Here is a 65955-nt window from a genome sequence, read left to right as displayed (position 1 = left end):
CTGTGGGCGGAACGCGAGGTACATGGTGCTCTTCTCACTGCGCCACCAGACAAACCGACACAGAATCAAAGGCTACGAATGCGCCTTATATCCTTGACTCATTCAAACTACGTCAAGAAGCTGCTGATACAACGCATTCACTACCTGTGGGCGGAACGCGAGGTACATGGTGCTCTTCCCACTGCGCCACAAAACCGACACAGAATCAAAGGCTACGAATGCGCCTTATATCCTTGACTCATTCAAACTACGTCAAGAAGCTGCTGATACAACGCATTCACTACCTGTGGGCGGAACGCGAGGTACATGGTGCTCTTCCCACTGCGCCACAAAACCGACACAGAATCAAAGGCTACGAATGCGCCTTATATCCTTGACTCATTCAAACTACGTCAAGAAGCTGCTGATACAACGCATTCACTACCTGTGGGCGGAACGCGAGGTACATGGTGCTCTTCCACTGCGCCACAAAACCGACACAGAATCAAAGGCTACGAATGCGCCTTATATCCTTGACTCATTCAAACTACGTCAAGAAGCTGCTGATACAACGCATTCACTACCTGTGGGCGGAACGCGAGGTACATGGTGCTCTTCCCACTGCGCCACAAAACCGACACAGAATCAAAGGCTACGAATGCGCCTTATATCCTTGACTCATTCAAACTACGTCAAGAAGCTGCTGATACAACGCATTCACTACCTGTGGGCGGAACGCGAGGTACATGGTGCTCTTCCCACTGCGCCACAAAACCGACACAGAATCAAAGGCTACGAATGCGCCTTATATCCTTGACTCATTCAAACTACGTCAAGAAGCTGCTGATACAACGCATTCACTACCTGTGGGCGGAACGCGAGGTACATGGTGCTCTTCCCACTGCGCCACAAAACCGACACAGAATCAAAGGCTACGAATGCGCCTTATATCCTTGACTCATTCAAACTACGTCAAGAAGCTGCTGATACAACGCATTCACTACCTGTGGGCGGAACGCGAGGTACATGGTGCTCTTCCCACTGCGCCACAAAACCGACACAGAATCAAAGGCTACGAATGCGCCTTATATCCTTGACTCATTCAAACTACGTCAAGAAGCTGCTGATACAACGCATTCACTACCTGTGGGCGGAACGCGAGGTACATGGTGCTCTTCCCACTGCGCCACAAAACCGACACAGAATCAAAGGCTACGAATGCGCCTTATATCCTTGACTCATTCAAACTACGTCAAGAAGCTGCTGATACAACGCATTCACTACCTGTGGGCGGAACGCGAGGTACATGGTGCTCTTCCCACTGCGCCACAAAACCGACACAGAATCAAAGGCTACGAATGCGCCTTATATCCTTGACTCATTCAAACTACGTCAAGAAGCTGCTGATACAACGCATTCACTACCTGTGGGCGGAACGCGAGGTACATGGTGCTCTTCCCACTGCGCCACAAAACCGACACAGAATCAAAGGCTACGAATGCGCCTTATATCCTTGACTCATTCAAACTACGTCAAGAAGCTGCTGATACAACGCATTCACTACCTGTGGGCGGAACGCGAGGTACATGGTGCTCTTCCCACTGCGCCACAAAACCGACACAGAATCAAAGGCTACGAATGCGCCTTATATCCTTGACTCATTCAAACTACGTCAAGAAGCTGCTGATACAACGCATTCACTACCTGTGGGCGGAACGCGAGGTACATGGTGCTCTTCCCACTGCGCCACAAAACCGACACAGAATCAAAGGCTACGAATGCGCCTTATATCCTTGACTCATTCAAACTACGTCAAGAAGCTGCTGATACAACGCATTCACTACCTGTGGGCGGAACGCGAGGTACATGGTGCTCTTCCCACTGCGCCACAAAACCGACACAGAATCAAAGGCTACGAATGCGCCTTATATCCTTGACTCATTCAAACTACGTCAAGAAGCTGCTGATACAACGCATTCACTACCTGTGGGCGGAACGCGAGGTACATGGTGCTCTTCCCACTGCGCCACAAAACCGACACAGAATCAAAGGCTACGAATGCGCCTTATATCCTTGACTCATTCAAACTACGTCAAGAAGCTGCTGATACAACGCATTCACTACCTGTGGGCGGAACGCGAGGTACATGGTGCTCTTCCCACTGCGCCACAAAACCGACACAGAATCAAAGGCTACGAATGCGCCTTATATCCTTGACTCATTCAAACTACGTCAAGAAGCTGCTGATACAACGCATTCACTACCTGTGGGCGGAACGCGAGGTACATGGTGCTCTTCCCACTGCGCCACAAAACCGACACAGAATCAAAGGCTACGAATGCGCCTTATATCCTTGACTCATTCAAACTACGTCAAGAAGCTGCTGATACAACGCATTCACTACCTGTGGGCGGAACGCGAGGTACATGGTGCTCTTCCCACTGCGCCACAAAACCGACACAGAATCAAAGGCTACGAATGCGCCTTATATCCTTGACTCATTCAAACTACGTCAAGAAGCTGCTGATACAACGCATTCACTACCTGTGGGCGGAACGCGAGGTACATGGTGCTCTTCCCACTGCGCCACAAAACCGACACAGAATCAAAGGCTACGAATGCGCCTTATATCCTTGACTCATTCAAACTACGTCAAGAAGCTGCTGATACAACGCATTCACTACCTGTGGGCGGAACGCGAGGTACATGGTGCTCTTCCCACTGCGCCACAAAACCGACACAGAATCAAAGGCTACGAATGCGCCTTATATCCTTGACTCATTCAAACTACGTCAAGAAGCTGCTGATACAACGCATTCACTACCTGTGGGCGGAACGCGAGGTACATGGTGCTCTTCCCACTGCGCCACAAAACCGACACAGAATCAAAGGCTACGAATGCGCCTTATATCCTTGACTCATTCAAACTACGTCAAGAAGCTGCTGATACAACGCATTCACTACCTGTGGGCGGAACGCGAGGTACATGGTGCTCTTCCCACTGCGCCACAAAACCGACACAGAATCAAAGGCTACGAATGCGCCTTATATCCTTGACTCATTCAAACTACGTCAAGAAGCTGCTGATACAACGCATTCACTACCTGTGGGCGGAACGCGAGGTACATGGTGCTCTTCCCACTGCGCCACAAAACCGACACAGAATCAAAGGCTACGAATGCGCCTTATATCCTTGACTCATTCAAACTACGTCAAGAAGCTGCTGATACAACGCATTCACTACCTGTGGGCGGAACGCGAGGTACATGGTGCTCTTCCCACTGCGCCACAAAACCGACACAGAATCAAAGGCTACGAATGCGCCTTATATCCTTGACTCATTCAAACTACGTCAAGAAGCTGCTGATACAACGCATTCACTACCTGTGGGCGGAACGCGAGGTACATGGTGCTCTTCCCACTGCGCCACAAAACCGACACAGAATCAAAGGCTACGAATGCGCCTTATATCCTTGACTCATTCAAACTACGTCAAGAAGCTGCTGATACAACGCATTCACTACCTGTGGGCGGAACGCGAGGTACATGGTGCTCTTCCCACTGCGCCACAAAACCGACACAGAATCAAAGGCTACGAATGCGCCTTATATCCTTGACTCATTCAAACTACGTCAAGAAGCTGCTGATACAACGCATTCACTACCTGTGGGCGGAACGCGAGGTACATGGTGCTCTTCCCACTGCGCCACAAAACCGACACAGAATCAAAGGCTACGAATGCGCCTTATATCCTTGACTCATTCAAACTACGTCAAGAAGCTGCTGATACAACGCATTCACTACCTGTGGGCGGAACGCGAGGTACATGGTGCTCTTCTCACTGCGCCACAAAACCGACACAGAATCAAAGGCTACGAATGCGCCTTATATCCTTGACTCATTCAAACTACGTCAAGAAGCTGCTGATACAACGCATTCACTACCTGTGGGCGGAACGCGAGGTACATGGTGCTCTTCCCACTGCGCCACAAAACCGACACAGAATCAAAGGCTACGAATGCGCCTTATATCCTTGACTCATTCAAACTACGTCAAGAAGCTGCTGATACAACGCATTCACTACCTGTGGGCGCAACGCGAGGTACATGGTGCTCTTCCCACTGCGCCACAAAACCGACACAGAATCAAAGGCTACGAATGCGCCTTATATCCTTGACTCATTCAAACTACGTCAAGAAGCTGCTGATACAACGCATTCACTACCTGTGGGCGGAACGCGAGGTACATGGTGCTCTTCCCACTGCGCCACAAAACCGACACAGAATCAAAGGCTACGAATGCGCCTTATATCCTTGACTCATTCAAACTACGTCAAGAAGCTGCTGATACAACGCATTCACTACCTGTGGGCGGAACGCGAGGTACATGGTGCTCTTCCCACTGCGCCACAAAACCGACACAGAATCAAAGGCTACGAATGCGCCTTATATCCTTGACTCATTCAAACTACGTCAAGAAGCTGCTGATACAACGCATTCACTACCTGTGGGCGGAACGCGAGGTACATGGTGCTCTTCCCACTGCGCCACAAAACCGACACAGAATCAAAGGCTACGAATGCGCCTTATATCCTTGACTCATTCAAACTACGTCAAGAAGCTGCTGATACAACGCATTCACTACCTGTGGGCGGAACGCGAGGTACATGGTGCTCTTCCCACTGCGCCACAAAACCGACACAGAATCAAAGGCTACGAATGCGCCTTATATCCTTGACTCATTCAAACTACGTCAAGAAGCTGCTGATACAACGCATTCACTACCTGTGGGCGGAACGCGAGGTACATGGTGCTCTTCCCACTGCGCCACAAAACCGACACAGAATCAAAGGCTACGAATGCGCCTTATATCCTTGACTCATTCAAACTACGTCAAGAAGCTGCTGATACAACGCATTCACTACCTGTGGGCGGAACGCGAGGTACATGGTGCTCTTCCCACTGCGCCACAAAACCGACACAGAATCAAAGGCTACGAATGCGCCTTATATCCTTGACTCATTCAAACTACGTCAAGAAGCTGCTGATACAACGCATTCACTACCTGTGGGCGGAACGCGAGGTACATGGTGCTCTTCCCACTGCGCCACAAAACCGACACAGAATCAAAGGCTACGAATGCGCCTTATATCCTTGACTCATTCAAACTACGTCAAGAAGCTGCTGATACAACGCATTCACTACCTGTGGGCGGAACGCGAGGTACATGGTGCTCTTCCCACTGCGCCACAAAACCGACACAGAATCAAAGGCTACGAATGCGCCTTATATCCTTGACTCATTCAAACTACGTCAAGAAGCTGCTGATACAACGCATTCACTACCTGTGGGCGGAACGCGAGGTACATGGTGCTCTTCCCACTGCGCCACAAAACCGACACAGAATCAAAGGCTACGAACGCGCCTTATATCCTTGACTCATTCAAACTACGTCGTCAGCGGCGTGGGTTGGCGACTCAGCGGCGTGCTAGCGGCGTGATAGCTGCGTGGTGTACACGTGATACCACCAACCCCCCAAACACAAACGTTAACGCAATACACCCACCCCCTATGCGACGCATTTACTCGAGTCCCCTTCGCGGGGAGATGGGCCCATTTTTTTGTTTGTTTTTTTTACATTTCTAAGATTTGTTTTGGGGACTTGCTTAAATAGTGAATTGCGTGCATGTTTCCTTCAAGCCACTCAGAATAGTTCGTTGACAAAGGCGTAGCTCAGAGACAAAGGCGTGCTGCTGCTTTGCACAAGGTCACAGGTTTGATATTTGGCTGTAACACGTGTTTCTGATGGTGAAGTAATAAAAGGATTGTGTACATGCTATGTGCATGTTAAAAAAACTCCAGGTGGGCCAATCGAAGGCCAACTGTATTCAAATTTCGCATCGGCAAAATTTATTTTGGACGTACGGTGCGTATCACCAAACCAATTGCGACATTACTCGTAGCCCTGTGAAATTCCTTGATAATCAGTTGGAAATGTTTAAAAAATAGAAAATAAACTTCATCGCAGACAACATGAGCCCTGCCAGCGGATCGTGCAAACAGCGATGAAGCGGAAGTGACATTGCAGCCAACCAGGCGATTGGTCCTCCAGCCAGCCAGGGGAACCAGTCAAGCTCTGCTGGGTGGGCTTTTCCTGGACCTGCTGCAGACGTGAAGCTGTTGTGCGCATGTTTGCTCTGGCTTGCTGTCTGCGACGTCACTTCAGCCTGGTTGTAATGTCTGCACGCTTCTCAATTTCGGTTTCAGAGTCGCTGATGTTTGATGGTCATTTGTGCCATGCATACGCGTATGTCAGCTGTCATATTTTGTATCTTGCTGTCTTTTTAGGCAGACTAAAAAGAAATTAGGTTTTCAAGAGGTCACATTTTTGAGTGCAGTTGGCTTTTAATCTGGAGTGTTGCCCACCTTGTAGCAAGTTGTCGAGTGTTGAGCCCGGGATTTATTTTTAAATCTACAGAAACACTGGAAGGCAAGGTTTATCACAAGTGTTTTCAATTGCTTGCAGGCAGCATCTAATAGTGGCGCCGCTGTTTTTTGCTAGCAAGAGGCACCATACACGGGGCTGACAATCCTTAGGGAGGGAACTTGCCTGCTGCTACTCGTGTGCTGTGGACTCGACCTGGAGTAGGCTGAGCCAGCAGCTACCACAGTTGAATTTCTCCAGAGGTTAGTTACTTTTTCAGCAGGCCCAGCATTGTTTTCTTGTTTGCCGTATACTTAGGTGCTGAGTTCATTTGTTATCATGCCCGGAATTTTCTTGGTAAAGCTTGGACATGTAGGGCAGACACGATTTCTTAAATTTTTAACAAATTTTTTTTCTTAGGTATTGTGTCTGCCACGATATTCAATCAGCAGTAGAGTGCAGGAATTTCAGTAGTTCCGATAGGTTTTGTATGAAAACTATGAACCAGATAAACAAAGAACATAGAATAACCTGGGTTGTTTAATAAGAAACCTGTTGTCCTCCTGAGCAAAATAATATGGGGTTCTCGAGTGCCGTGGGTATATTTAAATAAGTTATTCAGATTTATCATCATCATCAGCCTATGTACGCCCTCTGCAGGGCAAAGGCCTCCCCCATAGATCTCCAAAAACCCAGTCCTGTGCTAACTGCGACCAATTTATCCCCGCATACTTCTTCATCTCATCTGCCCATCTAATTTTCTGCTGCCCCTGCAACGCTTCCCTGCTCTAGGGATCCCACTCTGTTACATTTAATGACCAACGGTTATCTCGCCTTCGGACGTGCAGTGTTCATATTATCCCATTTAAAATGGGACCTAAAATGCGACCTGTGTGGCACATATCACAGGCTTGGCTCAAGGCATAAGAACTCAGATTTAAAAAAAAAAAAAAGAAGAGGATCCAGTAGCGTATAGGGTGTATGCACTGGCCCCTAAAACGCACGGCAGGGCTAGACTAGCAAGGAGGCTGACTTTATTTTTACAGTGAAAAGCTGCCACACAGACAGCGCATTCTCCGACGCAAAACATGGTATAAGGCTTGGTGTTCGCAAAAACCACTGTGGGTGTGGCACTTTTTTTTTCTGGTTCATTCGTCGGTTTACAAATGCCTTGTCGTAACGAGTAGCTGGCTTTTTCTTTTGCTTCGGGATGCCAGACTGCATGTTCATGCTTCTAGAACCGCGGGCCTGAAACAGGCCGCATGGTGAAAACAAACGCCAGGTTTTCGGCTGTTTCAAGGCAAAGGTACCGTTCGAAGACGGTATGGCCGCATGCAACGAATTCACAAAGAAGGCATTGATGATGGGGTGAATCAATACCAAGTCTTCTGTGCACATTTAATTGCAGGTGAGGACGATGCAACGTTGACACTGTTATCTCGCGCCGCGCCACATGCTTGAAACCTTAATTAGTACGTGAAACTTTCACTATTTAGTTCATGCAGTGTACTTTATGGATTATGCGCACTCATTCGGGCATTCAGCATCACCCTGGGCTATTTGAGTGTTTTGAAGTGAATGTGCTATACAAGGCCACTGGTAAATGTGGGCTTCCAACCATTTCCTTTCGACTGTTTCCTAATGACCAAGCCTGTTCCGGGAGCTTGTTCTGTTTCTAATTTCCGCTTCATGTGCATCGGAAAAAAAACACTTGGAAACAATCGGCATAATCTTCGTCACCTCAAGTCAGTGAATTGTCCCTGCCGCACTTTATAATGCATACACACCTCACAAGCACTTCAACCCAGACCGTTTGCATAATCGCTTAACGTCATTGGAAACCCAGTTTGAGGTGGTCGCGCGTTCAATGCATCAGAATACTGTCGCTAGAGCTCCTTAACGTCTCACACTCCATAAGAAGCACGCTACAGGCCTTGGGGAAATGGTAATGTGAATGGCTCATTGCACATGCCCCTACCACATACAATATTGTCACAAGCTGTGGTAGAAAAATTTTTGTAACTTCAGCCATGGTCTTTTGGAGCAAGGCAAGAAATAAGGAAATGGACGTTCGGGGATGATACTGAGCTAGCGCAAAACGACTGCACTGCTCGCGCAGCTCTCAAGCCACAGAAATAATATTGGCTCCACTTTGTGGCTGAGTGGCCAGTGCATACACCGTATAGAATACAGTACAGCATGAATGTAAGCAGCATGAAGAAAATCAATCGTGCCTGCCGTCTTTTCCAGGCAGCTGTTCAAGGTCAACCCGCCACGGGCAGCAAGTAAACAGGCAGCGAAAGGATGCGCACTAGCGTGCACTCGGAGTTGGTGCAAAGGCTGCGGACCAGTGAATCAAGCTGACGGCAGGTATTTTAATTCTTTTATATGATACTTCTTTTGGCAGCCATTCCTAAATTCGCACTTTTTCAAAGCTTATAAGCTATTTGTCAGGCTAAATATTGCAATTTAAATGAATTTTCAGTGTATAACACTTGAAGGTTTGAACAAGCGCTTACAGAAGACAAGCCTTCTGGGTCTTTTTTTTTTGTTGTTGTCCCTTGACATACGTCAGTTTCTGATATTAAGCCATATTCTTTTATGGCACTATAAGACAATTTTAGGAGGACAGGATAAGCGTGTGTATCTGTTAGACGTGTATAAAGACGTGATGCCATCAGCACTTTCAGACTTTGAAAAGGCACTGTCTGCACTGTTGTTCACAAAGCTCAGCATTTCAGAAGCTGCAGACATAAAAAAAAGCAATTCAATGTTGGAGAAATAGTGAGTTGCGCCTCTATTTTGGTAAGCATCTGGCCAAACCATTTATACCCAAGATATATCAACTTCGAATAACCATAAACAAAATTTTTCATCGGGAAATAGGGCTTGACATAGTGGTTACAAAAGGCAAATCACCCCTCTTTTTTAGCTAGCCAGTCATCTTGTTTATTTTTTGTGTTCGGTGTTATAGCATTCTGCAGCAATGAACCAACAGGCTCAAGCAGTGAATTTATCAAAACTGGGAAGCATATTACCTAAACATATGATCTTGCCAGTATGACTAAAATTTTAGCAGTTCTCAATAATGCGTCAAACTACATTTCGCATCCTAGTTATGCCCGTGATGCTTAAAGGTTATACCACGCAAGAAATGCTGCGTTGGGTGCTAACTCTGACTGTGCAGAGTCCGCTTTACGCACATTGGGAACATTCAACCACCTCAGGAGCTGTACACCAGGGCCGGCTGCCTTACCTGCTTATTTCAATGCTTTTTATTCTCTTCGCATTGAGCTGTCTAGCCTCATTAATGTAGCCTTACTAAGATTACAAGCTTTCTTGTGCACATGGTGGGCATAAAAAACGAGTGTAACACAATTTTGTGACCCTTGTTGACATTGCAAGTTAAGGGGCCTTTGATTTTACAACCAAATACAGGTAACACAAAATTTACAGAGCATGAAGGTAAAGCACCGCTGAAGAGGACGTCGGGCCAAATTGAATCGTAGAACCTCACTTTCAGCACCGGCACACCATGACCATGGGGGCTGTATTTAACGTGTCTTCTAGCTAGACCGAATACCGGTATTTGTTTAACAGACCTTAAGACGCACCAACAACCTTTTCATTCTGGCTCTGCTGCCAGGCAGGCTGCCAGCAACTGGTTACAGCAAGTCCAAAAATCAAATAGAATAAGTTTAAAAAAAAAAAACAAGCTCATAGTGTAAGTATTGGGTATGATGATATATCATCATTTGCTCTTGTTGGGATGTTTGATGTGGGTTCATACGTGCGCACAAAAAGTCTTTTGAAGGAAAGGGGCAAAAATGTTTCAGGCTGGCCACGCTGCGAGTACTTGGCTACCAGTGAGGGAGCAACAAAAATGAAAACAGAAGTGAAGAAAAGGGGGTGCTTCGGCCACTGCAGATTAGTCACGCGAGCGTGCGCCTGTTACCGTGACATCAGTGTGAAAGGCGCGGGTGACGGGTGGGTGCGGGAGGCACTGCAGGGCCACGATATTTTGTGCTCAGGTTCCTTGAAAGCCAAGCATTTTTGGGGCATGCCTTACTGCCAGTTCAGGTTCACCGTGGTGGCCGCTGGGGCACCGGTACTAGAAAAAGGTCCATTAGGTTACGGCGCACACTGCACCCCTGCGAGGTGTGCTGGGTAATTTTTACATGATTCTTGGACTAGTTGCACGAGTCTTGTACATGAAGTGAAATGGAATGCCAAAAGCGAGGTGGCTAAAGATAGCAACGTTATTTAAATTATGATCGGGGTGAGCATGTGCTTTGGAGTGTGAAATGGTGAAACGACTGCCACATCGCTTTGTACAACATTAGCTGTGGCTCGATCGCGTATTGCACAAATAATAATTGCAGCATTCAAATAATCGATTGTAATGTTTTTAAGTTTAAAACCTTTGTACTACATTTTACGCTGTCTATGCATACAGACTCAATAGAATCTAAGAAGTTTGCAAGAACGGAGTGCAGTTCGTAGGTTGCGGTACTCTGTTAAAAATCCTTTCTGTAATGCAGTGGTTCTCAAATAGGGGTCCTCGGACCCCCTGGGGTCCGCGAGGGAATTTTGGGGGTCTGCAAAGCTCTCCCTGATGCTCTCCAAGAACCTTCCCACCCCATTCACTCTTTCTGCTAAACCTTGCTGGAAGTGTGAAAAGGTGGCTTTGCTGCATGACCTGTACGTTAAATTTCTTCGTGAAACCCGTTTTAATGTTGGGTGGGTTCAGATAAGGACAGCCCAAGTGGTGCCATGTCCATTTTTTCTTTGAAATGAAACTTTAATATTGTGTAGAACATTGTATTTTCACCATGGAACTGGCATTAGTTTAGTGAGAAGCACCATCGTTGATTTAATAAAAAAATATTTAGAACGCAATCGGCCGGGCTAGTTTCCACATTGCTTGGTGTGCCAACTTTGGGGACCCCTAACACGAAGCGAAATTTTTTCCAAATTTTTCTAATTCAACAAATATTTGCAAACTTCTTCTGGATTCGCGAAAATTGAATTTGCAATATTTATATTTTTTGAGAAAATATTTCTCAAACTTAGTAGCGAGAGCAATGTCATTCAAAAGTGACACTTCTAAAAAAACATTTTTTTACCCATCGCCCTAAAGGATAAGCAGTCTAGTTTTTTAGACGTGTTTATGAGGGGCTGCTGAACACCTCATACCCTTCTCAATGCTCTACAAAGAACATTTATCAAAATACCGCTTCGTGAAATGCGACCAAAAATGAAAATTTGGAAAAAAGGTCCACCTTTTGAAAACGTCATTTAAAAAAATCATGTTTCTCAATTTTCGCGATACTTACACAAAATGGCACTCAATTCCTGAGTATTTGGAAAGCTAAACATTTGTTGCATTATTTTTGTTCTAACTCAGAAAAATGAGGTCACATTCAACACATTTTATTAATGTCCGATCAACGGTTGGGTAGCAGTTCGCAGTGAAAAAAGACAAATAATTATGGCTGTTTTTTGCTGTTTAGAAAAATAAAGCGACTGATATAAAGAAAACTGATGATCATAGTATTCATATTTACCCATTCTTCAACTTGTTAGTTGCGGTAGGCATTAAAATAATTGTGAGGTTTCTGAGCTTGTTTCTTCCATCAGAGTAAGGCTACCATTTTATTTCATTATCGCATTGCCCTAGCTGTGTCATAAACCCATATGTTTCATTTCTGACGCTGCTTAATCGCACATTATTGGTAATTTACCCCATTTATAAGCAAGTAACCTCACTGCAGTCACTGAGAATATTTGACATGCGATCGTCATAGTCAAATGTGTATTTCCGTTCTACCTGGTACATGCGAAGCGCTAACTGCAAAACAACTTCGTCTTCCTAACTGTCCGTCTTTTAGCCTCCCGGGGATAATAAATAGATGTGCTTCTTGAACATTTTGTTTTTAGCTGTTGGAAAGATAAACTTTTATCCCTCTACAAAATCTGCCATTCTTTACTGTGAACACTTCAATGTTAAGGGGAAGGTGCAGCGTTCTAGTTCGAAGGCCCTTCAAAGTGTCGACAAGCCGAGGTGAAAACCGTCGCTGCCTCTCCGAGTCCGAGTTCGATGTTGGGTACCTTCATTTTATTTCGTTTGAGTTCGCTATTTCCCCCCGCCGCGGTGGCTCAGTGGCTAAGGCGTTGCGCTGCTGAGCACAAGGTCGCGGGTTCGATTCCCGGCCGCGGCGGCCGCTTTTCTGATGGAGGCGAAAAGCAAAAACGCCCGTGTGTACGAGATTTCGGCGCACGATAAAGATCCCCAGGTGGTCAAAATTAATCCGGAGCCCTCCACTACGGCGCGCCTCATCGCCTGCGTTGCATCGGCGCGTTAAACCCCACAATCAAATCAAAAGTTCGCTATTTCCGGGAGGATCGGGATGCCGAGTACCGGCGGAACATTTTTGCTTTTCTCTTCTTTGTTCTCAAATGTGGCAATATCGGCATCGTCAAGATATATCACGACGAAATTCACTTTTTCGGGATGCTGTCCACGAACTGTTTCGTACTTTGTGCGGCTTCGGTTGAAGGTAAACGCAATATATGCACAGCAGCTTGATGCTTCACAAGGCTCTCCACGCCGTTGTACGCACTTTTGTCATGTCCGGTTCCAGAGAAAAGCCACTTTGTCACACTAGTGACCCTACATTCACTTCTGTGCACCTCGAGGAACTGATGCCTAAATAGGGTGGCACCACCGTTGTTTATACACATTATTAAAGCGCATATTGATGCATGCTCTTCAAGAAGTCGCTTGATTTCGACCAACCCCAAGCATGCATGAGCCGAATCAAGGCTGTGCTTCCTCAAAGAGTTGTAGTCTTTCTCGACATCGCAACGCATGTGAACACACTTTTTTGCCTCTGGTCAATGGTATCTATCTTTGTCGGGAAGTAATTCCTACAGCACAAGCAAAGCTTCTGACCACTGTTTGTTGGATCTTTGAAGATCTCTGGAACTAGAAAGCTGCACCTTCCCCTTAACCTTGAAGTGTTCAAAGTAAAGGTTGGCAGATTTTGTAGTGGGATAAAAGTTTATCTTTCCAACAGCTAAAAACAAAATGTTCAAGAAGCACATCTATTTATTATCCCCGGTAGGCTGAAAGACTGACAGTTGGGAAGACGAAGTTGTTTTGCAGTTAGTGCTTCGCATGTACCAGGTAGAACGGAAATACACATTTGACTATGACGGTCGCATGTCAAATATTCTCAGTGACAGCAGTGAGGTTACTTGCTTATAAATGTGGTAACTTACCAATAATGTGCGATTAAGCAGCGTCAGAAATATGAAGCATATGGGTTTATGACACAGCTAGGGCAATGCGATAACGAAATAAAATGGTAGCCTTACTCTGATGAAAGAAAGAAGTTGAAGAATGGGTAAATATGAATACTATGATCATCAGTTTTCTTTATATCAGTCGCTTTATTTTTCTAAACTGCAAAAAACAGCCATAATTATTTGTCTTTTTTCAATGCGAACTGCTACCCAACCGTTGATTGGACATTAATAAAATGTGTTGAATGTGACCTCATTTTTCCGAATTAGAACAAAAATAATGCAACAAATGTTTAGCTTTCTAGAATACTCATTAATTGAGTGCCATTTTGTGTAAATATAGCGAAAATTGAGAAACGTTTTTTTTAATGACGTCGATAGGTGTGGATCTTTTTTCCAAATTTTAATATTTGGTCGCATTTCATGGAGCGGTATTTTGATAAATTTTCTTTGTTAAGCATTGAGAAGGGTATGAGGTGTTCAGCAACCCCTCGTAAACACGTCTAAAAAACTAGACTTTATGGCGATGCGTAAAAAAAAATTTTTAGAAGTGCCACTTTTGAACGACATTGCTCTCGCTACTAAGTTTTCTCCAAAAAATATAAATATCGAAAATTCAATTTTCCCGAATCCAGCAGAAACGTTTGCAAATATTTGTTTAAAAAATTAGAAAAATTTGGAAAAAATTTCGATTCGTGTTAGGGGTCCCCAAAGTTGGCACACCAAGCAATGTGGAAAGTAGCTCGGCCCGATCGCGCTCTAAATATTTTTTTAATAAATCAAAAATGGTGTTTCTCACTAAACTAATGCCAGTTCCATGGTGAAAATACAATGTTCTACACAGTATTAAAGTTTCATCTCAAACAAAAAATGGACATGGCAACACTTTGGCTGTCCTTATCTGAACACGGCTTTCTGCGCGATACAAGCTATGCGAAAAAGCCAGACTCTCAAAACACCTGGCAAAACGATTCGCTGGCAACCCATTCGGTTTCGTTCGCATGGTTTGCGAGCACGTGTGGTTTCATTTGGGTGCAATCCAGTGTCCAATCCTGTGTGCAATCCAGGTTGATAAGGCTGACGGTGCCATACCGAAGAAATATAAATAACGATGTGCAAGTTCATATCGATGCAGACTTTCAAATGATTGTGTCGATCACTTTTGTGTTTTACTGATTACCGATTTACCGATTCCTATGAGGAGTTTACCGACCCCTATGAGAGGGATCAACCACATTTTTTTTTTCAGCTGACAGGGCCCACATTTCAAAGGTGTTCTAAGAAATAGGCTTTTGTAATAGGGCTGTTTATTAGACAAAGGTTCAAATGAATCTAGCTCTTAGTTTTTGTTAAGTGGCTAATTGCTCTTGCGGTTTTTTGTTTCCTTTTCTCTTCTTTAGGTGATGCCAGGGAACACGGCAGAGGGTGAACATGGCAGTTTGTGTGAAAATGAATTGCGACGCGTTGTAAAAGACATCAAGCGCCCGCGTGTACTCACTGAGGGAGAGGGTGAAGTGGGGCCGGTCGGGATGAGAAGAAGGTGGTCGTACCTTACACCCATCGCGTGGCTCACCGATTAAAGAAGGTCGCGGGGAGGTTTGATGTCAAGGTAGTGTTCTCGGCACCAAACAAATTGTCCTCTTTGTGTGGGGCTATTGCAAGAAAAGTCAACCAAACGAAAGAAACTCGGGCAGACAGGTGCGGGGTCAGGTATGAAAAACAATTCGTAAAATGCGCGAAAGGCGTTGGTTATCGAATCCCGTTTGATTGCGGTGGATCCTACGTAGTCCAGACGGGCAGGTGCCTGAACATCCGTCTCCGAGAACACTCGTCTTCCTTGAAGAGGACCCCATGTTCCCATCCATCTGACCATTGCAGGAAGCATGGGTGTGTGCCTCTGCTGGAAAAAAACAGAAGTCCTGTTTGGGCACCCTCAGCAACGTACACCCGAGGTAGCAGAGGCTTACTTTATCTTTTTGTGCTATAAGAATGTAACTTGTGTAAGCGCCCCATCCGTCGCCCTTCTTAATGAGGAATTCGCCTATCTTGAAGACAGCGTCCAGTGAAAAGGCAATAAATTTCTTGGATTTGCAATGTTCGGTGCTGATGTTATCGATCTGTTAACATTCGCGCGGATCATCGGGCAATTTGTTGCGGCGCATGTGATTGCTGATTTCTTCCCGATTGCTATTGAATTACGTCAGTTTTGTGTGTATGATGCGGCACAAGGGTGCGCTGTGTCGGGATTTGTCGTTTTTGGTTTCATTATACTCAGTTGTTAGTAAGCGCTCGTCCTGTGTGGTTCTTCTCTTTGTCCCGCGTTTTTCTGTGCTTTTATTTAGCAAATAAATACATTGTCCAGTGCCAGCAAATCAAGTGGTGAGCGTTGCAACATATAGCCTCTGAGTAAATTTCTGTTTTCTAATTTGAACAAAATATTCTGAGGAAAATTATAACAATCATCAATTAGGAATTTCTTAACACCGTTTTTTTTAATGTTCATTTGCATTGGGTATGAGTGGTCAAAGTGGCCGTTTCATTAAGCCGAACCAAGCTGTAAGCATTAAATATGAATGTGTTCAAGATTACTATTTTATTAAGTAATAACACTCCCGAACTCTGTTTTGTGTATTTTATTGCCGTGTTTTCGACTTGTGAGTTGTATTGTTCTACAATTTTTTTCACTTCAGTTGTCTAAAGTGACATTTTCGAATATTTGTTCTAATGGGGTTTTAAGAAAATTTGTGTTTTCATATTCACTTATCACTTTGTTAATTTGTTGAGCCAGCAGCTGATGGCTGATCACTGTTGTATGGTTGTGTTTTGTATATGTGAGCTCAAGTGTTGCCTGTCCTGTTGATTGTTACAAGTTTTTGTTATTTGAGACAAATGTTGTCTAAGGTGATAATTTTGAATGTTGTATTTCTCAGTTGCTTCTAGTCGTGTATATGTAGTCTAAGACAAAAACCCGTGATTTTTATTTCTTGTAACATTTTTTCTAGTCATTGAGCCAATGCATTATTTAAAAGGTTGTAGGCTTTATGTCAATAAAATAGTTCTTTTGGTACTTTGCATTGATGTTACTTGCATGTATGCATACCCTTTCGACTTTCAAGGGATCCTGTTTGGTCGATTCGCAAAATAGTCGACTGGACTTTTTCTTTGCAGATTTTGAGTCTCGGTGACTGTGCTGCAGAGTCCTGCATGCTGTATCTCAGGGGTCACGGGACTCCCTTTCAGCAGGTTAGGGCAACTTGGCTGGGGTCATGTAGTAGCCAAAGTAGCCAAGTGGGCTCTTTCTAGCCAAACGGAGAGTCTGTGTGACTACTTTTACTGGTCGCAAAGTAGTCATGACGACTCTCTTCGTTTGAAAATTAGGAGTCGAGGTGACTTCTTTTCCAGAGTCCTGCATACCCTTTTCTGACTCGGTCTAACAGAGTCACAAGACTCTTTTCCAAACAGAGTCAGGACGACTCTTATTACTGGGTCATAACGTAGTCAAGCGGACTCTTTTTGTTTGCTATATTGGAGTCACCGGGACTAATCTTCAGGAGTCCTGCAGACTCACTCTTGACTCTTCGTCACGACTCCCTCCCTAAGAGTCCCAGGACTCTGTTTGAAAGAGAGTCTGGTGACCCTCCCCATAAGAGTCCAAAGGTAGTCAATTCTGTAGCAAGCCAATGACTCTGTAAAATGAGTCACTACTGACTACCATTTTTCTTAGAGTGTTATTGTGTCTTGGAACTAAAACGAATTTTTCGAAAATCGAAGAAACGGAGGAGTCTTTAGGCGTGCTCGCGAAATAAGTATATATTGATGGGAACTTTCAAGTTCTCTTTGCAATCCGAGGCGTGCGCGAGAAATTATGTGTAATGACTACAACTTTTGGGGGCCTTTTTTGCTGAATCAATTGTTGCGTACCTAAATATATATGTAGCACCTTTTTCCCTATTGCGCAATACGTAGCCCTACAGGCTATGATTCCACGTGCCTTATCAACAAGTTCTTGTGATGTTTTTTGATGAAATAAACTACTTTGTCCTAGCTGTTGTTCTGGATTAATGCAACGTTTTTCAGACGCCACGTGCCACCAAGGGAGGATTTGCCGCTGTTGGTGCAAATTGCGCGGGACCACGGTGGATGCTACAGAGGCTACCCGGTGGCATAACACCTACCGAATCACAGGGATTGGCAGCGACAACGACAGCAGCCGTTCGGAAGTCACAGATATTTTATAAACCACATCTTCCAGCTATAACAAAACCTCTACCCTCAATTTGCGCAAACCTGCTCAACGGCCTGGCCAATGACCATGGAAGCATTCGCAAGAAGTTCATGGCCGATTTAGTAATTCCTGTTCGCCTGAATCATCAGCATAAGCACCCGAAATTCCATCCTACCAACTCTGTGGGATTGCCCATTGGCGGTGACAGGTTCCGGGAGAGGCTAACGTCTGATTTATTCATCGCAATTGGCGGCCTCGTGAAAGGGTAGTCCGGGTCGGCGTAAAATAAAACTATAATGTTTTCCTCCGCAACTAATAGAAGGTGTTTACTTTTGGTCAGTTTTCACGTCCATCGCCCGTCGGTAATTATAGGACTACAGGTTTTCTGTTCAAAGGGCGACATAACGCTTTCGCATTAAAACGAATGGTCTGCAACTTTATGAAAACCCATGCTCAAAATTCCTAAACCGAAACACCAAAAATCTTGCGCAGAAAGGTCCCTATACCGAGTATCGTGAACTGTGTATTTTTTTCTTGTAATTAGTGATTTGTTGATACTCTAAGGGGATGTATTGCTCAACGCAAGGTAGCTGACGAAAGGCCTTTAATGACTGTTATCCAAGATGGAGCGGGTTCACCGACGCGCGCCTGTCGTCTTCGTCGTGGGTGGTTTTCGTTTTGTTGTCACTGTCGATGCTGCTTTCGCGGCTGCGGAGTCTGGCGCACTATCGCGTTTCGTTCACTAGCGCCTGTACCATTCATCTCCTTTACAATTTCCCCGGGACGAATAGGAGCCATCCTGGCGACTTAGAGGCACAAGACCATGGCGGGTGCGAAGTATCGCTTCACGCGTGCTACGTGAACGGTCTCTCGGCCATGGCAGCGATTGTCAGAGGAAGGATTCAGAGGCTCGACCACATAATTGACAGGCGACGTGCGTTCGAGTACACGATACGGTCCGTGATACTTTGAAATGAGCTTGCTCGACAGCCCAGGAGTCGTGGCCGGAATCCAGAGCCAAACGAGATCATCCGGAGAAAATTCTGGGGTAGGCGTCGACGCATCATGGCGGAACTTTTGGCGTCCTTGCTCGTCTGACGTGAACGAGCGAGCCAGTTGGCGACACTCCACCGCACGTCGGGTGACGTCAGAGATTGACAAGGCTTCAGACACGTCGGGACTGTAGGGGAGGATCGTGTCAAGCAGGCACGACGGCTCGCGTCCATACACAAGGAAGAAGGGAGAGAAACCCGTGGTGGCTTGCTTGGCAGTGTTGTAGGCGTAGGTTACGAATGGAAGAATCATATCCCAGTTGGAATGGTCGGATGACACATACATTGCCAGCATGTCCCCCAGGGTGCGGTTAAAACGTTCGGTTAAGCCGTTCGTCTGCGGGTGATATGCAGTAGTCGTGCGGTGGACGATGCGGCAGGCCTTTAGGAGCGCTTCAATGACGTCAGAAAGAAAGACACGCCCCCTGTCACTGAGAAGTTCCCGAGGAGCGCCGTGACGAAGGATGATGCGGTTGAGCAGAAATGTTCCAACGGCGTCGGCAGTACCGGCACGCAGCGCAGCGGTTTCGACGTACCGTGTCAGGTGGTCGACGGCTACGATGACCCACCTATTGCCAGCCGCAGTACAGGGGAGGGGTCCGTAGAGATCGATTCCTACCCGGTCAAAAGGTCGAATCGGGCACGCCAAAGGCTGCATCGGGCCAGACGCACGAGGGGGTGGTGGCTTGCGCCGTTGACAGTCCGTGCAAGAGCGAACATAACGACGAACGAAGCCATACATACCACGCCAGTAATATCGCAGTCTAAGGCGTTCGTAGGTCTTTAGCACGCCGGCGTGAGCACACTGAGGCTCACTGTGAAACTGGTCGCACACTTCAGAGCGCAGATGGCGGGGAATGACGAGCAGCCATTTGCGCCCATTAGGGTGGTAGTTCCGCCTGTAGAGCAAGCCATCACGAATAGCGAAGTGGGACGCTTGGCGTCGAATTGCTCGAGGTACCGACGAGTTCGACGGGTTCGAAAGGTAGTTGCAAAGCGACATGACCCAAGGATCTTTTCGCTGTTCAGATGGCATGGAACTCACGTCAACGAGCGATACAAAGCACTCAGAGGGGGAATTAGTCGTCTCGTCAGGCAACATCGGACACCGGGAGAGGGCGTCAGCGTCATGGTGCTTGCGGCCAGACCGATACACCACGCGGATGTCAAAGTCCTGAAGGCGGAGTGCCCAACGTGCCAGTCGGCCAGAAGGGTCTCTCAGGGACGACAACCAACAAAGCGCATGATGGTCGGTGACCACGTCGAAAGGTCGGCCATACAGATAAGGACGAAACTTCGAGAGGGCCCACACAATTGCCAAGCATTCCCGCTCAGTGACAGAGTAATTCGTCTCCGCAGGCGTGAGTGTGCGGCTCGCGTAAGCGACCACGTATTCGTGGAACCCGGCCTTCCTTTGAGCCAGAACAGCACCCAGACCAACTCCACTCGCATCGGTGTGGATTTCAGTTGGGGCCGACGGGTCAAAATGGCGAAGAATTGGCGGGGACGTGAGGAGGCGACGTAGGGTTGTAAAGGCCTTGTCGCAAGCCGATGACCATGCCAAAAGACCCGTCTTGTTGCCAAGAAGTTGTGTCAATGGCGCGATGATGGAGGCGAAGTTACGCACAAAGCGGCGGAAATACGAGCATAGCCCGATGAAGCTACGAAGCTCTTTGATCGTGGTCGGCTTCGGGAATTCAGCTACGGCACGAAGCTTGTCCGGATCAGGAAGAACGCCATCTCTGGAAACGACGTGGCCAAGGATCGTCAGCTGGCGAGCAGCAAATCGGCACTTCTTTAGGTTTAGTTGAAGGCCTGCGTCCTTCATACAAGCTAAAACTTGCTCGAGCCGCCGTAGATGCGTGGAAAAGTCGGGATAGAACACTACGACGTCATCCAGGTAACACAGGCATATTTTCCATTTGAGGCCGCGAAGAATATTGTCCATCATCCGTTCGAATGTGGCTGGCGCGTTGCACAGGCCGAACGGCATGACGTTAAATTCATATAAACCATCTGGAGTAACAAAGGCTGTTTTCGGACGATCCGCATCTGCCATCGGGACTTGCCAGTATCCGGAGCGCGTAGGTCAAGGGACGAGAAATATTCTGCTCCTTGAAGGCAATCTAGGGCGTCGTCGATGCGTGGTAGCGGATAAACATCCTTGCGAGTTTTGTTTAGGCGACGGTAGTCGACACAAAAACGGATGGAGCCGTCCTTTTTCCGTACGAGTACTACCGGCGACGCCCAGGGGCTGTTCGATTGTCGAATGATACCGCGCTGGAGCATGTCACCCACTTGTTCGTCAATTATGCTCCTTTCGGAAGGGGAAACGCGGTAAGGTCGCTGGCGTAAAGGCGCATGGGAGCCGGTGTCGATAGGGTGGCTGACCGTCGTGGTGCGACCAAGCGACGTCTGCGCACAGTCAAAGGACGAATGAAATTGACACAGTAGTTTCATCAGTTGGTCTCGTTGGGGTGGCGTAAGGTCGGCGTTGATGGCACGATCAAAAACTTCCGGGGATACCCGAGATGCAGTGGCAGTAGGTGGACAGAGTCCTGTCACCTCAACGTGCGGCAGGTCGTCTAAAGCGGCGATGAAAACGGCGGACTCCACTGACTCGGCGCGTCCAAGGCACTCGTCGCGGAGCAAAGAGCGAGGACTAGCTCCAGGATTAGAAACGAATAGGGCGGTTTGGCCATCGCGGATACTCAGCAAGGCGAAAGGAAGCAACAGACATCGGCGTTGGCAGAACAATTGCGACGGCGTGAAAATTGCATTGACGTCGGAAGGAAGATGGCAGATCAAGGGCACAGGGACGATGGAGCATGAAGGGATAGTAGTGTCGTCGGCGACAGAAACTTCCACGGAAAGTGGTGTTGGAGAAATTTCTGATGGTATATCAAGGGGCGAAAACAACTCAACTTCGGCTCGGGCGCAGTCAATGATAGCGTTGTGCCGGGAGAGGAAATCCCATCCCAGGATGACGTCATGTGAGCATGAAGAGAGGGCAATGAACTGAACAATGTACAGAACGTCCTGGATGAACACCCGGGCAGTACACGTACCGACTGGTTCGATCGAACGTGCTGAAGCAGTACGTAAGGGTGGTCCAAAATGCGGCGTCATAACCTTTTTCAGGCGGCGGCAAAGCTCTAGGCGGATAACTGAAACGGCGGCTCCAGTGTCGACAAGCGCATGAGTGGCGACTCCGTCTATTATAATGTCGACGACGTTATTGGGTAAGAAGGTAGGTCTTGAACAGTTCGACGATGACGCAGCTCTTGCTTCCGGATCTGCGGCGCCTAGTTTTCCGCTTCAGGAGGCAAGGGGCGCCGACGCATCGGCGAAAGTGAACGGCGTCGCGGGGATGGGTGACGGTTGGTGGTGTCACGCGAGTTGGCGGGCGGAGACGTCTCGGCAAAAGTGGTCGGAGCACGAGGCATCGACTGCGGCGAGACATACGGCACGTTCCAAGAAGGCTGCCGTGCAGGCATCCCCCCGCGGCGGCAGTAACGCGCCACGTGTCCGGGAGTTAAGCAAACAAAGCAGATTGGGCGATTGTCCGGCGTGCGCCAAGCGGTGGTCGAAGATGACGGGTCAAGCCGTACGCGTGGCGGCCTCTGCAACACAGGCGGCATCGGCAGGTAGCTGGGATACGTCGGTCTTCCTGTGAGCTCAGTGGGCTGTTGCGGCATGACCGGGAAGATTGGCTGACTTGTGACGGTTTCGGCAAAGGGCCTGGAGATGGCGTCGGCGTAGGTTAGAGGTGCGGCAACAGGTAGTGTTTGCACCGGGGTCACGTACGTGGGCGTAACAGCAGGTGGTGTGGGTTGAGCGATGCCGGCACCGATCAGCGAAGCGGTCACAGGTGCGTGTTGGCGGGAGCATGGAATGGTATCGGCCACCTGCTGCTGGATAGCACTTCTAAACGAAGGGGCAAGGGTGGCGTCAGACGTCGGTGTGAAGGGAACTAGGGAAAGCTGACGGGCAACTTCTTCCCGGATGAACTGCTGAATGCGCGGAGACAGAGTGTTGTCGCTACCAGCAGTTAAACTCGACACATCCGGGCCAACAGATCGCCGTGTAAGAGCTCGCTGTCTCCTGAGCTCGTCATAGCTCTGGCACAGGTTGATGACGTCGGTGACCGTTTGGGGATTCTTCGCCAGCAGCATTTGAAAGGCGTCATCTGAAATGCCTTTGAGGATGTGCTTAATTGTGTCCTCGTCGCTCATTGTGGCACTCACCCTCCTGCACAAATCCACAACTTCCTCGATGTAACTGAGGAAGCTCTCACCGGGCTGCTGCGCTCGTTCTCGCAAGCGCTGCTCTGCATGAAGCTTCCGCACTGAAGGGCGACCGAAGTGTTCCGAAAACCTCGATTTGAATTCCGACCACGTGGGGTATTGCTTTCCGTGGTTGCCATACCAAAGCTCGGCCGTACCGGTGAGGTAAAATTCCACGTTGTTCCGCTTCACGTTGTCACCCCAGTTGTTGTGGGCGCTTACTCTGTCGTACGTGGCGAGCCAGTCTTCCACGTCCTGCTCGTCTTGGCCATTGAAGAATGGGGGATCCCGCTGACGAATGGAACCGGAACAGATGATGGTCGTCGAAGGAGGTGCAGCCGGGGGCTCAGTCTCGCGAGGAGGAGCCATGGCGCTGGGGAGCGTCCGGGAGCGGAGTTCCAGTGTAGAGAGAGATCAGGACCACAGCAACCTCCTCCAATTCTACGGGGAGGTATTGCTCAACGCAAGGTAGCTGACGAAAGGCCTTTAATGACTGTTATCCAAGATGGAGCGGGTTCACCGACGCGCGCCTGTCGTCTTCGTCGTCGGTGGTTTTCGTTTTGTTGTCACTGTCGATGCTGCTTTCGCGGCTGCGGAGTCTGGCGCACTATCGCGTTTCGTTCACTAGCGCCTGTACCATTCATCTCCTTTACAATACATGCTTTTTCGGTTTCTCTCACTGAGATGTCGCTGAATGCAGCACTCCTAGTGCAGAGACTCTCAGAAAAGACCTCTGCATAGTTACGGATTTCTTATACGATAGAAGTTTTCGTAGTTTTCATTGGTATCTCGTTCTGTGTTATTTTTGATAGTATCGCACAGAAAAAGGTTTTCTTGCAAGTTGACTCAATCGCAACACACTTAAGAAGCGAGGTGAGAATCGGCAGACCGGGCGTCTGATCATGAGTAAAAAATTAGTCGACTCTAAAACAGAGAGTTAAAACGGCGCTAAAACAGCGCCGAGTAATTTTTTTAGCAGAATGCACCAACTCACCCATATGAAGCTTCGCCACTGTGTTGTGTGTTACGCGTTTCTTCTGCGTCGCTGTTTTAGCGCCGAGTAATTTTTTAGCAGAATGTACCAACTCGTCCACATCAAGCTTTTTTCAAATATGTACCGACTCCCGACTGTTACATAATCAAGGAGTGTCGTCACGCGACCAACAACGTAGGAGCGACCTGAACGCGTCATAGAACGCCTACAAACGTGTGCGTTCAAAAGTTTGCTGAAAGGTCATAGCGATATGGAACCAGATGTATTGCCTGTATATAAGTATGCGTGCGCTTGTCAACCCTTCACTAAGGCCCACTCAAGCTCCTGTCATCTATTCTTTTGAGTACATGGTTCTGACAGCTGCTAGTTACTGGAATTGTTTCTTATTTTTATAAATTGTTTTTTACATAACCTCTTCATGTTCTTATGCCCTGTGGCAAAATGGCGCAATAAAAAACATTGTGCGAACATCTTTCCTGTGACGTTGTTTTTTTCTTTCTGCAAATCCAGCCCTACTGGTTCCAGCGGCCATATCGATTGCGGACACTCGATACCAAGCGCTCAGTGAGCGAAGGGAACTCCAATTTTGGCGTCCTGCAAAGAATCTCTTCTGTTCCAAGCAGCATCAAAGATTGAAGAAAACGGGTGCCTACGCACCAATAACCTAGAGTTGCGACAACGTTACGGTGATTCTGCGGCGTGTTCGAGCATTCTTGAACCTCCACTCTCAAGTACGACGACTTGGTGACAGGTATTGCGGAGCAGGAATTTCTGTACACAATAAACACAACTGCATGCCTTTTCTCCCCCCCCCCCCCCCCCTGACCTGGAAAAACTCAAACCCGTGAAACTGAAACAACGCCTAAAATGGCGATTCGATTACAGGCGCGCCTCCATATAAGGAGTTTTCTCACAAAGGCGCTCATGGCTGACTGCAATACTTTCAGAGCCATCGCCAATGGCTAGTGGTAAACCTTTTTTCTTACAAATAGTATTGTGAGCGGAAAGACCGATTCAAAAGATTTTGAAATAAACTGTAGCCTAGCAATCATTTACTTATTTTTTAATCCATTTACAGTTTTTTCAAATTTAAAATTCCATCTTAAGGAGTTTCAGGCGGTACAATGCTACACTGCAAGGTTAGACTCGCCACGCGTTTCTTTCTGGATACGAAATCGTATCGAAAAGAAAAACAGATGTAGGATGTAAAGGCAGCAGTGTCTTCCGGCCATTATTCCGCGCACTGTATATTCGCCTAATCCATTCCGCGGTAAATAAGTTGCCATTTTCTCTTTCGCACCGACGCCTACTTAAGTTTTAAAGGCTCCTACTTCTCGAACAGCATAACGCTCGAGCTTGGAATGAGGTTTCTTTTGCCAAGCCCATGTTTATCAAAATTTCTGTGCCTCAACAAGTACGGACATTTTCACAAAAGCAGAGAAGCTAAAATGCTTTGTACAGGTATATCCTCGTGCAAGACTTTTTATCCCAGCGGGAAAAATTCTTTTCCTCAGTGCTTTCTCAGCAGGTGCTGATTAGCTCACTTCAGCCGATTGTTTTCTTCCTTCCCGTTGGATACTTACGCGAAGTACAGTTTTCCATATTGCCTTCCACAAGGTGGTCTAAATTAGCATGAATTTATTGTGCTTTACTCTGAACGTTTCATCCATGCCATGTAAGGCTCTAAATACCGCATTTTAAATCTTTAAAATACCGAATTTTACGATGATATACTGCATTATATTATGCAATATCGGTTTCAGGTTTGTACAATATATAGCGTATATATCAGGCCACTAGGTTTAAAAGTGTCCGAATACATTTCGAGGAACTTAGGATCTCTCGAAAGGTTTATTTGGCTGTCCACCAAAAAGTTTGCGGTTTGCTTCAGATGGCAGAGGGACGGCGGCGACCGTCGAACATGACAGCCCCGCACTTTGCACAAAACTAACACTTGCTCTAGGGTTTAAGTGCACTTCAGGTTTGAAGTTCGGCCTGGTCCGCTAGAAGTGTAGAAGAGCGGAATGAATCATAGGTGCCAAGCATATATTACCTACAATGTTGATGATATTTGAAATTGTACGCTTGGGCGGCCCTTCCGCGTCTACGGAAACTTGTTATTCTGTTGACTAACGCAGGCATCTTAGCTAAAACGCTCCATTTGAGCATGTTAAAATAGGTGCGCTGTGTTACCGAAGACATACGACTTAACGGAATAACACGAACGGACGAGGTTATGTTCAAAATACGAACTACTTATCATCGTAGAAGAAAGCAAGACTAGCCTAGGCATGTTACAATCGCCGTGGTACAGGAAAAAGAAGCGTCTACTACTCTTGTGTGGCCTTAGTAGTGGACCTGAAAGGCTGTAGCTGTTTGGCGTTGGTCAGTTTTAGGGAGAAGGTGACACCCTCAGTGTTTCAAAGTGCTGAATCCTTCATGTCGTGGCCAGACTAAGCGTGTTGGAGGTACGAGGACACCTTTGTTCCGCAAAAAATAGTAGGCGTTTAGGCAAAGGGAGATCCAAAGTCCAGAGCCTCGAATGCAGCAGCTCGTTTCCTCTCCTGGGAATCAGCTAACGCTGATCCTGAGTTGACGAGCTGCCCAAAGTTGCCTCCAACTTTTCCGTAGAAGACGAATATGTAATGTTTAAGTTATTCCCTCCGAGTCTAGCTTTGAATAGGCGTAGGTTGCGTGGAAGTAGGTGAACTTTTTCTGCATTTTGCACAGTTTGCAGTCAAGGTCAGATGTTTTCTTACGAGACACTTTTGCCGATATTGGTTTCAGATAGTAAAGATTTGTTTTATTGCAGCGCAGAGTTCGCGATTCTTCAGCCTTCAGAGCCCGTTGCGGAACCCCAAGTATCGTGTTCCTGGGCGTAGAAAGAGGAAAACTTGTCAAATATTTTTGGTTAAGCGAGCGTAGCAGTCGTGATCGCAAGATGCACATTTGAGTTCGCATTCTTCTCGGTCAGCCACCTTGATACCGTCTAGACCCTGGCGCACGGGTGTGCATGTAATTTCAACTTTCGTCTTTGTGGATGCAAGAATCTTTGCGGATCATTAGGTATTATGCCTGTAATGATGTTTGTAATGCTATAATGGAAGTCTCTAATGATGTTTTTGCTTCTTGGATTTTATTTATTTATTTTATTTATTTATTTATTTATTTATTTATTTATTTATTTATTTATGTTTTTATTTATTTATTTATTTATTATTTATTTATTCATTTATTATTTACTTATTTTTTATTATTATGAAACGTTTAGGGCCAAAGGCATCGAAGGAGGGAGTGGTTACATACAGCGTAATAATTATAAAAGCAGTAAAAGTTACAAAATGCCTTCCAAACATACAAGGATATCTGACGCACAGGAAGACGACTAAAAGATAACAATTTCGCTTCCAGTTTTGCAACATTAGCTAACGCATAAACACACGATGGGAAAGAAACAAAGACTGTATACTTATTCGATGTTAGATATTGTGTTCTTAAATGATTCCTCATCAATATTAACAGCAGTTGATGCAGGAACATGGTTCCGTTAGACTGAAAGCTTGGGTATAAAACAGTAAAAAATGAATTTGTTTTGAAAATGGTGCTCCAACTGTGTTAGTATGACCAAGGCAATGCGAGATAAAGTGCGGAGGCAGAAGAAGCTGATGACGGAGTTGTGGGTAATAAATTATTGTATGGGATGGACAGAAACAAAAAAGTTTGCCGTGACAAGATAATTTATTTTTACATACTGCGCCCCATGGAGCGATCTAAGGAGTGGGGTATACAAAGCATACATAACTGGTTACAAAGCACCGATACAGCTTATACTGTAACCATTAAAGAAAACATACGAAAAAAAATAGCGAGCAGTCCAAACATACATGATAATGAACACAAGTATTGTCGGTATGGATATAGTGGTGCCTGTTAAGGAGAAGAAACAGCGGATAGAAATGCAGGCAAAAAAAGAGAGCGGGCGGAGTCAGAAGTAGGTTCCATTCCTCTAGGACACGTGGGAAAAGGCTGTATTTGAATGGGTTGGTGGTGGCGAAGTAGGGACTGAGGTTGAACTTGGACTGGCTTCTAGTGGTGCGTGGTTCGGGATAAGCTGTAAGGGAATCCTGAGAAAGACGACGGAAGCCATTTATGATGCAGTGCCGAAATTTCAGAGCCTCAATGTGCCTGCGCTTTGAGAGCGGTGCAAATACAAAGAAGATAGTGCTGAGGCCGGGCAAAATAACGGTCGTAGCGATGACAAATAAATCGTACAGCTTTCTTTTGAATCCCGTCAATTTGATTAATTTCAGTTTTATTGTTAAGGCTCCAAACTAGAGAGGCACCTTAGTGGGGCCACTTGAAGGGTACATTTCATCGAAGATATGCTGCCAGAGCGATTAAAGTTAGAAAGAAATAATCGAACAGAGATATTTCGTGCTATTTTTAGCGATTGAGTTAGAGTATCATAACATCGGTCCCACACTGATGCCGCAACTCGAGCTTCGGACGAGATAATGTTTTGCACATTAGTAATTTAAGTGATAGAAATGTTTTCGAAAAAGCTTCGTCGAAGGTATGCTAATATGCGGTTAGCATTGACAATTATTTAGTCTGTGTGAGTGGCCCATGTGAGATTGGGTGAAATGTGAACACAAAGGTATTTATAACATGACACATGATCTGAACGGGATTTGTCAATAAAGTATGCACGTACTTGGTGAACTGTTGTGGTGACAAATAAATATTTCATTTCTTAGCGGTTTGTTCCATGAACCAAGCTTTGCACCACGCAGAAACAGCGTTAAGATGGGATTGCCAAACGGTTATATCATGGTCCCGAGTCATTTGCCGGTACACAACACAGTCGTCGTGGAATAGATGAATGTTAGAAGAAACGCATGCAGACAAAATGTATGTAAATAAGGGAAGGAAGAGGACCCAGCACTGAGTCTTGTGGCCCAGCGGAGTGGACACCTGTTAGCTATAAGTTAAAATTCTTATCGGTCAAAAACTCAGAACGTTTGGTAAGGTAAAAACTGTAGCCAATTTAAATGTTTGGGATCAAGGTTAGGCTGATGCCGTTTAAACAAAACAATTCTTGACACTCTTTATCAAATGCTTTGGGAAGTCAAAAAATACAATCGACAGTAGAGGAACGGTCGAGAAAAAAAGTATGCAGTTTATAACGTAAACAATGCAAGCTACGATTAACATGAGTATGTTTTTCTAAATCCGTGATGTGATATAGAGAAATAAGTTGGATTCCAAAAATGTCACTAGATTAGAGAATATTGTATGTTCAATGAGTTTACATAGAATACTAGTCAATGAAATAAGGCGGTAATTAAGGGGTGAGTATCTTCTACCGGATTTATGGAGTGGAATTATATTGCGGGTTTTTAATTGAGCTGGTAAGACCCCATGATCAAGCGACTGCTGAAAGAAGTGCGTTAGTATTATGGAAGAATAGAAACTGGTACTCATCAAACATTTTAAGCTATTGAGGTCGCAAGCAGGCGCTGCTGATGGTTTGAATGATATAACAAGTTTTTCTAGACCACAGGAATCGATATTAAGAGGATGCATCTGGCTGTGATTGTAATTGTGAGGTAAGGGTAGTAGGCCATTATCAGTATCAGAAAAGTAGGATGAAAAGACATTGTTCACACGTTAGTGCACCTGTTAGGTGTTATAGAGGTATTACTATTATCAGAAACCTTTAGAGAGTCACCATCTTTAAGGCGTTTTGTAACGCGCCATAATGTTTTCAGCTTCAGTCGTTAACATCGTTGGCAATGTTTTAATAAAAAAATTTCCTTGGCATTTTTAAGAGCGTTAATCTTTGGATGCCGCCTTGTAGGCAGCCCACCGAACAGAGCAGGGAGACAGCCTGGATAACTTGTACGAACGCTTCTTTCGCTTAGATAAGCGTTTTAAGATGGTAGAGTACCATGATCCGTTATCATTTCACAGTATAGTGCGAGTAGATATGTACAGTCGGCCGGAAAAGTAACCGGACCACCGCTCACGCAGCCGGAGCGGCTGCTGCGGCGCACCGTGGCGCTGTTATCTCGCTGTGCTCGCTTACGACGAGAGTGGCACGCTTGACGCCAAACTTCCCCTCGCCCTCGTGCGGGTGCTTGCCACGCTTGATAAACTTCTAGTGCAGCGTTCGCCTTTAATCCAGCACATGGCGCAGTCGCGCTGCAGCGCACGGCCGCAGGGCCACAAACCGCGGCGCTAGGAAGGAACGAAAACCCGCTATGCTTTTTGTACGCGGTTTATGTTCGCCTCATGCTGCCTATCAGTGCCTGTAGGATGCGTCCACCGCCGCTGGATTTTGGATAAGACGGCACAATGTACCGTACCGAAGGCTACCGTGACGTTCGTTTTTCCACGCCGGAGCGATGTTATAGTGTCGAAATTGCCTTTTCGGCATCATGTCCGGACGTGGGTTTAATACTACTTACAGGGAGACCTCTGAAGACCGATTTAATTAGCTAGTAGGATATTCTTTCGGTGACGAATTTTCTTTACAGGCGTACCGCCAGGATGAATGATTTCGAAGACGAATCGCAAAACATCAGATATTCCTGAAACTTTATTCATGAAATCTGACAGTACTGGCATTCAGCGGTCCTCAGTGGGGCGAAAAGTTGCCGGCTACAGCGACGACTTGGCCGACTCGCCTGGGCATGCAGTCGTACAGCGCCGCCACTATCTCGGGACGCCCGCGCAGCGCTTCCCACTCTATCTTCACGGCGAGCCACAGCTGCTCCGCTGTGCCACCGCAAAGGCGTCGTGAGGCAAGCGTCTTCTTCAGCAGTCCCCATATGTTTTCGATGGGGTTGAGATCAGCCCCGTTAGGGGGCCATGGCAGCTGAGGCACGCCACAGCGCTCCAGGAGTGCGCTCACACTGCGTGCTTTGTGCACGGGGCTCCTATCATGCTGGAGCAGGTAGCAGCCATCCTGGAACGGCCCGTCCAGGACGTACGGGATCAGGTGCTCGGTGAGGACTTCACAGTACCTCGCCCCGGTGAAGGAGCCCTCGATCCGCACGAGTGGGCCCAGGCCGTCCCGACTGATGGCACCCCAGACACTGACCGAGCAGCGGCCGCTGCTGAGCACGCTGTGGGTGTAGGCGGGGTTATACCTGAGAGTATGGGAGAGCAAGCATTAACATCTGTCGGGTCCAAAAGCGTGGAGCGTCCTCATTCCGTTGCGGAAATTAAATAAATATGGAGGCTTAAATTACACAAAATTTAACATTTTACCCACACTGATATGGAATACGCGCGAATGAAACACTTAAATGGTAGTCAATGCTGTACCCATGTCAAGTCAGGTGGTAAGGGGAAAATGAGGTTGCATTCTCAAGACTACGACGCATTGCAAACCATCCATATAGGTTATTGACAGGTTAATCTAACTTAACCCGCGATTCCTGTGAGCCGCAAGGGTGCCAGTTCATACCTGCTGTTCAACGGACGCCACACACGCTGCTGTTGGTCCCAGCGTGTGCAGAAGGTAGACTCGTCCGTGAAAATCACCTCCCGCCACTCCTCTGCCGACCACTGCTCGAAAGCTCGGGCGAAGTTCAGTCGCTCCTCCCGCTGCTTCGTTGACAGGTGCGGTTTCTGAGCGGCAATGCAGTTCACGAGACCCGCCTCTCGCAATCTGCTCCTGATTGTGTCGCAGCAGCAACTGAGATCCAGAGCATCGCGGATCTCCCTGGAGTTGAGAAATGGGTCGACAACAGCGGCAGCAACAATCCATTCATCCTCTGCCAACGTAGTCACCCTCGGCCGCCCACTGCGCTGAGCATCACAAATTCTCCCATCTTCATCTCTATACGCTGTAAGAATGCGGCTCACCGATGTTCGGCTCCTACCGGTGCGGCGGCAGATTTCACGCTGAGGGACACCTTCGTGGTGAAGCCGGACGATCAGCCTTCTCTCCTCTATCGGCACTCGGGGTGGCATTCTGACGAAGTAAAAAGCCCGATGCGACCGTTCGAGCTTTTAGAGGTTTTTTACACTGCAACTGGCCAATGGAAGGACATCACCATATCTGTGTAGCAGAGCGCACCCATATCTGTAAAGCAGAACCCACCGTAAAGCGCCTGGCCTACACCATTCTAATAAATAAAATGTAAAAATTGAACCAGGACTGCTCATTGGCCAGTTGCAGTGTAAAAAACCTTTAAAAGCTCGAACGGTCGCATCGGGCTTTTTACTTCGCCAGAATGCCACCCCGAGTGCCGATCGAGGAGAGAAGGCTGATCGTCCGGCTTCACCACGAAGGTGTCCCTCAGCGTGAAATCTGCCGCCGCACCGGTAGGAGCCGAACATCGGTGAGCCGCATTCTTACAGCGTATAGAGATGAAGATGGGAGAATTTGTGATGCTCAGCGCAGTGGGCGGCCGAGGGTGACTATGTTGGCAGAGGATGAATGGATTGTTGCTGCCGCTGTTGTCGACCCATTTCTCAACTCCAGGGAGATCCGCGATGCTCTGGATCTCAGTTGCTGCTGCGACACAATCAGGAGCAGATTGCGAGAGGCGGGTCTCGTGAACTGCATTGCCGCTCAGAAACCGCACCTGTCAACGAAGCAGCGGGAGGAGCGACTGAACTTCGCCCGAGCTTTCGAGCAGTGGTCGGCTGAGGAGTGGCGGGAGGTGATTTTCACGGACGAGTCTACCTTCTGCACACGCTGGGACCAACAGCAGCGTGTGTGGCGTCCGTTGAACAGCAGGTATGAACTGGCACCCTTGCGGCTCACAGGAATCGCGGGTTAAGTTAGATTAACCTGTCAATAACCTATATGGATGGTTTGCAACGCGTCGTAGTCTGGAGAACGCAACCTCATTTTCCCCTTACCACCTGACTTGACATGGGTACAGCATTGACTACCTAAGTGTTTCATTCGCGCGTATTCCATATCAGTGTGGGTAAAATGTTAAATTTTGTGTAATTTAAGCCTCCATATTTATTTAATTTCCGCAACGGAATGAGGACGCTCCACGCTTTTGGACCCGACAGATGTTAATGCTTGCTCTCCCATACTCTCAGGTATAACCCCGCCTACACCCACAGCGTGCTCAGCAGCGGCCGCTGCTCGGTCAGTGTCTGGGGTGCCATCAGTCGGGACGGCCTGGGCCCACTCGTGCGGATCGAGGGCTCCTTCACCGGGGCGAGGTACTGTGAAGTCCTCACCGAGCACCTGATCCCGTACGTCCTGGACGGGCTGCTACCCGTACGTCCAGGATGGCTGCTACCTGCTCCAGCATGATAGGAGCCCCGTGCACAAAGCACGCAGTGTGAGCGCACTCCTGGAGCGCTGTGGCGTGCCTCAGCGGCCATGGCCCCCTAACGGGGCTGATCTCAACCCCATCGAAAACATATGGGGACTGCTGAAGAAGACGCTTGCCTCACGACGCCTTTGCGGTGGCACAGCGGAGCAGCTGTGGCTCGCCGTGAAGGAAGAGTGGGAAGCGCTGCGCGGGCGTCCCGAGATAGTGGCGGCGCTGTACGACTCCATGCCCAGGCGAGTCGGCCAAGTCGTCGCTGTAGCCGGCAACTTTTCGCCCCACTGAGGACCGCTGAATGCCAGTACTGTCAGATTTCATGAATAAAGTTTCAGGAATATCTAATGTTTTGCGATTCGTCTTCGAAATCATTCATCCTGGCGGTACGCCTGTAAAGAAAATTCGTCACCGAAAGAATATCCTACTAGCTAATTAAATCGGTCTTCAGAGGTCTCCCTGTAAGTAGTATTAAACCCACGTCCGGACATGATGCCGAAAAGGCAATTTCGACACTATAACATCGCTCCGGCGTGGAAAAACGAACGTCACGGTAGCCTTCGGTACGGTGCATTGTGCCGTCTTATCCAAAATCCAGCGGCGGTGGACGCATCCTACAGGCACTGATAGGCAGCATGAGGCGAACATAAACCGCGTACAAAAAGTATAGCGGGTTTTCGTTCCTTCCTAGCGCCGCGGTTTGTGGCCCTGCGGCCGTGCGCTGCAGCGCGACTGCGCCATGTGCTGGATTAAAGGCGAACGCTGCACTAGAAGTTTATCAAGCGTGGCAAGCACCCGCACGAGGGCGAGGGGAAGTTTGGCGTCAAGCGTGCCACTCTCGTCGTAAGCGAGCACAGCGAGATAACAGCGCCGCGGTGCGCCGCAGCAGCCGCTCCGGCTGCGTGAGCGGTGGTCCGGTTACTTTTCCGGCCGACTGTACTTATCTGTCAGTTCAGTATTTTTGTTACAAAACATGTCCGGGCTCGTCTGTACACAGCGGCGGTCAAAATCTGAGAGCGAGGTGTCAAGGACGCCGGATAACTTTTCCTTAATGGGCCCAAGATTTCTCTTTTAGCAAAGGCGAACCGTTTCTGTCTTATTTTTTTATTTCGGACGTGATATCGGACGTGTCAAGTGGTAACATACGGTGGTCGCTAAGGCCGGGTAAGTTCGCAATACTGGCAAAAAAATCTGGCCTGGAGGGCAGTATAAGATCAATGGTGTTGGCGGTAGTATATGTTGATCTAGTCGCCTGCATGATAAGGTGAATTACAGGAAAAAACAGAACACGTGTCTAGGAATTCTTCAGGTAAGGTCGACAAGGAACGCAACGTGGGCGATTCGTTTCCTCGAGATATATTTGAAATGTTAAAGTCACGAAGAAGACACAAAGAAATATTAGGAAAACGCGCGTAAACGAGGTTGATAGCATTATGTAACTCAATGACATAAGTCGGGGAGTTACGAAGCGGATGGTAACGAACACCGATAAGATTTCGCGAGTGTAGCTCGATTAAAGCCAGAAGTATTTCTTGGTTTCTTTCAACATGAATACATCGTCATGGGAAATCTTTATTAATGGCTAGAAGGAGGCCGCAACTAGATCGCAAAGTTCGGGCGCACCGAAAAACCGAAGAGAGGTGTGCAGGGAAAAAAAATCATCATCAGAAGTCTGCGGCCGTAGCCAGGTTTCAGTAAACACTAAATTGTCCGGATTAACTCTATGAACTGCCGATGTTAATACATCTCTCGTCTTAAGAATATTACGAATATTAGTGAAAGAAAACGATACGTGCGACAGACCCTGACCACTTCCCCTAGCACGCTCCGTATTGTGTCATTGTACGACTTCGGATATTTCACCCGTAACCTTACTGTTGAAGTTAATGACGTTAATGACGACTGTGGTCCACCAGTTCGGCTTTTCGCCCGCGCTCTTAGCTTGCTGCAGATGACAGAAATCTTCAGAGACTGTTATGTTCTTTTCTATCAGTTTCTTGCGTGCAGAAGTTATTTGATCCGTATTAAAGCTTGGAAATTTGACAATTATTGGACGGTGCTTGTTAGGTGAAAAAGACCCCAAGCGATGTGCCCGTTCGAGCTCGTCAACAGGAAACGTGGGGAGAGCCTCAGTGAGCACATCCTTCACACGCCATTCTGATTGACCCCAAGTCTCTCAGGGAGAGTCCGAAAAACCATAAAAGATTAGGTCATTTCGACGGGATCTATCCTTTAAGTCGTCCACACGTGACACCAAAGAATCGTTCTCAGTAACCAGTGACGTCATCTCATGATTGATATGCTCCAATACTTCAGCTTTTTCTTCCACTGCCAGGAGACACATTTCAGTGTTGTCTATGCTGTCTTCAATCTTCTCTTGACCAGCTTGGAAAGCTTCAATGCGAGCCTATTAATCGATCTGATTCTTTGCCGCTTGTATGGAACGGGACTACACGTGAAACAAAGTTCACTTGCTTGGTGGGACCATTGGGCAATGTTTCAAGCACAGGGAGGACAGAGGAGTCAGTCATGGATCCGGGATCAGCTTAAACATCCCCGCATAAAAGATGTTTGCGGAAACATAGACAGCCATACATAATACAAAAAAAAAAAAAAACATGTGCGCGAGCATGGCACAATGACAAGACACGGGCAGCTACATTTGGCAACAGTACGAGGGACTCACCTGCACAACAAAGGGGACGCATGCGCTCAGCATTGTTGACGCGTCCTTTTCGCCATGCCCACGGGTCCCAGGCGTTCAAGCGGGTGTTTTATAGGCCCAGTTCAAGGTGCCGTCCGAGAGCGGAGTTCCACTTTGGGAAGAGAGGGCTGGCGGAGAAAGGTTGACGGGTGATCATTGCTATGAATGTTGGGCCGGACCGCGTGCAGAGCAATGAGCCGGACTACTGCCTACACAAACACACGCGTTATATTCAACAGGCAATCCAAACGGGCAGGTATCGACAGGGGGAAGACAATATTTATAAGACTCGCAGAGGACTGGAGAGGAACTGGTCCACTACAGTCCGCTGGGGCTGGCACGATGGATGCAGCGGAGACGGGCCGGTGACTTCGCTGACGAGATGTGTGCGCCGGATGCTTCAACCCGGCGTCATATTAAACGTTCAACCCGGCGAAAAACGTGGCGGTGCCGATTATTAGCGCCGAGAGGAGTTAGCTTGGGCTCGAAACCAGGCCTCGCTGCCCGCGCTTCGCGTCACCGGCACGCCGCTCACTCTTGGGCCGCAACCTGGCTTCTCCTGGCGGCGTCCAGGGCTGTCGTCGGGCCTACATCGCGACAGACGGAAACTTCGAAGGAAGCGCCGGGGATGGACCTGGGGCCTACACCGCGAGGGCGCCGTACTGCTGTCGTGGTGGTGGTGGTGGTGGTGGTTCCAGTGAAATAGCGCGTACCCACTCAGGGGGATTGCCCAGGAAATGGGCGCCTTAACGAAATAAATTAGGTAATTTTTGTAGGGAAATAAAAATATTTAAATATTAGGATGAATTAGCAGTAGATTCCTAGAGAAATAAAAGTAAGGAGATTAGAGAAAGAAATAAAAAAAAGGTAAAAACGAACACCATTCAATTAAAATTGGAAGTAATAAACGCGAACAACGTGGTACAGACAAAGCAGTGAGCTGGGCGCGCATATACTTGACAAAGTAATCCACTAGGGCTAAATAACGTCTAGCACGGCAGACGGCCTGATTCCAAGATGAGTGAGTGCAACGCACTGCAAAGATCCCCGTTGCAGAATCTCAGTTCCTTCGCCCTGAATGACAAAATAACTGTAACAGACAGCGGGAGGTTTAGCAGGTTGCATGTACTTTCTAAGTATCTTCGTCTTATCGAGGAAAACCGTCGGCAGGAGACGAAGAAATGGTCGATTGTTTCTGGTTTTTTGCAAAAGGCGCATAACGGCGACGGGGCCAGATTACAGTGGTGCAAGTAATAATTTAAATTTGGCACGCGACAGCGAAAGCTAGTGAGGGTGACTTCGCAAGCTCGCGACTGGCTTATGCTGCACTTCCATCAGTACGGGAGGTGCTCGAGCTCCGAGTCTTCGTAAGCAGAATCAGGCATTCACACTTTGAAGTAACTATTCACACTTTGAAGTAAGAACAGCCTACGCAAGCGAGCCGAAGTTTTAAGGGAAATGGGCGGCAGAATCTCCACTACTGGACTGCCCAATGTCATTCCCGCCAGAGCATCCGCCTATTCGTTAAGCCAGATACCTGCATGTGCAGGTACCCAGACCAAACGAAGTTGACGAAGGGAGGAAGGCGATAAAGAACCAAGGGCTCGACGTAGGGGGGATGAAGTTAAAGAAGTAAGGGCGGAACAAACAGAAAATGAATTCGTGAGAATTATTGCCTGTCGTTTCGAGGGACCAAGCTTACGAAGAGCCAAGACTATTGCGAGAAATTCCGCGTGTAAAGATGTAGTAAAGTTAGGCAGCCAGAGGGAAACGGCCCAATCTAGACCGGGAGAAAAAATACCTACGCCTGCCTTCTGCTTCCGGACAGAAGCATCGGTTTTTTGACTTGTGAGGTCTTTTGACTTTGTCAGAGACCACAATTTTGTTATGAAGCGTCGGATGGAACAATGGCGTGGAATGGGAAACTGTTCTTGCCCGATCACTTCCGAGCCCCTTCTTCTTTCTTGCTGACTCTTTCCCTTCAGAAAGCGCTCTGCCATCTGCTCGGCGGATTGGCCATGACACTAAACCAGGCCCTTCACTACAATCGTATAGGAGCAGGGCAGACGGGGAGCGGTGCGGAATGAAGGGCAGGGCCCCCGACGATGACCCCGAGGAAGCCATCGTCCCAACGAGCAGGAGAACCAGTGCAACAAAGGGGACGCGTGCACTCAGCTTTGTTGGTGGGTACTTTTCGTCGTGCCCGCTCAGTTATCAATAGGATGGCTCCAATTTCTGTTTCGTCCATTCCTGTCTGGGGGGAGGGTCATGCAGCCGCGAACATTGCCGGGATAGTCCACTGCGACGATTGTTGCCTGAGGACTTTCGTACATTCAGGCGTACTTTCGTACATTCAGACGTCAGTGTGGTGGCGTTTTGCACTTTATTCTCAGGAATTTCATCCTGTATTCTCGCCTGTCCTTGTGTAGGTTTAGACCGGTTCCAAGTAGTTTGGTAAAGATGAGTTCTTACAAGGAGTGGCCGGATCGGTGACATTCATCATAGCGTACCGATTCATTTCCAGAGGGAGGGAGGGTTCCTATCCTACGTATGATAGCCCGCCTCGATTTTTTATAGCCGCTTCCTTTGCGCTGACAGAGTGGCTTCCCTGGTATCTGCAAAGGTGTTCTCAAGGCGCAGTTTGAGGGCCTTTTCGGTAACCGGGAATATTGGGAGAATGATGGCTGCCTTATACGCTGTCCTGATGAAGGCGGTTGATTGGTTTTCTTTAATGAGGCTACGTTTGTGCAACGGCAGGAGCAAGATATTCGGCTCGCAGTCAGTGCCCGTGGAAGTCTCATGGTTTCTTCTATCACTCCTGGTCTTCCCCTGGTTAGGAATTTTACAATGTGACCCAATTCGTTAAGAATTTTCTGAATTTGGCGATTGCAAGAACGGCTCACTAGGTCCATGCCAAGAGGTCGTTCGTGGGTGTTCTCTGCAATGATACCCTTAAACGTATTGGTGGTGATGTTTTACTTGGCCGCCTGGTGCTGTCACTCGTTCACCCCGCAAAATGTGAACCTGGGACTGAGCTGCAGAACATTTGAAACGTAAAAAAATCGTTCGCCTTGACAATTGAGATGCGAAGACTGAGAAAAGATCCGAGCTGTTGGTATTTACGTGCTTTAACTTCGGCTTTCTTAAGTCTGCCCCTTTCTTAAGACAAACATGGTTAAAAAGGGAAGGTTTCTCCATGCAAACTGAGTTAAATTGTTGTTCACAATCCACCCCATCAACTCTGAAATTGAAATTTCCAAAGTCCGAAGCCAGAGGCTATTTCTCACACGGAAGTGGAGGGGGGAATGTTCAACGTGTGCCAAGACCTCCAACAGGAATTCGACTCAGCAAATTTCAAAGCCGACGCGCGCGCTACGAACGCACATAAAATGCGGTGTGCCCCAAACGAGACGATAACGGAATCGGATAGACTTCCTTTCTATATTGCGAGGGGCCCTGGTTCAATTCCGAACGGGGGAAGCGTTTCTTTTTCTATCGAAGTGGCTGCCCCTCGTATTCTTCCCCGCCGGCGCTACCTCCCACCCCTTGGGCCTTTGGGGCTGCACAGTGGTTGGGTGGCAGGTGCTTGGGCATAAAGGTCCCGGGTTTGATTCCAGGGACCTCCCTGACCACATTTTGTTCTTTTGGCGCGCACACCCAACACCTGCTCGTAGGCTTTTTACCTACTCGCCACTTTCGCATACACTTCTTCGCCTAGCGTTTCCTCCTCTACAATCCGCTCAATGTCAATTTCTTCTGTTAACGATCGGCACGGATAGAAGGTAGCTGCAACAGTTCCGATGGTAAAAAGTGCAATGAAGCGCCATACAGGAAATTTTATCTGTTACTAGGAGGCAGCTTTTTTTTGGTTCTGCTCACTACCTAGACCCTTCTTGCTTTTGAGACAAATATTCTGCACCCGTATTTGGTTAGGTGACACTATTTGGTGCCCACATCCATCACGATGGTATAGCCATAAAACCGCCAATAAAGTCTGATCTCATCTGATCTGTTGGTGTCAGTTCCGGGAATGGGTTGCGACGCTCTGCCAAGCATGCTACCACCGAGAGAGCGTTGAACAACATATACAGCGCAGGCATGGTTGCTCATGAATTCGCGCATGTTCTCTTTCGTCTCGGCCGTAGTATTATTTTCCTTATTTTGTCCTTGCAGTTGCTGCTGCGCGTATTCCAGATTCCTGCGTGCATTCGCATTTGCTTGCCTCAGTGCCTCCGTCGTAGCTTCTTGTTGCAGCGATGGCGCATTTCAGGGGACGCTTAGTATGCACAGCTGATAGCGGACGGGTGACAGCCACTGGAAAATAAAGAAAATGGGCCTAACAACGGTATGGCCTTATTAAACCCAATTGAATTGATTGATTGTAAGGTTTAACGCGCCGACGCAAAGCAGGCGATGAGGCGCGCCGTAGTTGAGGGCTCCGAAATAATTTTGACCACCTAGGAATCTGTAACGTGCGCCGAAAGGTCGTACACACGGGTGGTTTCGCTTTTCGACTCCATCAGAAAAGCGGCCGCCGCGGCCAGGAATCGAACCCGCTACCTCAAACCCAATTGAAGGCCAGTCTCTATGATTCATGGCAGTCATCGCTCGAAATCCCAGTTATCCCTACAGACGACATTATTCTCTAAGAAGCACAGCGCTGGATAGATCTAGAGTGAAAATACAAAGCGATATCCACACGATCACCATAAAACGGAATGCACTTGGGAGCGAGGAGCAGACAGTTGTGTGTAACTCAGCGCCACTCGCCTGCCCAGCTCCGCGGGTTACGTCGGCGGGGAAGGTAAAGCGCTCAATCCAATAACCCCACACGAGGGATGTCTTCATTGCTACGTCTAAATAATGATATCTGCACCGTGGCACATGAGCGTCAATGCCAGGAATGCCGTATTAGATTCACCTGATGGTTTGTATAGAGGTGCATTCATAATTACTAGGTTGGCGGCGCGTGCTATAAAGGAGCCTTGACAACTCCTTGACACGTACTTGCAGAGTTGTCCTTTTAGAGTGTTAAAAATGTCCTTTTTGTGTTTGTTTCAATTTTCTGTTTCTAAAAGCGTCCTGCATTTTTTTAACAATGAACCGCCTTGCTTTTCGCACCCGACATTTTATTTTTGGTAGCGTGTTTTGTGTTTTCCTAACTCTTTGAATTCACGCTACCCAGCCATACCATACCGCCTCTCAATATTGTACGACATCGTCTTAGCCAGGCAGTAGCTTCGGGCTGAGTGGCGTATTCGGGAGCGGGTAATATTCCAGTTCTCATACCTGCCTCGTAAAAAAAACTGAAACCCGATTGGAGATCCATAAAATATTCATTCTTGCTTCCGCTCTTCCGCAGTATTCCATAAATATTTTTTCTTTCCTTCGCTTCTACGTTTCCTTGTTTGGCGCACGCACAGTCAGCGCACACAAGTTATCCTCCAAAACTAAACTTCATCTTCAGTCAGGCCCAGTCCTTTCCACAGGTTATCCTCCAAAACTAAACTTCATCTTCAGTCAGGCCCAGTCCTTTTCGGCTTGTTTTCTGCAGTCTGTTGCACTGTTTTAATCTATCAAGCTTATAATACATAAAATGTATTTTTAAGTCATCAAAATAAGCGAGGTGGTGACCTCGGATATTCTCAAGTGCACGCACTTCTAAGGTTCCGTTTATTCCGGTAAACTATTAGGATCATATATGGCTGCTTTATTTTACGGGCGAAGAAAGTTACGGCCGAGGCTTGTCCGTCCGGCATCCGTGCGCACGGCACAGCACCGTATAAATCGAAACATCTGTGAGCCAAAGGTTCACAAAAGGTTAACAAGAACAGAAAAAGGTTCACAAAAGGTTAGAGATAGAGAGAACGAGAGAGAGAGAGAGAGAGAGAGAGAGAAAGAGACGCACAGCACCGTGTAAATCGAAACATCTGTGAACAGAAGGTTCACAAAAGGTACACAATAACAAAAAAAAGTTCACGAAAGGTTAACGAGAGAGGGAGGGAAAGAGAGAGAGAGAGACAAACAGCACCGTGTAAATCCAAACATCTGTGAACAGAAGGTACACAAAAGGTAAACAATAACAAAAAAAAGGTTCACAAAGGTTAGAGAGAGAGGGAGGAAGAGAGAGAGAGAGACGCACAGCACCATATAAATCGAAACATCTGTGAAGAAAAGGTTCACGAAAGGTAAACAAGAACAAAATAAAAGGTTCACAAACGGTTACAAAGAGAGGGTGAGTAAGAGAGAGCGATAGAGTACTCGTGGAGAGCCGTGCTTCGTGTTAGCGAGGACCATTGAATTGGATTAGATTGGATTTGATTTGGATTGGATTAGATTGGATTAAATTGAATTGTATTGGATTCGATTGAATTGGAAATCGTTTTAGCATCAGTAAGCACTCTCGCGGGAGATTTACGGTATGAACGATCCTCAGTGCTTCGCCCACTCGTCATGATTCACTTCGTGGAGCTGCGTGAATTTTTGTTAATATAGGAACAGACGATTACCCCGACGACTGATTTCACGTGGTAAACCCAATAAACGCGTCTCATTCATTCTACACTTCTTGTAACAATTTATTACAATTGCTTTGCTGCGAAAGCACTAAACGCGCCATTGAATGAAATATCATTCACCCCGCCGTCTAACGACGACAATGCTCGAACGCAAAGCTTTCTCGTGATGGATTCTTTAGTTGGCGAATCCCACACTGCAAGTATGTGCCACTCTCGGGGTACGCACAAGCCACTTTTTTAGAGTACCCACATCAACTCTGGGTTGTGCAGTTCGTTGGCCTAACGCTTGCGTTTGGGGTGTACGGCGCGAATGGGAACCTGCTGCTTGGCGTTCGCTACGACCATGTCAAAATTGAGCAATAGGATAGACGCGGGCTTCATTGTGTTAGGAACCAAGGTTTGAGTCCGGCCACATGAAGCGTTTTGGAAGCAAATCTTTCTACCTGTACCAGCCAACGGTTTCTTTTTGGCGTGCGCGACTTGTAACTCCCAAGGCGGCTGGGGCGGGGAGGGCGGTTTTCACTGGCACAGAACACTGTAGATGTCGCGCCGAGGAGGCGCTATTACCCAGCGTCCCCTGTACGCATGTGCCTGCTCACACCGGCGGGCGCATCGGTGGGATGGCTTTATTGTCTGCTTTAGGGACGTTTTTTTTGCGGGGGGGGGGGGGGGTTGGCGCAGCTTTGCGTCGATTGCACGCTTCCTTCGCACGGCTTGAATAACGTGCTCCACAGCACCTTCTGGGTAACCCGGACCCGACGGAAGTAAGTGGTCGTACGGCAAAGATAAGTTAAGGATTGGTTTTCTGGGCGGTTAAACACAATGTTGGGACCACATACACACAACTGGCCGCTAGAGAAACGCTACCTGTAGCGCATTGCTTCCAGGAATGGGCCTCCGTTTTCTAAAGTGGTGTATACCGGACAAAGCAATCGTGTTTCAAGAGGTGGAAAGGCGGAAAGAGCAGCTAGTTCTCATAAATAGCAATTATAAAAGTTCCCTCAGCGTTCTCGATTTCCCAAAATTACTAAAATAACTAGTTTAAATCTGTATACATGGGAATCCCTAAGCTCACATGCCGAATTGTTTCGGTGTCTGCGCTGGTTTAGCGCGGTTCTGTAGCCCCGAGCTAGCACATCAGGAGGTCTAGGCTCCGTTGTCTCACCTTTCGGAAGACGCTCCTCTCTGTTTTCTTCCTGCTGAAGCCCGGCCGGGCTACAGCGGCGGCGTCCGCCGCATTAGCCCAGCCGTGACCGACGCTTCTGCGTTCGGGACGCTGCACCCGCGAATTCCAGGTAGCGGCTGGCCGAGTATCTGGTTTAACTCTTTGCAGAGCCACGTGGGGTAATTCAAGTGACCTCGCATGGGCAATTGTTGTGGGTGTCCTTTAAATCTTTGCTAACCCACCACCTTTACAGGGTGGTTTGGGGCCAATATTTCAGTAACTCACGATGTCACCCGCGTTGACGTCCGTAGTCGTAGTCCGCATCGCTCCCCGTCGGTCTGTCATTGGATTGGATTCGATTGGATTGGCTTGGATTGGCTTGGCTTGGCCTGGCTTGGATTTGGATTGGATTGGATTAAAGAGGATTGTGTTGGATTGTGTTGCGTCACAGCCGCGCCACGTTGCGTCTTAGCCGCTCCACGTTGCGTCATAACCGCGACAGGGGGTTCACGGCATGTTTCACGTTTCACCATCTTCCTGCCTCTCGCGTGCTGTTCTCACGATGTCACCCGCGTTGACGTCCGTAGGCGTCCGTAGTCGTAGTCCGCACCCCTCCCCTTACACTATATAAAAAAATACTATCCGGCGCCTGGTTTCGATCCCTCGACCCTGCGGGCGGAACGGAATGTAGATGGTGCTCTACCCACTGCGCCACAAAGCCGACACAGAATGGGAGGCTACGAACGCGCCTTATATCCTTGACTCATTCAAATTACTGCTGACGAGCGCTCTCTCGTCAGCAGTTGCCACAAGTGCAACAACATTAACGTAACGCAAACTACTTAACGTCGTGCGCCCCCGGAAATGCTCTGCATTTGATCGTGCCCCTCGCGAGGGTGATGTTACAAGCTCTCGCCTGCGCATATACATTTTTTTTCCACTTGACTCACGATTATTCATTATTTTTATTAACGTCTTTATGTCTGCTTTGTACAGGTTATAAACCTTGCTACAGAAATGTGGCAAATTTGGTGGAGGGGGAGGAGGGCCGCTGTCCACGTCTTCGAGGGGGGGGGGGTGGTCCCGACGTCGGCTCTGCAAAGAAGCGGCCGAGTCAGCTCTCGTCCTTAAATTATTGAAGAAAAGCCCGCCAGAGCCGGAGTGTGTCCGATGGTCCAACGTGCGATGGTGGATCGATCCACTCCTGGAGGGTGCCAGGTCGGCGTACGCCGAGAGACTGAAGTGCAGTCTCGCGAACCGCGGTAAAGGCAGGGCAATGCCACAAAGGATGTTCAGTCGTGCCTCTTGCGGGGCATAACGGGCACTGTGGGTTCACGCATCAGCTCGGGTTGATGAGGTGTAGCCGCGCTGGGGACAGAAGTTCGCCAGTCTGGGCTCGGCGAAGAATTACCGCCTCTATTCTTCGAAGAGTGCTGGGTGGTCGCCGATATTTTTCCTCGGGGTTCGCCAAGTGCAGGAGAACAATGCGGCGATAGCATTGAGCACGATGCCACATCTCGGCATTATTTATTAGAGGCGACGGTGGGTGTGCAACCTCGGCAATGGCCGAAGAAGTGGAAACGACAGCGCATCGAGGCAAAGGTGCGGAAAGAGCTGCAGCGCGCGCTGCCTGGTGTGCCTTTTCGTTCCCAGTAATTCCCTCATGCGGAGGAATCCATTTGATGACTATGTTGTAGCCTTCCTCCCGTAGGTGAAGGGCTTCTTTCGGAATTGTGTTAAGAATGGAGTAGTCCGCTCCCCCTGCAAGGCAGGCGGTGTACGCTGCTTGCGAGTCGGTGTAAAATAGGTGCAAGATGACGGATCCCGTCTTTCCACTATTCGAGTAATGGCAAGGCGTATGGCCATGAGTTCAAGATTGGTGACCATGTGTTCCTCGGTGAGCCGTTGAACTACAGTCATGTCTGTCTCAGAATCGTGTCAAGCTATTTCGGCGCCATTCTGGAACTGGGCGGCATCCGTGTATAGTTGACCGGTCTCTTCTAGGGATAGCTTATGTGACATCTTCATGTGGAGTTTAGCGGCAGCTTCGCGCCTTTGCGGATTAGCTGAACTCATGTTCTTTGGTAATGGTATACTATTCACTAGGTCGATAAGTTCCCATGGTGGGGCAGGAGATGACGGCGGTTCCAGTTTGTCGACGTCGTATCCCAATCACCGCAAGATGTGACGGCCAGCCACCGTTGTGAAAAGACGGACACGCTGGGCTTGCGATCGCTGCTCTGCCAAATCCTGCAGGGCATTGATTTTGCTGCATGCGTGAAGGTCCACTACTCGGCAATACTGCGGTAGCCCAGTGACCAAGCGCATCACTTTGCGATTTATTCTCTCAAGCTGAAGGCGTTGGGTCACGTTAAGTCTCATGTACGAATATGCGTACAGGAAGTTTCACGTTATGAGGGCTAGGCTGATCTGTCGGAGCCCCGCTTGTTTGATTCCCAATCCAAGGGCGGAGACGCGACGCATAAGGTGTAAGGCCTGATGGCAAGTAATCATCGTGCTATGAATCCAGCTTTTAGGTCCTCCGTCTTCGTCAATAAGCATGCCGAGTATACCAATTGTTCGTTTCCGGCACATGACTGAGCCCCCTAAACGAGGGAGATAAGGTTTGGTTCGGCCTCGGATCGCAGTCGCGGACTGTTCATGACAGCCACGTATTCGGTTTTTTTCTGGACAGGTTTTCATGCAGCACTGCTGGATGTAGTCATGAAAGACATTCAGGCGTGCCTGCAGGGCTTGTTCCTGCTCTCCGGGGGCCTCTGAATGGGTCCAAAGGGTTATGTCGTCTGCATACACAGCACAATTGAGACCAGGTATCGACGTCAGCATTGGTGGGAGACCTGACATGACAATGTTAAATAGAGCCGGGGATATTACAGCGCCTTGTTGGACGCCTGTTTGGTTGCTCTGTCATTCACCCTGAGTATCCCCAACCATTACTGAGAAAGTTCTGTCCGCAAGGCAGGCTTTCACGAAGCGGTATAGGTTTCCTCCTACCCCTATGGCCTCGACCCGGTTAAGAATGGTAGAGGGGGGAACGGAGTTAAACGCATATTTCACGTCTACGCCAACTACCACTTGTAGCTGTGCGCTGGTAGGGTACGTGAAAAGATCGTTATGAAGCCTCCTGAGAATAAGGTTTCCACACAGCCCGCGACGAAACCCTACTTGCATAGGGGACAGAACGTTGTACTTTTCTAAGTACCACTCTAGTCTACTCAGAAACATGCGTTCCATGACCTTACAGATGTTAGGTGCTATGGATATCGGCCTGAGGTCTTGTAATGTTCGGCTCGGCTGGCCAGGTGTGGGTGTTGGTATCACTACTAATTTTTTTCTAAGCAGAGGGAAGATCACGTTCTTCAAATACTCTTTGTCACTTTCAACAAGGTAAGTTCATGTGATTTGGGAAGGTTCAAAAGCGTTGAATATCGCACACCATTCGGCAACGGGGCGCTTTAGTGTTGGAATCATACAAGGAAGCCTTCACTTCGTCTAACGTGAAGGGAACGTCGTGTTCCTTTGCAACTGATAGCGGGTCCGCTGGCAAGGCGTCCACATTCTCAGGTTGAGGAAAAAAGATCTCCGCTGCTTGTATGGCTAGCTGTTCCGGAGAGACAGTCAGTTTCAGGGCCATGCTTTGGGAAGGGGAAAAAGGCCTCTTGAGTCCAAGCATAGGTAGAAAAATATGTCAGGCCATCGACAAGTTGGCGGCTTCGTTGAGTGAGTAGCACAGCAGCTGCCAATCTTGGCTCACGAGGTTCATCGTATACTGCTGAACCTCTTGAGAAATTCGCTTGAGAGCACGCCTCCGACGGGGTGTCCGGCCAGATCGGCGATAGGCCTTGAGAGCACGAAGCCTGCGATTCCACAATCTCAAAAGGTGGGAGTCCGGCTACGGAGCATCGAATTTGACTGAAATCTTCGTTGTAGCGTTTTTCTTGGCATCGTTGATCTGAGCGATGAGCTCGTCTAATCACGTGGGGATGGGCACCTCACTGAGCATCGTACGGAAATCATCCCATGAAACGTGCTCCTCTGTCCGATGGAACTGGGCGGCTGTAATAACTTTCGCTCTCGAGGGGCCTACGACAACACCACAGGATAGTGATCATTGCCCATGACATCATCGACCCGTGACCATTGGAACTCACTGTGATGAGAAACAAGTGTCAGGTCTGGAGAGGTGTCCTGTTGACTTCTGTGGTGACCAAATCGAGGTGGTAGGGCGAGCTCGTTGACGATGGTGAGTTTGCCTTTGACAATTTGTTGCCACAGGTGTCTTCCCCTACCATCTGAGCGTTGATATCACCAGCCGGCGTGTATGGCGTTAATATCGCTAAAGCATCCTGACGGGCTAGTTGGTCTGACATAATGGAAATAAACTTCGTGCTACAAGGACAGGACGATAGAAGAGGACACATCACACAGCGCAGTGGTGTGTCCTCTTCTACCGTCCCGTTCTTGTAGCGCGAAGTTTATTTCCGTTAAAATCGCTCCCAACAATAACGCGATCCTGGGGATATATTCTTAGGAAGTGTTCCAGAAAAGACATATCCACTTGATATGTAGTAGTACCGAATGATCTGGCATAAATTGAAAACACCAAGGCTCGTTGGTCGCCCCCTAATGTAGGGAACACTCCCGCTACCTCCTGCGTCTGTGTGCACCAAGCGAAAGTATCCTGCTCGGTGTGGGTCGCCCGAGAGAGAAGGATGCATGTTTTCCCATTAGCTACTGGATACGCAGTCCGCTACCCTGTCCCAGGACGTCGGTGCTGTATAGAAGGGGTGCAGTAAGATTTATATACCCTATAGATTTGGCCTATTAGTGCCCGCTTCCTGCAGTAAGACAGCAAGCGGGAGCGTTGGTGTGATGGACAGTCTTCTTTGAAGGTAAGCTTGTTTGCGACGAATTCCCTGGCAGTTTCATTGCAAGAACCAGATAGGCGAATCTCAAGCAAAGATGTCATGTGGGTTCGCGCTACTGCTTGCCATAATGGAATTGCAAGGTGCAAAAAAATGTAGATGATGTATGTCCGAGTCCAGTCGCTTGATTCGGAGATACTTGCGGCATTCCTAAGAGAGGCTTTATTTGTTTTATTACCTGTGCAGTAATCAGTTCGATAATGTGCGTGAGTTGATCTTCTTCCAAGTGTACCATGCGTGAGCGATCTGAAGAAAAATGTGCTTCTGCACCTTGTTGTGTAGCACGAAGAGCATCAGCATAAGCACGATGTAACCGTGCCTGCTTTGGTACCGGCGTAGGTTGCTCAGAAGATGCTGGCAGTGATAACGGAGCGGCATTCCCTGATAACGGAGAGGACAGTTGCACGGCCCTTATTTTTGCCTGTGCGAGAGGTGCATGCTTCTATTCTGGGTAGCTTGGCACATCTCGAAGATGGGAAAAAAGTGCAAACTCGTACCCGAGAGGGATCATTTTGATGCGAATTTTCCGCGGACAGCAGTGAGATTGGGTTGGAAACGGGTATCGACGCAACCATTCGCAAGATTCATCCTCCGTCATGGTGCTTTCGTCGGCTTCAAACCCAGTGGTAGGTTACGACGCGTTATTGGCGTCGCTGCAAAGCGATGTTGTCGCTGAGTCTGGCTGAGGCGGCCTCGGAGCCATGTCGCAATCGGCGGCGGTCGTAGCCGAACAATCGGGCTGGTTTTCTCGGGTGGTATCCGACGTAGGAGCGCTGAAGATGTTGTCCAAGGAGGAGAAGTTCCAGGTGATGGGGGCCCAAATGTCTTTGGGTGAATCGTACCAAAATGTCTGGATTGTCACAGGAAGTTGGCTTTCGTATTGGCGTACAATGGTATCAGGGACGACACTGAAGCTTCGCTTTTAAAAATCGATGAAGAAATCGATGCATTTAAAACGTTGGTCGTTCACGAGGCCTCTTATTGATGGCCCGGTGTTTATAATGCACAGCATTTCAGTAACTCACTATGTCACCCGCGTTGACGTCCGTAGTCTTAGTCCGCACCCCTCCGCCTACACTATATAAAAAAATACTATCCGGCGCCCGGTTTCGATCCCTCGACCCTGCTGGCGGAACGCAATGTACATGGTGCTCTACCCACTGCGCCACAAAGCCGACACAGAATTGGACGCTACGAACTCGCCTTATATCCTTGACTCATTCAAATTTTCTATTATATCCTTGACTCGTTCAGGCAACTGCTGACGAGAGAGCGCTCGTCAGCAGTTGCTACAAGTGCAACAACGTTAACGTAACGCAAACTACTTAACGTCGTGTGCCCCCGGAAATGCTCTGCATTTGATCGTGCCCCTCGCGAGGGGGATGTTTGACGCTACCTCTTGCAAGACCGAGTGCAACCGCCGAGAACAAGGTCCCACGAGCGGTGCGCGCGCCGTGGACTGGTGGCGCCATCTGTCAGCTGCGACGCGAACTACCACCAAGGCAGTCAGAAAACCGAACGCGCGAATTACAAATTTCGCCTTACTGCGTTGTGTTTGTTTGTTCCGCTGTTATTGCTGAAGGAGAGATGAAACGAGTGGCCCATTTTTGACTAGGAAAGGGGGGAGGGGTTAAGCGCAAGCGTTGATTGATTAATTGTGTGGTTTAAGTCGCGGTCGCTTCACAGGCGATGAGGTGCGGCCTAGTGGAGGGCTCCGGATTAGTTTTTACCACCTGGGGATCTGTAACGTGCGCAGAAATTTCGCACACCCGGCGTTTTTGCTTATCGCCTCCATCAGAGAGAGTGAAAACGTTAAAAGCCCCACTAAGAGAAAAAGTGGCGATTTCACATAAAAAAATACCATTGCTGGGGAAAGCAAATCATTCCTGTAGAAAGAGGCGGAATCTCTGCCAAACTGCGTATTGGTTGCTATTCGAATGTGACAAATAAAATTAGTTTAAAAATTGGTACATTAAAGGTCCAGTGTGGCTCAAACACGGGACTTCTGAGTGGAACGCATCGCGTTGCCCCACCGAAAGTTGGGGCAGTTGTGTCAAAAAGTTGCCAGAGGCAAAATAAGTTGGACTTGCCTTTACAACGTTGATATCACATCGCGGGAAGTGGTGTTCAATAAATTTGAGGCTACAGCATAATTCGACCTCTCAGTTTTAAACGTTGTAGCAGAAAATCCTGAACTACAGCCATGCCAGAGGGGGTCAGTGAAAGGCTCTCACAAAGGGCGAGGGAGCAGAGCGCCGGTGCAGGTTTTCCCGGTGTTTCGCTTGCTGTAAAATTGTAGCTGTCAATTTCTTCGTTTGGCAACACTGAAATGGCCACGGACATGGCCGAAGCGCCACAGACATGGTGCAGATTGTGCCATTGTGGCCGCATGCCGAAGAAACATATAACACCGGCGTGCGCCATGTGCTCCGTTTCAAACCCATTCTGAACGGTGGTGTCAACCGAGTTGTTAATAATCGCACTTACATTGAAGTCGAGGCATTACTTTGCGTTCGGCGGGCTAGAGCTTGGAATATCCAACCCATATTATGCGCTTTGCACGGACACGTACCGCCATCCCGCGGAGCCCGACGTAAGCAGTGACGGCGCACTCACATGGTTGCCTGCATGCATGCCTCGCTATTGAATACAGGCTATACGAGCCGCCCGCGCCTTGAGACGTGACTTCACCGACAGGGGTAAACAGGAGGGCTTGACGATGGTGAGAGAGCGTGACGAGCGTCACAGGGTGCCCACGAAAGGGCCCGTCAAGTGTTGATGGGCGAAGCCACAAAGCTCCACTGGAAGTTCAAATAGACTTTCACCTGCAGGTTTTTGGGAGAGCCTGTCTATCCTTCTTAATATTTTGTTACAACCTTTAAGTTTCAGAGATTAATATTTGGTGTACATTAATGGTACAGCAGGACTGATTCGCATCCCTTGGTACCGCAGACGCCGTCATATATATAAGATTTGAGATGTATATGACTTACTTTCCGTTGCTGTCACCGCGCCCCTTAGGTGGTTTTCCTGCTTTTAAAATCTTGAACGCGAGATAGATTTCATAGAACGGTAATAATCTCAACGACACTTCTTACCAAAAAAAGGGTTCGTTTGGGAAGTCACTTGCAGTTAATGTTATACTGCAAGTGGCTGCTTTATTAGATGGCTACTTATCTAGGGTCGCGTGTGCGTCGTGTCTGCGCTGCCGTGCCGCTTACGGTAGGGACCGCGATCGCTTCGCCATGTCACCAGCCAAGAAACCGGGGAGCGGCACAAGACGGTGCCATTCTCTTCAAGCAAACCTAGTCTAATTCCTGAAGGGTTGCGACAGGGGACATCTATCCAAACACCGCCACAAGCAAGAAGCCATTCGGAGTTTTCCCGTTTTTCCCGTATGCCTTCGCAACAGTTCAACCCATTTATCTGCACGGCTATTGCTATGCTTCAGTGCCACGCCAAGAAGCACTTTGAACATATATTTATGTCTCTCTCCCTCGCACACATCATGCCTGAGGAGGTTGCCAACCGCTAAGCATAGCGGCATCAAGCTTGCTTCCTCGCGCTGAACAGACTAGAAGACGGAGTGAGTTGGAAGCGAAAAAATTTTGACGCTTCGAAAACGGCTTGTTGCGTTCAGACAACAAAGTTTTGTTGCGCCACGTTCTAGACCTATGCGGCAGATACGTCGAAAGCACGCTTCCAAAGCTCACGTGCCCCCTTAACGGCGGTGGATATTTTAAGTTGGACCATCCTATTCTATATGCCTTACTCGCTTCCTCAATAACTAGATAAAATGAAAAATCCCAGAAGATATCTGACAGCTGCCGGTCAGGCGAAAACATAAACACGTTGCCTTTTGTAACAGTAACAAGGAAATAAATCTAGCAGAGCTTGAATGCGAACCATTAGCGCGGCCTTGTGAAATGGCAATAAAGCTAATTGCACCATTGTCTCGCTGACGTAACATTTTCTAAGTACACAACGTTTCGTGAATTATATCACTCTAAATTGCACTTACCTGCAGTTTGAAAGTTACTCTTTTGTTGGGTGCACTATCTGCGGCTAGAAGGGCTGGTGAACGCAAACTCCTGGTATTCACACCAAACGGACTAACCGTATTTGAAGCTGGATAAATTACACTAGCTGGATAAAGTACACTAGTGTAGAATTACCGTTGCTGGATTGAGTATATGTACGCTTCTTATCTACTGAGCAACTCTCCGAGAGACGGTGAAGGGTTTTATTAATATTGGAAAGCAGAACTTGAGTGACCGAACAAGATTGGCTAATCGGCCAGCGTCGAACTGAGGGATATACCAGGAGAAAGGTTTCTTAGGCCAGAAAACAAAGGCGCTCGCTGGCGAGATGAACAATTTCTTGAAGTAGAAGAGTTCGTTGCTGGGTCCGTTGGTACATACTGTGAATGGCGGTGGAACCCAGCCTTGAAGACGCTACCACGAGGAGAGAGCAGAACAACACACACTTGAGGTACTTCGAGAGTACAGTGCAATATTCTGTAGTTGCGGGCTTCTAAGTCAATGCGCCTGCGCTTGGCCTAGGTTTTCACTAAAGCGGCATACGGCAACGTGCCCCCTCGTCTCGTCCTCAAGATTGTGCGACTTTTGCATCCAATACAGCTTATACTGCAAATAGTTCGATCACCAGTTCGAGCGAGCCAATCCTTGCGGCAGGGTCGGTAGGCCTTCGCCACGTGGGTGAAATCACTCCTAAAGGACGATAAATCAGCGAAGACTGCGTGGGACGCTACGATACAACAACAGCTCTGGTAAAATAACCCAGTCTTCGGGGAATTAGGGTTGTACCTGCCGTCCGTGCGCGGCAAGCCACAGTGCGCAACTCCTTGGGACAGGTAATCAACTCCTGTCTTCCCAACAGCGCAGGCCGCAGAAGAGCTGTGGGTTGTCGACTGCGGTGAAGATTGGAGAGGGCCAGGCTGGCCGAGCTACCTCTAACCACTGAAATCACCTGTGCAAGCAAAAAGGCGAAGTCAGAGGGTGCATGGAAAACCGACCCTGGTACCCGCCGATCTCTCGCAAGTGGGAACAACGGCGGCCACTTCAAGCGAACGCAACGAAGCGAGCACCATGCACGCGTCCTACCTGGGCCGGACGCTCTTGACGTCTGTCCAACCTACCGAGCTACCCGTGTGTGCGCGACCGCGACGACCCCGACCATGGCAGCCCGCGCCAAGCCCCCACGTGGCCAACCATGCGTTTCTCTAACCGGACCCCTTTAAGGGAGAAGAGGCGCAAGGCTGCGATTTCCGCCCTCTGCGGCACGGGATGGCGACATATGTGCGTCATCTTAGTGCTTTATTACATGTGCTAACCGGTGGTGTTTGCGCCATTCTACCCCGAATTTCTACTTAGAGTGCTTATAAATGACAAATACTGAGTACAAATTCGTACAAAAAACATGAGCAAGTCTCATTAAGAGGGAAAAAATCTGTATGAGACGAAAAATATCAGCAAGTATTATCATTACCTGCGGGGATGTTCACGTAGCTGGTGCATTGCTGCTGGAAAGGCCTAACACACATACTTTCTCCACAGTCGATGATTGCCTAAAAATAACGATAATTGGAGCGCAGTAAAAATGTTCCGCCATATTTGCGTAACGTCTAAGCACGAACAGCAGTCTACGGGCAGATTCCGAATTGCAGATTTGTATAGCACGGTTGATAGTTTTGCGGACGAATGAAAATGTTGCATGTTTGTAAAATATTTTGTTCCAGACACTTTTTTTTTTTGCTATGACTCCGTAATATATTCGGAATTGTGGCGAGCTTTCCATGGAGGCCACGGGAGTGCGACAGAGAGAAAGGGAGCGAGAAAGCAGTGCAGCCGCTTGCAAACGTTGCCTTCCATGAGTGACGCATTGCGTCAAAAGCAGAGGGGCATTGCGTCAAAAGCAGCATTGCGTCAAAAAGCAAGATACTCCCTTGACAATTGCGTACTGCGTCACTCACAACTCATCACAGCAAGGGGCCATGAAAAACTACTAAAAGAACACTACGGCTAACGAGTCATTCCCGTAAAAAGAAAAAATGAAGGAGATATAGCCGGGGCCAGGACAACATACTCAAAGGAAAACATTGCAAGCGTATCCGGTATCGGCGCTGCTTGACCTCCAAGTTGTTAACGAAGGAGCGTCGCACTCGAAACAAGAGTACCTCGGTTATGCCATAAATGCTCGAAAGTAAGGGGCTCTACCGATGGGGGAACACAAAGCCGGTCCAAACTGGAGCTATGAATACGGAGAATGCAGCCACTGGCGATTAGCGGTAAGCAGAGACGTCCTCCAATATTTTTCGGTGTGGTTGTTTATGACCGCACTTGTGTTTAGGTGCTCAGACAAGCCCATCTCAAGTAATGGCTGCTCAGCTTCTAGCGTCAGTGAACCGATGAGGATTCCTTCTTGCACATGATCACCGTGTCGCGTCAGCGGTGGGAGGGAGGGAGGGTCGTGGCTAGAAGCCATTTTCATTTTGTGGAAAGTTAACGGAGGCAGCCCGTACTACGGTACAAAAAAGGCAGCCACAAAAGCCCGTAAACAGGTCTTGTACAAATTGGGCCGGAGATTTTATTGCCTGATGCTGCACCAGTGCAAAGGAAGACTAGAGGTATCTATGCTCTTAAACATCAGCTACTACGCCAAGCAAAATCACACTGTAAAAATGGCACATGCAAGCTCAATTTAACCAAGGTATACCATTATAAAAGCTGCGCTTTACGTCGATTTCCTCCAGTAGGTGGGATCCGTCATTTTTTCGTCTGCCTGCGTTTCTGTCACTGATGAAGCCGATTGGCGAAACTGAAAAAACGCCTTACCACGAAATATATACACAACACAAAGAAAACAAAATCCACTGTTCCGCCAGATGGCGTGAGATTAGCACAAATGCGCGGAAAGTTGAATTTCACAAGTCGGCTTGCATCCATGCACGGCAAGATCGCGAGGGATGGCAGGGAAGAGAGGGAAGCGGTTGCATGGCAGTCGCGGCAAGACACTGTCGTCTTTCGAAAGCATTTCCACTGAAGCAACGAGGAACGCCGTGTATATTCCCCCTCGTGGATAGAGTGAAGTCGTCATCCGCACCGGCCGTAGAGGGGGCAGGAGGCGGGGGCCTCAAAAGGCGGTCGTAGTGCGGGAAAGTTGTTTGTTGCGAAACACCCAGAATACTTCTAACCCGCAGTTCTCATTCCGGTGAAGCGGCTTTACTCAGCGCCGCTCCAGTGTTCCTTTTCACCGCCGCTGAACTCTTTTTCACAACTGTTATTTGCCGGTGTTTTCACATTTAAGCAGGCACACATAAGCGGTTTCCGGTTGTTGTTGTTGTTGCTCGTTTACTGTAGGCACATACTCTAGTGGGGGATTGGCCAAGAAACTAGGAGGCTTTTTGGGGCTCACGTGCCCACCACATAGCACTATAAAGTCAGCCTGTAGGTCTGAAATGGGCAAACGCCTACTGAAGTGTATAATTGAACTGGAGAATAATGAGAGATTGATGTCATTTTTAAAACAATAGGCAAAACATTTTTGAACGGGTTAACCGGACAGGCGTATGGTCTCTGAAATATACGCGTGAATGGCCACCGCCACTCCTCTTTAACAAAACCCCAGATATGTGGCCCCGAACGAAAGGGGAGAGAGAGAGAGAGAGAGACGAAACGGTTATTTGAACTGAAAGGTCTTGATTGAACTAGAGTAGGTTCCCTCCTTCTAGGGCCCCTGTTTCCTCTGCCCCAGTCTTGGCCCTAAAGATCAGATAATTCTTAACCCCAGGGTGAGAGCTGGGCAGAGCTGCCTCCCATAGCTCATATAACTTGGTGTTGGTGTTTACTGAGGGCCATATAGTACGGCAACGCCAGCATGCATGAAATAGGGTGGATATTTCACCGCACTTATTACACGCGTTTGAGAATTTCTCGGGGAACATCTTCGATAGCCTGAAAATGTTGGGATAGGTGTTCGTCTGTATTTGTCTAAGAGACTGATGCTCTGCAGCTGTTAAGCTTTTATCTGGTGGAGGAAAAAGAGCTCTGGCTTTTCTTTGAATGTTCAGTCGCTCACCGAAGGTATTGGGAGAGGGGTGAGTAAGCTAAGACTACTGGCTGAGCGGTTAGTAAGTTCTCGCGCAGCTTGGTCTGCTCTCTCATTACCCTCAAACTCCTCATGTCCCAATGTCCAAATGATATTTCGGAACTTAGTGATATTTAGAGGTAACATTTTAAGGAGCGCAGGCATTGACAGAGGAGGGTCAAGCGTTGCATTTGTGCGGCTAGATACTGTTTCCCAGTGAAAGAAAAGGCCGCAGCAATACCAGAAAAAGTGATCAATTCTTTCTCTTTCACCGCCAGCAGCACAAAGGCCGGAGGGGGTGAGACCAGCGCTCTGCAAATAAAAATTAAAATGCGGTATTCTACATCTTATGTTGGTTAAGGTAACTTCGCACTGGCGTTACTCGAAAAATCCCGCATCCCAGGTGTGAGCTAGATGCGCATAGTCGTCCAAGCATCTGATAGCACCTTCTTGTCTTATCCCTAGCCGCTGGTATTTGCGGAACCGCGCTCGCGCATAGAGAAATGGGGTGCGGCTGCGCTTCACTGGAGGGTCAACTAAAGATGATCCAACTAAAGAATGAGCTGTTTCATTGAGCCATAGGCCCCTGTGGCCTGAGACCCAAATGAGACGGTTGTCGCGTAAATATGGAGGCATGAGGCAGGTGAGGGTACGAATGAGCAATGACATTTGTGGAGATGTTAACGCGGTACAAACCGATAGTGGATCTGAAATAATAGCAACATTTAAATATTGTGGAGGTAACATTTTTTAACGGCCAAAAGTATTATGAAAAACTCTGCTTCGAATATCTCGAATAAAGGCTAGTAAATTATAAGAAAATGACCCAGTAAGTTGTGGCATAGAAATTCCCACCCCCGCACTCTCCAGACGTTGCGATGCATCCGTTGCCACTACAACACGAAAGCGCAAGCTCCCCAGATGTTCACCTAGCAAACCCGTTAGTATCCGTGTGGATAGAAGTGTGGCGTTGTTGGGGAAAGCTTTGTTGAGTGAGATAGAAGCACGTGGGACTTCAAAGAACATTAGAAGGATTGAGGAAGACTGATGTTGAGTGGCGAAAGCAAGATTTTGGCAAAGCACATGGAGAGCGGTTATATCGAGGTCATGAAGAGCTAAAACACGATGCAGGCTTAGCCACCATGAATGACAAATATTTCCTCAGATGAGATTCGAAGGCTATCATCATTGTCTGCACTGTTACAATTTTAAATCCAGACTCTAGACACGGCAAGCGGGCCTTTGAATAAAGAATATTATTTGCCACGTATCTTGGAAGGCGGAGGCACAATCTCAGTGCTCGCCGCTATAAAATAACTGACGACGGAGTTTGTACGCTGCTGAACCTAAACAAAGGACCCACCCAAATTCTAAACTAAACCTCACATAGCCACCGCAAATAATGAGTAGGGTGGTCCTCCTCACGCCACTTTAAAGCAAAGCTTTCTACATATACCAGCCTTTGGTTCCTTTGTAGCGTACGGGACAAGAAACTCCTAGCATTGCTCAAGAGGGGGAGGGTGGTTATCACTCACAGAGCACAGGGTAGATGGCGCCGCGAATGCGGTCTATTACCAAGCGTTCCCTGCGCGCCGCCGGGCGTGATGGCGGGAACCATTCTGTTGGCTTTGTTGTCTGCTTTAGCGACGTTTGTTCCGGGCCTGTTTTGGCGCATCTTCGCGTCCATTGCACGCTTCCTTCGCACGGCTTGATCTCCTGGGTAACCCGGACCCGACGGAAGTAAGTTGTCATACGAAGAAGATACGCTAAGGTTTGGTTTGCAGGGCGAAAAAACAAAATGTGGCGACCACGAACCCCACAAAAACGCTACCAATTTGGTTTTGTTTTAAAAGGTACTGCAAAAGGCGAAAGGAGAAACTGGTTCTGATAAATAGTGATTATAAGAGTTTCCTCAGCTTTCTCGCCATTCTCAAACTTGCTAAACTAACCAGCTTAAATCGGTATAAATGGGAATCATTAAGCTCACGTGCCGCCTTGTTTCGTTATGTACGCTTGTGTCGCGCGGTGGTGTAGCCCCGAGTTAGCACATCAAGATGGCTAGGTTCCGCTGTCTCGCTCTTTGAAAAACGCCCCTCTCTGCTTTCTTTCGGCCGATCCACGGCTGGGCTACAGCGACGGCGTCCGCCGCTCCAGCCCAGCTGTGGCCGACCCTGCTGCGTTCGAGATGCGGCCCCCGCGAATTCCAGGTAAGGGCGGGCCGAATCTCTAAGATTTCGCTCTTTGTAGAGTCACGTGTGTGGATTGAAGTGACATCTCATGGGCAATTGTGGGTGTCGCTTAAAGGGACACTGAAGTGAATTTGTCAAGCTCCCGGTTTTTGTTTCACTGCGTACACTGACTCAAATTAACACACTTTTCATCGTTTGTATGGTTGCTAAGTCGGTAATTATTTTATAAAGTACCAAAGAAGAAAAACTACCATGCGCGTTCCGCGGCAGCCGCACCAACTAAAGGCTGTGACAACGGGAGGAGATGCACAAGGTTCGGTTTCGTTTCTGTAAAACAACGTGCTTGACATCCGATTGCATCGTTACACGGGCATTCTCGATGCCAGCAATCGCCGTACCGTGCTTCTGCAATGTTTTCGGCTGTAAAATGCCTAAGATAAGCGTCCCAGGAGGGCTTGGAATCGTAGCAATCACTAGCCGAGGCCTACGCAGTGGATGAACGCCCTCCACGTCACCGCAGACGCTCAAATGCCATGAGCTTTTCCCCCATACCTGGAGCTTGCCTCACTCATGCCTGTATTGTTAAAAGCGTGTTCACACCAGCCCAAGGGTCTGTTGATTCTGGCTTGCGCCCACTTCCCGCAAGCAGTCGGTGCTTGTGGCAACAGCACGCCAACGAGAACTCGCCAGTGCGTCAGTGCCAGCCTACGGGCGATCAGTGAACTCGCTCGTGGAGCAGTGAACGTCACAGCCCAAAAATGGTGAACTTAGTATTGCAAACATCGGCGTAAAACAAGACTGTCAACTTACAAAAAAATGTACCCTCGGGGATTCCAACTTGTGACTTGCAAAATAACATACCTAGCGCTCGAGACCACTCGGCCATGGGCCAGCACTGCAGCCGTTGGAAATATAAGGTACACAACGTATAACCTGTTTAAATTTTTAAATAGTTTTATCTTTTCAAGCAGCTTAGGTGACTATTTGTCGTGTAGCACTAGTGCAGTAATGGTCCCCCACATTTTCACAATATCTCACGTCTGCCAATTGCATTTCTTAGACGGAAAAGCGTTCGCAGATGTGTGGTCGTGCTGCTGATCGCTGTGCTTGTTCTCCCAGCGTAAACAAAATGCTTCCTGCTCCCTAGTTTTATGCTGTACTGTAAACGTTTCAGTTGATTTTATTTCCTTAGTACCTATATTGACTTCGCTGACTCTTCTCCCGCCTTCAAGTGGTCTTATATTTTCCTACTAGCGTACCAGTCAGCGAAGCGTCGGATGTACGCTTGTGCAGCTCTTCTGTGGGGCGACCTGGACATTGAGCTTGATGCAGTGTACAAACTAACAAATGAATAAAGGCACATTCTTCCATTCACAAACGTGTTGTGGTTTCGTTTGAACTCAGAGAACGAATTGCGACGGCCCGTCGGTGGCCGGTGGACCAAACGCTGGGCCGACTGACTCTGTCGGACGGTCATCTTCTCCTGACGTCACACGAAAACACCACAGGAAATGGGCGAGGATGCAGAGAGGAGGACAGCATTTTCGAATTGATTTTTATACTAAATATATTAGCGTAAACGCACTCAGAATAGTCGAAACATGGCCTATGGACTCCGGACTACAATTTGCGCTAGTAATCCTCCAATGTTTACAAATCACTTCAGTGTCCCCTTTAAAGCTTTACTTTCCGAACACGTTGACAGCGTGGATTGAAGCCTGTTCTAATTCTACGCGACAATGCAAGTGTGCACGTTCACCTTTTGTCGCAATGGGGTTTACATGCGGCCGCCAATCAAGCGTACTGTCATAGGAAATACCCAAGTATTTCAGAGCTGTTACTTGAGTAATAATCTGCTCCCGATAACTCAAAAAAGGTTAGAGGAGTGGATACAGGAAACACCAGCTAGCTACCTTGATGGCCAAATACAAGTCTGCCGTCCACCTCTCGATGGAACGCAGATACGATTGTAATTCTTCGCATAGATTATGAGTATTCCGAGCAATAGAAAAGAAGTCTATGTCGTCCGTATATGCGTGCACGTGCGGGGAATGGAGGGAGGACGAGCAAGGGGGGGGGGGGGGGGGGGGCATCCCGCGAAGCGAGAGGTTTCATGCCCTCACTGATAACGTGTCAGTTGTTCTGGCGGGAGGCATGCACGTTGACGTCCAACAGCCGAATCCGACCTTTATGGTGTCTTCACTGGTCGAGCGGATTGGGCTGTGTGTTACATCACAGCCGCTCGATAGAAAGAAGGTCCGGTCTACGGAATGCGCGTTTCCCCAGCTGCCAGCGTTGATTTCCCTTCCCGTCGCAGCGTCTTCCGTGGTGCTGATCATCGGTGGAAAACAGGGTTTTAAAAGAAACTAGAATAAAGTCAATGAGGGTTCAACCTAGCCGTCATGTTGCGAGGCGAAGTTGTACAGAAGCGTATTCGGGAAAATTATACTCACACGACATTGTTCTTTGAACTGATAACTAGAGCGATACGCAACGGCTCATAAATATTAGTGGCCAGAAAGCCACAGCCATCGAGTTAAATTTTACCACTGAAAAATTGAGAATAATGGTTTCCAATGACACTAGCACTTACGCAGTGCCAACAAAGCATGGTGAATTACCCAGAGTCAAGGTACATAAATATTTGAGTGTGGGGACGTGAAGGGGCTACTACCTAAGAACTCATGAGAGGCAACTTAAGCGTAAAGGAAAGCGAAAATCAGCTATAGTGAAGCATAGAACTCTGTTGTGGTATAGCGAATATGGAGTACTTAGAGGAATGTGAAAAGCAGTAATAGTTCCGGGTCTCACATTTGCGAAAGCAGTAGTCCGCTTAAAATAAGACTATCTAGCACGCCTTGAAATGAACTATAGCACGGTAGGCGACAATGCAAGAGTGCACGTTCACCTTTTGTCGTAATGTGGTTTACATGCGGCCGCCAACCAAGCGTACTGTCATAGGAAATAATCAAGTATTTCAAAGCTGTTACCTGAGGAATGATCTCCCCCCGATAACTCAAAAACGGTTACACGAGTGGATACTGGAAACACCAGGACCAGGACGAGTCTTTATGAGCGCAGTACCTTGCTTTTTGAAGTTGCTTGAGAACTAATAGCTTTTTTGGGAAGTATACACCAAATGTTGGGGTGCGCGTGGTTCGAGAAACAGAAGCTATGAGGCACGTAGTGGAGGAACGTGAGTGTATCCCTCCAAATTTACATGAGAGCAATATTCTTTTTTGGGAAGCCCTAGGCGTTAAGGGCAGCAAAAAGGCTTCAAAGCTGTCGATGCGACGAAAAGATTAGAACGTTGGGGGACGAAAAGCAGAGAGGGTAGTATTGATGAGGACAGCTGCCGCCTGTAAAGGAAGAAAAAGCGCTTTATGCCCGCCCTAGGAGCAGGGCTAGTATTAAACAAAAAGTAGAAAACACACTGTATTAGTTTTTTGCAAAGATGACTAGTCACCGCTACGTTTCAAATGGGATACCAGCAGCAATCAAGCAATCAATCAGTCAAGAACCGCGGCGGCTGCCGGCTGCGGAAGCAGCTTCGATGCGGTCTAAGGTACCCGCATAGACGAACGGCCGTAGTTAGTAACATGTAATTTTTAATATTAAGCATTTATTCCTGAGCGTCGCAGAATAACCGGCATTTTCAAAGTATTCAGAGCGCTGCATTTTTTCCGCTTAGCTGGACTTAGAAGCATGCGGCGCAGTGAAACGTCCTGCACTCGGCGAACCATATCTTCAGCGTATTTCGAAGGACTATGCCTGTGATGTTAGGGGCTTCATGGTGCTATGTTTATAAGAACTTTCACGAACCGCTTTTTGTTGATGTTTCACAAACAGCGTGAGCATCAAAAAATGAACAGGCAGGAGCACAACTTCTTTGTTATTTGCGGGATGCAAAAATCACAATAATTGCAGATGCTGCGGCGTATTGCGCACTTCTTACTGCGTGGTTTTTATTTATTCGCGTTTGTTTCTCAAATTCTGGTAAAGATCCCTGGATTCTTTGTAGCAGCTCTGGGTGACTACCCGAAATGAATATTCAAGAAATTTACTAGACCTAAATTGCAGCGAATAATTGAGGGGTAAAACTTAGATAACGTTAAAAAGGATCCCGCGTTGTTGGTAAAAATTTAGACAGAGTATTGCTTCTTTTAAAGCCGTCCGGATGCCTTTAAACGAATTGGTTATGGTTCGGTGAATGGTAGGTATACCGCGGGCACTTGTGAGTCATTACGTAATTGTCAAGTTTAAATTTCCGTGTTGCAAAGGTATAAATCTTTTTTCGCAGACGGTTCACCAGTTGGGTGTTACCGGAAGAAGTTTTCCCGGAAGGAAGAAGAGTAGGAGGATAAGAGTTTAGTCTATATCAGAGCTGCCTTGTGCGCAGGGTCATAAGCGGGCTTTTTGGACATCTTCAGTATATTCGCCAGAACGTTGTTGACATCAAACCGTCCAGATTACAAGCAGTTACCTCAGTAGCTGTGCTATGTATATCTCGTATAAAAAAATTGGCTCTAATCCACGCTGTGAAAGTGGTTGGTAATCAAAGCTATAAGCGACACCCAGAACAGCTTCCCGGGCGATGTCACTTGAATTCACACACGTGGCTCTACAAAGAGCGAAACAAAGAGATTCTGCCTGCCATTACATATAATTCGCAGGGACGGCTTCCCGAAAGCAGCAGCGTCGGCACACGGCCGGACTGGAGCGGCGGACGCCGTCCCTGTAGCCGAGCCGTGGGTGGGCAGAAATAAAGCTGAGAGGAGAGTTTTTCGAAGGGTGAGGCAGCAGATCCTAGCCATCCTGACGTGCTAACTCGAGGCTACACCACCGCGCGACCCAAGCGCCGATACCGAAACAATTCAGCATTTGAGCTTAGTGATTCCCGTTTATACCGATTTAAACAAGTTATTTTAGCAAGTTTGAGAATTGCGAGAAAGATAAGGGACCTCACAATCGCTATTCATCAGAAGCAGTTGCTCTTTTCACCTTTTGCAATACCTTTTACAAGAGAACCGAATTGGTAGCGTTTCTACAGCGGACCGATGTCTGTATATGGTCTTGACATTTTGTTTTTTCGCCCTGCAAACCAATCCTTAGCGTACCTTTGCCGTACGACCACTTACGTCCGTCGGTTCCGGGTTACCCAGGAGGTGCTGTCGAACAACACTCCTAAATTTGTTACCAACATCGAATTCAATATTTGTTGATAAAAGTCGACAAAAGCTGTCAACATTGCGTAGACTGTCTACTTCCTGCCTCTAGACTTCCTGGGAACAACCTACAAACTTTTTGTCAACCATTGGCCACCGTGTTTGAATTGAAACGTTTCTGTAAACTTTGTACAGAAAGTTTTGCGGAGACTTTGTACTTCATCGCTGTTGCCAACCGACGTGTTTTTGTCAGGACATTCAACATTTATTGCAGGGGGAAAAGCCGAGCATTCGTAGACCGTGCTGTCAATACAACTTAATTGAAGGTCGCTATTATTCTTCTCTAAGAGATCATGTAGTTGCAGCAAAAACGATAAAAAAGGAAAGAGCACCAGGTTATGGCAATCGGGTTGTTGAAAGGATAAACGTTCACATTTTCGCAGGCATACATTCACATGCGCCACTTCCTGGAATGTAACAACACAACCCCGCCTCAGAAATCTACTACAGCCGAAACAACACAAACACAAACAAACAAGACATCATCACTGCAGATATACCGGCAGCGCACTTCATTTATACATTTTCATTTAGCCGCCATCAGCGGGGTGCCGATGCCGTGGTGAGGCGTGACTCTCATTGCATGTTTAAAAAACTGCGCAAAATACAATACCGGGAAACACTGGGACGTGAAAGATTGCACATATCTTCTTGTGTACTTTATCGTTGCAAGCTGTCCCGAAACAAAGGGGAAAACTGGAATTGGTTGCAAGGAAGCGCGAGCACCGGCACGCCCGCCGCTTTGCGGCTGCCTGTGGCGGATTTACGCATTTGTCCAGGAAGTACGTAAAGGGGTATTCACACGACGGAGCGTTTCAGCGGAGAAATCCGAGGGAGGTCGTGACGTCACCGCAGGCGGACCTCCGCTCGGCTAGCTCCTTCGCTCACACGGAGGATGCGACTTTCGGACGGACATCACTGTTTGCAGCCGCCTATCTCGAAAGCATAGCTGCCGTAGCACCGCCGATTCCGCGACGGCGGCAATTTCTGTTAAGCGCATACGTACTGATCTTGTCAACCGACCAAAAATTGGCCGTCGACGCGATGCAGGTGCTGCCGCGCGGAGAGAACGGCGCGCGACGTAGTAGCAGCCGACCGGCCCACCTACAGGCCCGCATACTGATGTTAGGCTTAACACTGCGGCGAATATTCGATCGCCGCTCTGGCAAGCGGCTCAGGTGACGATTTTTAAAGCAACTTTCCATCACATCATTACCCCATTTCTCGTATACGCAGCTTTGTTTGCGCCTTGGGGAGCAATAACAAGCTGTCGCTCGAGCTACCGGCGCCGGCCTGCGCCACTTCGCAGCCGCGGCTGCCGCTCGCCAAGCGCCCGTGCTGGTGGTATACGCGGCTCCCTCAGTGCGCCTGTCATGTGCGCCACGCATTTTCGCGTCCAATGTATTAAGAAGCGATAAAAATAAAGTGCCTGCAACCGCTCTAGAACTTCAGTCGCGGCCAGCTGCCGACGAGCAGACGAAATCCCGCCGCCTCCGCCGCGGAGCGTCGGAGGGTTTGTAGCTCGCGAGC

The 65955-nt window shown here is 48.0% G+C and overlaps 1 protein-coding gene and 2 long non-coding RNA genes across 5 annotated transcripts; 2 read left to right on the top strand and 1 right to left on the bottom strand.

The window, feature by feature from the left end:
* The first annotated feature begins 5743 nt into the window (after window positions 1–5743).
* Window positions 5744–16948, top strand: LOC144137557 (uncharacterized). Of its 3 annotated transcripts, none has more exons than XR_013315680.1 (4): window positions 5744–6121; window positions 6505–6665; window positions 8653–8772; window positions 15111–16948. It is a non-coding gene; the product is annotated as an uncharacterized LOC144137557 (long non-coding RNA). The 3 variants fall into 3 exon arrangements; XR_013315681.1 differs by having other exon boundaries at window positions 5747–6121; window positions 6545–6665; XR_013315679.1 differs by having other exon boundaries at window positions 5748–6121; window positions 6541–6665.
* Window positions 16949–22292: 5344 nt separating this feature from the next.
* LOC144137547 (uncharacterized) lies at window positions 22293–32360 on the bottom strand. Its single transcript, XM_077669478.1, has 4 exons — window positions 32334–32360; window positions 31742–32085; window positions 31017–31421; window positions 22293–23646 (listed from the first exon to the last, which is right to left on the bottom strand). The coding sequence occupies exons 1-4, from the start codon at window positions 32358–32360 to the stop codon at window positions 22293–22295; spliced, it is 2130 nt and encodes a 709-aa protein (XP_077525604.1).
* A 175-nt stretch (window positions 32361–32535) lies between these two features.
* LOC144137556 (uncharacterized) lies at window positions 32536–33503 on the top strand. The gene is made up of 3 exons (XR_013315678.1): window positions 32536–32621; window positions 32765–33022; window positions 33340–33503. It is a non-coding gene; the product is annotated as an uncharacterized LOC144137556 (long non-coding RNA).
* The last annotated feature ends 32452 nt before the right edge of the window (window positions 33504–65955 follow it).

This window comes from Haemaphysalis longicornis, unplaced genomic scaffold (genome assembly GCF_048455015.1).
Source record: "Haemaphysalis longicornis isolate Haplotype H1 unplaced genomic scaffold, Haemaphysalis longicornis Haplotype H1 scaffold_40, whole genome shotgun sequence".
Taxonomy (NCBI): Eukaryota; Metazoa; Arthropoda; class Arachnida; order Ixodida; family Ixodidae; genus Haemaphysalis; species Haemaphysalis longicornis.
Note: the sequence above shows the minus strand (reverse complement) of the source record. Positions and strands in the feature narration are given on the sequence as shown.

Excerpts from the sequence above, each read along its gene's own strand:
- LOC144137547 (XM_077669478.1), bottom strand. The coding sequence starts at position 32,360 with ATGGGTGCGCTCTGCTACACAGATATG. Across the intron at positions 32,086-32,333 it reads CGCTCTGCTACACAGATATG|CGCAGTGGGCGGCCGAGGGT; the intron begins GTGATGTCCTTC and ends TGTGATGCTCAG. Across the intron at positions 23,647-31,016 it reads TGGCTCGCCGTGAAGATAGA|CGCCATGGCTCCTCCTCGCG; the intron begins GTGGGAAGCGCT and ends GACGCTCCCCAG.